The 66,923-nt window shown below is 42.2% G+C and overlaps 1 protein-coding gene and 1 pseudogene across 3 annotated transcripts; both read left to right on the forward strand.

Moving 5' to 3' along the window:
* Positions 1–8,805: 8,805 nt before the first annotated feature.
* ZNF157 (zinc finger protein 157) lies at positions 8,806–44,887 on the forward strand. Of its 3 annotated transcripts, none has more exons than XM_032842980.1 (5): positions 8,806–8,864; positions 10,620–10,826; positions 42,071–42,197; positions 42,487–42,582; positions 43,539–44,887. In XM_032842980.1, exons 2-5 carry the CDS (start codon positions 10,755–10,757, stop codon positions 44,759–44,761), a joined length of 1,518 nt encoding a protein of 505 aa, XP_032698871.1. In that variant the 5' UTR covers positions 8,806–8,864; positions 10,620–10,754; the 3' UTR covers positions 44,762–44,887. The 3 variants fall into 3 exon arrangements, with proteins under 3 accessions (XP_032698871.1, XP_032698870.1, XP_032698872.1); XM_032842979.1 differs by lacking the exon at positions 8,806–8,864 and adding an exon at positions 8,901–9,050; XM_032842981.1 differs by lacking the exon at positions 8,806–8,864 and adding an exon at positions 8,901–9,050 and having other exon boundaries at positions 42,116–42,197.
* An 11,971-nt stretch (positions 44,888–56,858) lies between these two features.
* On the forward strand, positions 56,859–56,991 carry LOC116858329 (annotated as a pseudogene).
* Positions 56,992–66,923: the final 9,932 nt, after the last annotated feature.

Raw genomic sequence — 66,923 nt, forward strand, 5'->3', positions numbered from 1 at the left:
TCCTTTGGAAACTTCCTTTATCTCTACCCCCTAAGATGTATCTTAGCAGTCATCCTCCAAGCATAGGCTCGCCGATATCCAGCTCGCCGATATCCATCTGAAGGGTCTCATGACTAAGGTTGAACTAGACAGTAGTAAATGACCTTATCTTCAACGGCGGCCCCTCAAGGTCTGGCAAACCTTGCTTCCAAATTCCTTAGAGATTTACACTATCCCTAACTCCCTCCCAACTTGAAAGTGTATAATCAGCCACTCCTCACAACCCCAGTGCAGCTCTTTCTGCCCATGGGGCCTGTCGCCATGCTTTAATAAAACCACCTTTTTGCCCAGAAGACATCTCAAGAATTCTTGCTTGACCTTTCACTCCTGAATCCCCGAATTTTCACATCAGATATGATACCCTTAGCTATATTCATCGCGCTGTGCGTTAGATACCCAGAACTTATTTATTTAAGAGTTGCAGGTTTGTCCCCTTAAACAACATCTCCCCAACTCTCTCACCCAATCTGCTGTCATTTAAATGGGTGTTCCCCTAGAGCTAATGCTTTGTTTCTCTCTGGTTGCTTTCAACGTATTTTCATTGTCTTTAGTTTTCAAAAGCTTAGTTATGATATATCTTGATGTGAATTTGGGGTGGGTTTATCCCATTGAGATTGCCTCAGCTCCTTGGATCTGTAGGTTTGTGTCTTTTGACAGATTTGGAACATTTTGGCAGTTATTCAAGTGTTCTTTTGGCCTTGCTTTTTGTCACCCTTCTGGAACATCTACGATATGAATGCTAGGTGCTTTTTTTTTTTTTTTAAAGATTTTATTTATTTATTTGCTAGAGAGAGAGAGTGCGCAAACACAGGCAGACAGAGTGGCAGGCAGAGGAAGAGGGAGAAGCAGGCTCCCTGCCGAGCAAGGAGCCCAATGTGGGACTCGATCCCAGGACACTGGGATCATGACCTGAGCTGAAGGCAGCTGCTTAACCTGCTGAGCCACCCAGGCATCCCGAATGCTAGGTGTTTTGTTACTGTTTCTCACTTCAGTATTTCCTTCCTTCCTTCCTTCCTTCCTTTCTCTCTCTCTCTTTCTTCCTTTCTTCTTTTAATTGACAGAGAGGGAGAGAATGAGAGAGAACACAAGTAGGGGGAGTGGGAGAGGGAGAAGCAGTCTGCTCACTTAGCAGGGAGCACAGTGCGGGATCATGACCTGAGCTGAAGACAGATGCTTAAGGACTGAGTCACCCTGGTCCCCCATCAGTTCAATATTTTCAATCAGTTTTCTCTCTGTTGTTCAGATTGGGTTAATTCTATTGATTAGTTTTCAAATTTATTGATTCTGTATTCTGTCATCTCCACTCTACTATTGAGGCCATGGTGGTGGGGGGCGAGGGAGGGGAGGACAACAAGCCCCAGAATGGAGTCATCTGTGCTAAACTCATATCACCAAATAGAGACTTAGTTCCTAACTTAACTGCAGTTTCAGTCTCTCCCAGGAATGTAATATAAAACAGTCTAGAATTTCCTGGTCAGCACTAATGAGGTAATTACTTGTAGACCTCTGTCACCCCTCAAAGGAAGGTGACCTTGCCTGAAACAATTCACTCCTTGCTAGTAACTTCCTTGTTCTGCCTTCTTCTACCTATAAAAATCTAATGTTTTGTACAGCTCCTCGGAGCTGTTTTTTATTGCATAGATGGGATACTGCTAGATTCATTAATGATTGAATAAAGCCAATTAGAGGTTTAAAGGTACTCAGTTTAATTTTGTTCTTTAAAAAGCCCATCCAGTGAGATTTTTATTTCTTTTATTGCATTTTTCAGTTCTATAATTGCCATTGGATTTAAAACAACAACTTCTATTTCTTTGCTAAGATTTTTCTTGTTTTTTCATTTGTTCCATGAGAACTTGCAGATTTTATAACTGTTGAAACATTTTGATGATGGCGGCTTTAAAATCCTCAGCAGATAATTGGAACATCTGGGTCATCTCCGTATTAGCACCAGGTTTTCTTTTCTCATTCAAGTTGTGATTTTCTTTGTTCTTGGAATGATGGAGAATTTTCTATTGTATCCCAGGCATTTGTCTATGATGTTAGGAGACTCTGGGTCCTATTAAAATCTTTTATTACCCTGTTTAGGTTTAGGATGTGGGCTTTGACCTAGTTTTTGTGCTGTAGTTCTAATAGAAGGTTTTTTAAAAAATATTTTATTTATTTATTTGCCAGAGGGAGAAAGCACAAGCAGGGGGAGCAGCAGGCAGAAGGAGAAGCAGGCTCCTCACTGAGCAGGGAGCCTGATGCAGGACTTGATCCCACAACCTTGGGATCATGACCTGAGCCGAAGGCAGACACTTAACCAACTGAGCCACCCAGACATCCCCCAATGGAATCTTAATTTTCAGAAAGTTTGTGGTGTAATTTTCATCGGCTTGGTCTATCTGGTGTCTCTGGGGCTTCCATTTGTCTCTGCTGGTTCTGCCTGAGGGGGTGGGAAAGATTTCTACAGGCCAGACTTCTGGGGTCTCTCAGTGGTAGAAGGATGTGATGAGCTCCTCTGATCATTGCTTCATGGCTGCCCAGGTGTCTCTGTGCAGGGAAGGGGAATCTTTGGCCAGCACGTTCAAAGTGGCACCTTGGGGCATGATGCTTGTTGTGTCTGAGCCCCTTTTGCTGCTTCTGCCTGCTTGCCCCAGTACCCTGGTAACATGAAGGATTTTCCAAGTCTGGTTGCCTGGTTGGGTTCTTCTTGCTGATTTCATGCACTCGCCTTGTGCCTTCTATTGGGGGAAGGGCATCTCAGGTCTTGGGGGCTTTCAAGGGAAGGGGAGTTTTCCAGGACTGGTGTCTTGCCGTGGCTGCCTCCCTCTTACAGTTTCCCCCTGCTTGCTGCAGTGTTGGTGGGGGAGGGCAGTCTGGGGCCCAATGGAGAAAGAAAGAACTTCTCAGGGCCACTTATTGTAAGAAGGCTCCTAGTCCATCCCCTTGTGGTTACTGGGTTTGCCTCATGTTGCCAGAGGGCCTTCCATTTGAACCTCCTTAAGCTGCCTCATGTTCCTAGGTTGGGTGTTAGAAAATGCTTGGCCTGAGTCGCCTTCTCCTGGGATGGAGGATGGAATGTAAGATACCTTGAAGTTGTATTGTTCCTCCAGTCCTGGGATCCTAAATGAATTCACCTTCTTGGGAGCCTGGTGGTTCAGTGGGTTAAGCATCTGCCTTCGGCTCAGGTCATGATCCCAGGGTCCCAGGATCGAGTCCTGCATCTGGCTCCCTGTTCAGTGGGGAGCCTGCTTTTCCTTCTATGCTATCTCTCTCTGACGAATAAATAAATAAGATCTTTTAAAAAACAAACTCACTTTAATTTTTTTTTAACCACCCTTCATAGTTTTCTCTTGATGCTCTCCTGTTTCATTTCTAGGGTTGATAGTTGTGCTTAGCAGGAGGGAACAGTGAGAAACGGGTCTCTGCTATCTTGTTGTGACTGGAAAACTCTATTTTTTAACCATTAACACCTCTCAGGGCTGACCTCAGACCCAAGCTTCTGTTAATTCTTCCACCATCCTTGCTACATTGGTCTGTCCTTGAAGGTGGGCTTCTGTCAACAATCCTTCACCGTTTCCCATCTTTTATATATCTTCAACCCTGGCTTCTGTGAACTCTTCTACCATCCACACCTACCTGGTCCACAACTCAAAACCATGCGTCTCTAACTCGACCACCATCAGTGGCATATTGTCTAGAATTATGTCATTTGACATGGTAGACATGAGCCACATGTGGTTATGGAATACTTAAAATGAAACTAGTGAGATTGAGAATTGAATTTTAAATGTTATTTATTTGAATTAACTAAACATTTATTTTATTTTTTAAAAAGATTTTATTTATTTATTTGACAGAGAGAGAGAGATCACAAGTAGAACAGCAGGCAATGAGAGAGAGAGAAGCAGGCTTCCTGCTGAGCAGAGAGCCCGATGCGGGACTCCATCCCAAGACCCTGAGCTCATGACCTGAGCTGAAGGCAGAGGCTTAACCCACTAAACCACAGGCACCCTTAACTAAACATTTAGTTTAGTGGCTCAGTGGGTGATCTCTCTCTCTCTCTGTTAAATGGATAAATAAAATCTTTTAAAAATACAATAAAATAGATACTCAATTCAGTTATTGGAAAACTTTTCAAGTATGTTTGGACGAATTTGTGAATATTAATCTATGTTTTCAAATTTAAATGTTATGAAATCTAAATACAAATCAAGTATTTCTGGTGGAAATTTAGTATTCAAACCGAGGCATATTGTTAAGTGTAAGATACACATCTGATTTCGCAGACTTATTTACAACAAAAAGGATGTCAAATATCTCATCGGCAATTTAAAAAACTGATTACAAGTCGAAATGGTGTTTTGGATATGTAGTTTAAATAAAACACATCATGACATTTCATTTGTTTCTTTTTCTTCCTAATGTGTCACCTGTCTGCAGCCCCTCATGCTGTTTCCTCCTCCCCTTCCACTTGATGTCCAATGTTATGGACATGGAGGCTTGTTGTTTTTCATCAAAGCAATTTAGATTCTCCAGGCAACAGGGAAAGGCTTCATTCTTATGGATATAATTTGGTACAGCAAAGTTATTTCTGCATAGTGACAGGGATGTTCACATTTCATTGGCCATGGAAACTAAAGCCTGCCTCCCCCATGGAGTCATTGGCCAGCTGCATCCTCTGTCCAGAACAGCCCCAGGCTTTGCCCCCACCCCTCACACGGCATCAGGTATCTACACCCCCTCAGACGGGCCCTGCCCCCTCCCTGCATTGGACAATAGGGACTTATGGTTTACACACCTAGCAGCCTTATTTGAGTGGGGAGGCCAGAGCCTCCTATGCTCAGCCATTCCCTAACTGCGCCTTCTGTCTACAGCTTCTCAGGTGTCCCTTTGGCTGGCTCATTTCTCCTGGCATTGGTACTCAGCACATAGCAACAGGAGCTTCTCCTTAGTAACAGGCTGCTGCTTCAGCTCATTGGCCACCAGGAACTAGACCCCACCTCTCTTACACAGCCATTGGCCAGCTGTACCATTTATCTACAACCCAAAGACTTGGTCTAGATTCAAATTGCTGGCTTCTGTTAACTCTTCCACCACCACGCTCATCCAGCTGGCCCTTGAACTTGGTCATTTGTTATCTAATCCACCACCAACGACCTTCTTGTCAAAATCTAAACTCTGGGCCCTTTTTAACATTTCTACCTCCTCTGGACCAATTTCTAACCCCATCTAATATTGTTCTAGTCTGACTTAGAGCTCTGATAACTTTCAACCATTAGTGCTTTTCTGACATGGTTTAGCACTCAGCCTTCAATTAATTATTCCTCCACCAATGCCCCTTTGATCCGAAGCTTCAATTCAGGTCTGTTAAATATTCCACCATCAGTGTATACCAGGACTGATCTCAAACGTGACCTCTGAACCCTTCCAACATTAATGACCTTGATAAAGCCTACCTCATAAAGACCACCAGGGTCCCACCCATAGTCTGACATTAATGGGCCTATTAACTTGCTGCAGCAAGGGAGACCACACACCATAAGGACTGCGAGGGAATCTCACCTAGGGCAGACAACTTGTTCAAGTTTGTCTGGGACTTTCCTGGTTTCAGCATTGATTGTCCCTTGGCCCAGTAAATCCCTCAGTTTTAGGCAAGCAAGGATGGTCGATCACCTTAGACTTTGCAAACAAAGGAGGAAATGGGATTACTATAGGGTTTTGGGAAAGAGTTGAGTTAAGTTAAACCTTAAATGAGGAACACCTGGGTGGCCAGCTCAGGTCATGATTTGGGGTCCTGGGCTCGAGCCCCACTTCAGGCTCTCTGTTCAGCAGGGAAGCCTGCTTCGCCCTCTGCCTGCCACTAAACCTGCTTGTGCCTGTACACTCTCCCTCTGACAAGTAAGTAAATAAAACCTTAAAAAAATTTTTCAGTGAAGCAGGGTTTTGATTAGCCCAAAGCAAAGCAAGTTGGTATATAAAAGAGTCAATGTTAAGTCTGGACTGTGAAATGGATTCAGGGGCCTTTTTATTTGGAAACACTCAAGTAAAAATATATATGACATGTTCACTCCAGATGCCCCTTATTTGAGCCTCTGAAGCTGGGCTGGAAATTGAGGTTGCTCCTCTATGTCAAAGTGACTTGGATCCTCCAGGCAGAGTAGGATGTTTTATTCTTATTGATATAATTTCAAATAGCAAAGTTTCTGATAGTCTATGATTTTAGAGAAGTTTTCTTAGCAGGACCAGGACTAGGGTGAGTCACCTCCAAATGCAAAATTTAAGGGAGCATGAAAAAAACTCAGTAATCAAGATAAATATCATTCAGTGTAATGTTTTCTTTTTAAAAATTTAATTAATTAATTAGAGAGAGCACAAGCAGGGGGAGTGGCAGGCAGAGGGAGAAGGAGAAGCAGTTTCCCTGCTGAGCAAAGAGCCCAGTATAGGGTTTGATCCCAGACCCTGGGATCATGACCTGCTTAACTGACTGAGCCAGCCAGGTGCCCCAGTGCAATGTTTTCAAAAGTCAAAATTAATGCAAAAATCCATGATGAACAAAATACCAAAACTTTAAATGTTTATATTGTTATCTATTGCTGCACAACCAATTACTCTTAAACGTAAAGGTTTAAACAACAAACATTTATTATCTCACAGTGTCTGTGGGGTTAAGAACTTGGGAGAGACTTGGGTTCAAGATTCTGTTTCAGGGTCTCTAACTGAGGTTATAGTTAAAGTTGTTGCCTGGGGCTGTAGTCCTTGAGGCTGGAGTCTGGCTCATTCATATGGCTATAGGCTAGAGGCCTCAGTTCCTCACTGGTAATTGGTAGGTGTGCTTGGCCTACGGGCCTCTCCAAAGGCTGCCTGCCTTAGTGTCATTATGACACAGCAGCTGGTTTCTCCCAGAATGAGTGATATGAGGGATGAAGAGAGACAGAGAGAGAGAGAGAGAACACATGGAAGCCTCAGTCTTTTATAGTCTGTTCTCTGAGGTGACAAACCATCTCTTCTGAATTGGAACCCTGGGCCTCCAGTAACAATTCCCTGTCTCTACCTTAGGAAAATACGAACTTTCAACATCATCAATCTCCCTGGTTTGATCTAAAAACATCTGTTAATGATTTTGCCAGAAATCACCCTCTTGTTTTACTGACCATAAGCCCAGCCTCGGGAGCAATCTTCTACCATGAATGAACTTGTACATTTGATGGTCCTCAGGTCCAGTTCTTGAACTTGGGCCTCTGTTATCCTTCAGACATAATTTCCTCTCAGGTTTGAGCTGGAACCCAGTCATCTGCGACCTATGTCTGTTTTGGAGGTCTAATCCAAAGGACATTGATGGTAGAAAAGTCAACCTTGGTCCAATAGTTGAGATACAGACCAGAGAGGTATTGATAGTGGAAAATTAACAAATGCCTACTCTCAGTCTACAAAAAAAGGGCACATATGGTAAATGAGTTAACAGCATCTTGGATTCATGGTCAAAATACAGAGATACTAATGATGAAATGATTAATAGAGCACATGAATTTAGATCAAGAGTGCAACAAGGTGTTGGTAGAGTTGAAAAAGATCCAGGTTTGAGATCAGCCCAGGAGGCACTGATGGTAGAAGTTAGCACAGTCCAGGATCTGAGATGTTGCCCAAAAGTCATGACAAGAATATTTTGGAAATTTCCGTAGAAGTGTGTGTGCTACAATAATATTCTCACACTTGCTACTCTTTCTTCCACTCAGTTCACAAATAGTGAGAGGGTGACACTCTAACTCTCCTGATTGTTGTGCTGAGACCCAGGCAGAGGGTCTGAATGTTCCTAGGGGACCCAGCAATCCATGCCCAAGCTTAGCTAGGGCCTACCTGTTGTGTCTGAAATGCCTTCAACAGGGTAAAGAGCCTTCTACCTCTTGTCAGAGAAGGCCTGCAGGAAGGGTATATGTAGGAGTAGATTTTGAAGAATGTTTAGATTAGGAGTTCGGAGGTGAAGAACACGTAGAATTCTCTCTTCTCTCCCAAGAGTACATAGTAGCTCTTAAAGTCCCATGTAAGAGAGGCTACGAGGCTGCAAACTGGTTGACAGGAGGAGTTAGGGGCGTGTTTCCGAGATGTATTTTCGGGGACAGTATGCTTACTATGTTTTTAAAATATTTTTCTATTGGCTATTTGCTTAAAAATATTAGTTGTCTATATCAAGGTTATTATTATTATTATTTCTAGCCACTATCATTTTAGTGGGCGTAATGGCAGTAATGGAGACTGAGGTGGTTTCAATTCCCTTCTACACCAATTCCAGCACATCAAAATAATGTATCACTATGACTCCTCCCCACTCTTCTCCAGTGGTATCACCCAGGAGGGGATCAACAATAACCTGACTTTCCCCACCTCTTCCCAGGAGTGAACTCCAAGGAGAGAACTGTACCACACCGACTCCTTCCCTCTCCTGCCCAGTGGTATCTGCCGGGGAGGGGGGGGGGGACTGTACCATTCTAATTTCTCCTTTCCTCCGAGTGACATCTTCCCGGAGGAAACTAATCCTGTTCTTTCCCCTCTCTCCAGTGCTGTCTCCCTTAGAGATAAGGTCACATCTCCCCCGCCCCCGGAGCCTCCGCTTCTGTAAACTTTGCACAGACCTATAGAACCCAGTTCCAAAGACCAACTCCTCCCGGACGCTTGCCCTGAACAACGCCCCCCGCCCCCGCCTTCGGTGGAACAGCCCACTGTACGGAATTGGCGCTAAGATGGCGGCCTCCATGGAGGAAAGCCTCGGCACAGCCATGTTCCTCGCCCAACAACGCCACTCGTGGACAAAGTCCCTGCAGATCCATAACTGCACCTTGCTCAGAGTGAGTAGACCACACAGCATCACAGCCATTCCGATGTGTGAGAGACCAACACCACAGAAGGGGCACTGTCAGGGGTGAGGACAGGAAACGGAAGTGGCCCTCAGAGGACGTTTAAGTCTTGTTGGCGCGCGGCGCTAAAGCGAGTGCACGAGGTTTTAAGGCGTGACAGTCATCAGTGATTTTGAGGTGATGGCTTTGTTGGCTTTTGGGAATGACGAATTGTCAGTTTGTAAGGTCCATTGGTGGGGATTTGCAGAATCTGGTGAATGGGAATCTGTGCAGGTCAGGGTGGGGGTTTCTGGGATAGTCAGTTTTTCGATTCCTTGCTGCATCTTGTTGTCAAATCTTAATAGAGTATGTTTAGGTTTTTTCCTTATCAGTCTCCCCAGAGGCGTGCTAATCTTACTAGTCTTTCCAAAGAACCAACTTTTGGCCTTGTCGATCCTCTCTGATGTACCTTTGTTTTCTATTTCTGTAATTTCTGCTCTTATCTGTACCACTTTCTCTTTAACTTTTAAAATTGGATATTAATTCATTAATGTTCAGCCTTTCTTCTTTGTTAAAAACCATTTAGAACACGAATTTCTCTTTAAGAATCTCTTTACCTGCATTCCACAAAATTTTACATAGACCATCGTATTATTACTGAGATTTGTGTTTCTTTTTTATTATTTATGTTACCTTAATAAAATGCATTTTGGAAGGGTTGACTTTTTATTACATCTTATCCAAGGATATGGTATATCTGTGTGACTATTTTATATTTGTCAATTTTTTTTAATTGTAGAAGTCCAATTCCTTAAATATATTTTGTGTATTTCTTGCTGTCATTAGTAATGGGTTTTTTCCCATTTTTATATGATCACTGCTGTTGTAGAGGGAAAACTATCTGCTCTTATAATTTTATCTGGTATCCAGCCCCTTTTCAAATTGCCCTATGAATGCTAGTAGTGTCTGTTTTTTCTTTGTATAAAATCATATCATTGGCAAAAGAAAGCCACATTTCCACTTCCTTGCAATATCCATTCTTACTGTTTCATCTTCCTTGGTGTGAGCTAGAGCCAGCAAAACAATTGTGAGTTCTATTAGACATCCCTATCTTGTTGATAATTTTAATGGCAATAGCGTCTTCATTTTACTTTTTAGCATAATAGTCCAGGGCTGTGTTTTGTAAATGATTTTTGTGATATTTAAATGGGTTACATCTTCCCTAATTTTAGCTGGAGTTCTATTGGTAATGTCTCCTGAATAGTGTCAAATGCTTTTCTGGTGTAAGTTAATAGCAACATGCCCCCCCCATTTGTTGATTAATAAATATTATTAATGTGGAACCATCTCTGGAAAGAAGAGGCTAAGAGCTTCCTGTAGAAGAATTTAAGAGGGATTTTTCACCCTAAAATGGAAAAATAATTGAAGAGGGCAGAAGAGATAGCTCTCATTCAGATTACCAGGTTTCCAAGTTTCCTGTCAGTCACCCCTCAGGTCCCCATCGACTTTAGCACCATTTGCTGCCCCAATCCTGCCCTTCCCGCAAACTCAGGTCTACCTTGAACCTAGAATTGAGGAATAGGCTGTCTAGGTAAGGCGTGAAGCTCCCTGTGGAGCCACCCCAGAATAAAGGCCTCTGAGGTCATTCATTTGACTTCAGATATCTTGATCATTTTCATAATCCACCCTAACGCTCAGAGTGGGGGTTGCTGAACTTTGTGGTGTAAATGCGGAATGACACTGATCACACGGATGCTGTCCTTTTAGGATTTCTTGGTGTCTCTGTGGAGCTGTTGAGGTTTCTCCTTACTGGAGGCTGCGGGATCTTCCATTCATTCTGACCGCAGCCCATATACCGACTCCCCTCCAGCTTTGGAAGGTGGGCTGAGACCCAGGGTGAACATGTCAGCTAATAGGAAATCACCCCAGAGGTTCCCTGCTCTGGTTCCAGGACTGCCTGGCAGATCATTTGAGGTAAGGAGGAGGAGCCTACTTTAAAATTTTTTCTTTTTTTTAAGATAAATTTTTAAATTTTGAGATAATTGTAGATTCCAATGCAATGTACCATTTACCCAGTTTCCTCTAACGGGAACATCATGCAAAAGCCTTGGTATAGTATCACAACTAGGATATTGACATAGGGAACATTTCCATCATGACAAGGACCCCTCATCTTGCCTTTTAATAGACACAACCACTTCCCTCCTCCCCCACTCCCTCCTTAAATCCTGGCCATCACTGAGCTATAAGTTTGTCATTTCAAGCATGACATATAAATGGAATAATACAGTATTTAACTTTTTGGGACTGGCTTTTTTTACACAGCATAATTCTCTGGAAATTCATGCAGATTATTGGGTATATGAATAGCTTGTTCCTTTTTATTGCTGAATAGTATTCCCTGGTATCAGTGTACCACAGTTGGCTTAACCATCCTCTTGTTGAAGGACATCTTGGCTGTTTCCAGTTTGGGGCTATTATGAATAAAGATGCTATGATTTTTTGTGTAAGGATTTTGTATGAGACGAATGCACGTGAATGCAATGGCTAGATTGTATGCTAAGTGCATTTCAAACAATTGACTTAATTTTTTTTTTACTACAACTTTAGATTTATAGAATAATTGAGAAAATAGGACATGTAGTTCCATGTACCACTCTGTCTCCTCCATAGTTTCCCCATGATTAATATCTTGCATTCGTGTAGTACATTGGTTACAATGAACTAATATGGATACCCTGTTATTAATTATAGTCTATAGTAAGGTTCATTCTTTGTGTTGTGCATTCTTTAGGTTTTGACAAATGTGTAATAACATATATTCGCCATTATAGTTTCATACGGAACAGTTTCGTCTGTGCCTCAGTTGTTCATCCTTTCTCTCCCTAGGCTTGAACCTCTGTTTTTTTTGTTTTATCGTCTCTATATAGTCTTACCTCTTTTAAGGTGTCATATAGTGGGACTCATACAGTCTACAGCCTTTTCAGATTAGCCTCTGTCACTCAGCAGTTTTTATTTTATTTATTTTATTTTTAAATTTTTTTAAAGATCTTTATTTATTTTTTTGACAGAGAGAGAGGCAGAGAGAGGGAACACAAGCAGATGAGTGGGAAAGGGAGAGCAGGCTTCCCGCTGAGCAAGGAGCCCGATGTGGGACTCGATCCCAGGACCCCAGGATCATGACCTGAGCCGAAGGCAGATGCTTAACGACTGAGCCACCCAGGCGCCCAGCAATTTGCATTTTAGCTTCCTCCATGTCTTTTTGTGGCTTTATATCTTGTTTATTTTTATCACTGAATAATATTCCAGCATATGGATGTACCACAATTTGCTTATCCATTCACCTATCGAAGGACATATTAGTTGTTCCCAGTTTGGGGCAATTATGAATAAAGCTGCTATAAACATTTATATACAGTTTTTTGTGTGGACATATGTCTTCAGTTCACATGGATAAATAAGTAGGAGTGCAATTTTGGGTCATACAGTGAGACCGGCTTTGCAAGAAACTGTCAAACTGTCTTCCTAAGTTCTTCACCATTTTACATTCAAACCAGCAATGAACGAGAACATTCCTGTTGTTCCATATCCTTGTCAGCATTTGGTATTGTTGGGTTTTTGGATTGTAACCGTTCTAATAGGGGTATAATGGTATCTCATCATTGTTTTGATTTATAATTCCCTAATGAAAAATGATGTTGAACATAGTTGTACATGTTCATTTGCCATCTGTGTATTTTCTTTGGTCAAATGTCTATTCAGAACTTTTTTCCTTTTTTTTTTAAGATTTACTTATTTATCTGAGAGGGGGCATCTGGGTGGCTCAGTCCTTTGGGTGTCTGCCTTTGGCTCAGGTCATGATCTCAGGGTTCTGGGATCGAGCCCTGTGTTGGGCTCCCTGCTCAGTGGGGAGTCTGCTTCTCCCTCTCCCTCTACTCCTCCCCACTGCTTGTGTGCTCTCTTTCAAATAAATAAATAAATAAATAAACAAACAGTATTTTTGAAAGTAAGATTTATTTATTTATTTGAGAGAGAAAGTGTACACACATGCACACAGCATGCACGTTGGGGAGTGGGAGGGAGGGAGGGAGAGGAACAAGTAGATTCACACTGAACATGAAGCCTGACTTGGGGCTCGATCTCATGACCCTGAGATCATGACCTGAGCTGAAATCAAGAGTCAGATGCTTAACTGACTGAGCCACCCAGGAGCCCTGGATCTATTTCCTTTCTGTTTGTTCCATTGATATATTTGTCAATTCTTCACCCATACCATGCTCTTCATCTATCTATCTATTTATTTATTTTGTTTTAGATTATATATTTATTTGACACAGAGAGAGAGAGATCACAAGTAGGCAGAGAGGCAGGCAGTGGGGGGAGGGTAGCAGGCTCCCCGCTGAGCAGAGCCCGATGGGGGGCTCAATGCCAGGACCCTGAGACCATGACCTTAGCCAAAGGCGGAGGCTCAACCCACTGAGCCACCCAGGCACCCCTAAGTTTGTATTTTTTGACTCCCTTCACCCATTTGGCTCTTTTTTTAAAATTTTATTTTATTTTTTCAGTGTTCCACAATTCATTGTTTATGCACTACACCCATTGCTCCATGCAGCACGTGCCCTCCATAATACCCACCACCAGGATCACCCAATCCCCTACCCCCCTCCCTTCTAAAACCCTCAGTTTGTTTCTCAGAGTCCATAGTCTCTCGTGATTCGTCTCCCCCTCCGATTTCCCCCAACTCCCTTCCCCTCTCCATCTCCCCATGTCCTCCATGTTATTCCTTATGCTCCACAAGTAACTGAAACCATATGATAATTGACTCTCTCTGCTTGATTTATTTCAGTCAGCATAATCTCCTCCAGTCCCGTCCACGTTGATACAAAAGGTATTGGGTATTCATCCTTTCTGATGGAGGCATAATGCCTAACCCTTATCGCCACATCTGGCAACCGCCAATCTTTCTCTGTACTGTGAGCTTGGTTGTTGTTGTTGTTGTTGTTGTTTTTCGATCCCTCATATATGTGAGATCATACAGGATTTTTCTTTCTCTGACTTAATTTCCCTTAGCATAATGCCTTCAGGATCCATCCATATTCTTGCAAATGGCAATGTATCCCCATTCTTTTACGGCTGAATAATATTCTATTGTGTGTACACACACACACCATATTTTCTTTATTCATTCATCTGTTGATGGAAGCTTGGGTAGTTTCCGTATCTTGGCTATTGTAAATAATGTGCCAGTGAACATGGGGTGTATATATTTCTTTGTTAGTGTGTTTTTCCTTTGGATAAATACTCAGAAGTGGAATTGCTGGATGATATGATAGTTCTATATTTAATTTTTTGAGGAACCTACATACTCTTTTCCATAGTGGCTGTACCAGTTGCTATTCCTATCAGCAGTGCACAAGGGTTCCCTTTTCTTTACATCCTCACCAACTTGTGTGTTTGATACTAGCCGTTCTGGCAGGCGTGGGGTGATATGTCATTGTGGTTTTGGTTTGCCTTTCTCCAATGATTAGATTAGTGATTTTTTTCAAGTAGGCTTCATGCTCAGCGTGGGGCTTGAACTCACAACCCTGAGATCAAGTGTCACATGCCCTACCTACTGAGCCAGCCAGGTGCCCCTAAATTAGTGATGTTGAGCATCTTTTATGTACTCGTTGGCCGTCTGCATATCTTCTTTGGAAAACTGTCCGTTTAGATCCTCTGGCCATTTTTTTTAAAGATTTTATTTGTTTATTCGAGAGAGTGAGAGAGCGAGAGCGAGAAAGAGAGAGAGAGCGAGAGCATGAATGGTGGGGAGGGACAGAGGCAGAGGGAGAAGCAGGGAGAAGGCAGAGGCAGAGGGAGAAGCAGGCTCCCTGGGCTTGATCCCAGGACCCTGGGATCATGACCTAAGCCAAAGGCAGACACTTAACCAACTGAGTCACCCAGGCGCCCCCCCCCCGCCTATTTTTATTTTTTAAAATATTTTATTTATTTGACAAACAGAGATCACAAGTAGGCAGAGAGACAGGCAGAGAGAGAGGGGGAAGCAGGCTCCCCACTGAACAGAGAGCCCGATGCAGGGCTCGATCCCAGGACCCTGAGGTCATGACCTGAGCTGAAGGCAGAGGCTTAACCCACTGAGCCACCCAGGGGCCCCTGCCTATTTTTAAATCAGATTGTTTTTTTGCTATTGAGTCATATGGATTTTTTATAAATTTTTGGATATTAGCCTCTTACCAGATACATGATTTACAAATATTTTCTACCCTTTGGTAGGTTGTCTTTTCATTTAGCTGAGGTTTCCTTTGCTGTGCAGAAGCTTTTTAGTTTGATGTAGTTCTACTTGTTTATTTTTGCTTTTGTTGCCTTTGCTTTTGGTATCAAATCCAAAAAATCATCACCAAGACTGATGTCAGGGAGCTTACTGCCTATATTTTCTTAGAGTTTGATGGTTTGAGGTCTTAGGTCTTTAATCCATTTTGAGTTAATTTTTGTGCATGGTGTAAGATCGTGGTCCCCAGTTTCATTTTTCTGCATGTGGCTGTCCAATTTATTGAAGACTCCTTTCTTCATTGATTATTCTTGGGTCTTTGGTCATAAATCAATTGGCCATGTGTGTGTGGGTTTATTTCTGAACTCTGTTTTGTTCCATTGAGATATGTGTCTATTTTTTTAAGATTTTATTTTTATTTACTTATTTGACAGAGAGAGTGAGAGAGCACAAGCCGGGGGTGCGGGGTGGCGGGGAGGAGCAGAGGGGGAGTGAGAAGCAGACTTTCTGCTGAGCAGGGAGCCCGATTCGGGACTTAATCCCAGGACCCTGGGATCATGACCTGAGCCGAAGGTGGGTGCTTGACCAACTGGGCCACCCAGGTGCCCGAGATATGTGTCTATTTTTATGCCAATACCACACTGCTTTGATTACTATAGCTTTGTATGATAGTTTAAAATCAGAGAGCATGATGCCTCCAGCATTGTTCTTTCTTCTCAAGATTGCCTATGTGGGGCACCTGGGTGGCTCATTCGGTTAAGTGTCTGCCTTTGGCTCAGGCCATGATCCCAGAGTTCTGGGATCAAGTCCCTACTGAGCAGGCAGCTTGCTTCTCCCTCTGCCTCTTCCCCTGCTCATGCTCTCTCTCTGGTGTTCTCCCCTTCTTTCTCTCAAATAAATAAATAAAATCTTTTTTAAAAAATGTTGCTAGTGTGTTGTAGTTATTAATTTACAAGTTTTGTACATGTTTTGTCAGCTTTATACTAAAGTCTTTCATATTTCTTAGTGATTATGAATGATTTTATATATGTATTTTTAATTTTAGAGTCCATATTTTCATGGCTAATGTAGAAATACAAGGGGTTTTTGTATTGGATCTTGTTTCCCATGACTGCTGAATTCACTTCTAGGAGGTTTTTCTTTTTTTGGAGATTTTTGTTTGTGTGTGTGATTTTACCCCTAGACAATCATGTCATCTAGAAGTAGGGACATTTTTATTTTTTCTTCTTTATTCTGTATACCTTTCATTTCCATTTATTTTTTTTTAAAGATTTTATTTATTTATTTGACAGCAAGAGAGACAGCGAGAGCAGGAACACAAGCAGGGGGAGTGGGAGAGGGAGAAACAGGCTTCCCCACTGAGCAGGGAGCCCAATGCGGGGCTCGATCCCAGGACCCCGGGATCATGACCTGAGCCAAAGGCAAGTGGCTAGCCAACCGAGCCTTCACTGATTTCTGCTCTTTTCTGTTTTCCTTCCTTCTGCTTGCTCTGGGTTTACTTTGGTTCTTTTGAAAAGCAAAATATAATTGATAATATAACATTGTGGAAGTTTAAGGTGTACAACGTGTTGGTTTGATACATTTATATATTGCAATATGATTACCACTATAGTGTTTGTTAACATCTCTATCATATCACATAATTATCATTTGTTTTTTGTGGTTGGAACAGTTTAGGTCTAGTTTCTTTTTTTTTTTTAAAAATTATTTATTTATTTATTTGACACAGAGAGAGAGACTGAGAGAGCACGAGAGAGGGAACACAAGCACAGGGAGTAGGAGAGGGAGAAGCAGGCTTCCGGCTGAGCAGGGAGCCCGATGCTGGGGCTTGATCCCAAGATCCTGGGATCATGAACTGAGCCGAAGGCAGACGCTTAATGACTGAGCCACCCAGGCATCCCTAAGTCTAATTTCTTTTTTTTTTTTTTTAAAGATTTTATTTATTTATTTGACAGAGAGAGATCACAAGTAGGCAGAGAGGCAGGCAGAGAGAGAGGAAGAAGCAGGCTCCCCACTGAGCAGAGAGCCCGACGCGGGGCTCGATCCCAGGACCCTGCGATCATGACCTGAGCCGAAGGCAGCGGCTTAACCCGCTGAGCCACCCAGGCGCCCCCCTAAGTCTAATTTCTTAAGAACTTTGAAGTTTATAGTATTGTATCTGATAATCAACTTGCTATGCATTAGCTCTCCAATACTTACTTATCTACTAGTTCGAAGTTTGTACCCTTAAACAGCATATATCCCCAATACGGTCTTTTTTCCCCCTAGTGTTTGAGGTAGGACCTTAGATGCTTTATTTGAGACTTTCCTCTTCCAACCGTATGCATTTAGTGCTCTATACTTTTCTCTCAGCCCTGCTTTAGACGTGTTCCCCGAATTGAAAATGTTGTATTTTCATTTTTATTCAGTTCATTGTATTTTTTTAAATTTCCTTTGAGACTTCCTCTTCGAACCATAGATTATTAGAAATGTGTTACTTAGTTTCCAAGTGTTTGGAGATTCTCTTGTTATCTTTCTGTTACTGATGTCTTTTTGTAAAAAGATTTTATTTATTTATTTGACACAGAGAGAGAGAGAGAGAGAGAGCGCACAAGCAGGGGGAGCAACAGGCAGAGGGAGAAGCAGGCTTTCTGCTGCTGAGCAGGGAGTCCAATGCGACATTCGATCCCAGGACCCTGGGATGAGGACCTGAGCTGAAGGCAGACACTTAAAGGACTGAGCCACCCCGGTGCCCCTCTGTTACTGATTTCTAGTTTCATTCCAGTGGGGTCATGGAAAATTGCTCATTTTCTATTTAGTTGCTCTGAATTGCAAGAAGTTGCATTGAGGTTTCCAACTATAATTTGTCTTTTTAAAAAAGATATATTTTTTTAATTTTTAGCCAGATTAATAGTGTACATGCACAAGTGGGGTGAGGGGCAGAGGGAGAGAAGCAGACTCCCTGTTGAGCATGGCGCCCACGGATACCGCAAGGCTCGATCTGCGGGGCTCGATCTCATGACCCTGGAATCATGACCTGAGCCAAAATCAAGAGTCAGTCCCTCAGCCACCCAGGACCCCCTAATTTGTCTCCCCCACCCCAGTTTTATTAGCTTTTTCTTTTGTCTTTGCCTCATAAACATTTAGGATTGATTTGTCTCTTTTGATTGACTTTTTTTATTGTTAGATGTCTTCTCTCTCTGTGGTAATTTTTTGCTCTGAAGTCTACTTTCTCTGACATCAATATAGCTACTTTTGCTTTCTTTTTCTCCAGCTTTATTGAGGTATAATTAACAACATTTCTGTGTTTTTTTTTAAAGATTTTTATTTATTTATTTGAGAGAGAGACAGTGAGAGAGAGCATGAGAGGGGAGAAGGTCAGAGGGAGCAGACTCCCCATGGAGCAGGGAGCCCGATGCGGGACTCGATCCCAGGACTCTGGGATCACGACCTGAGCCGAAGGCAGTCACTTAACCAACTGAGCCACCCAGGCGCCCCATTTCTATGTTCTTTTGATGGATGTTTGCATGATGTATCTTTTCCCATACTTTTACCTTCAACCTGCCTGTATTGCTCTTTTATTTATTATTATTATTATTATTTTTAAAGATTTGATTTATTTATTTGACAGACAGAGATCACAAGTAGGCAGAGAGGCAGGCAGAGAGAGAGGGGGGAAGCAGGCTCCCCGCTGAGCAGGGAGCCCAATGTGGGGCTCGATCCCAGGACCCTGGGATCATGACCAGAGCCGAAGGCAGAGGCTTTAACCCACTGAGCCACCCAGGCCCCCCTGTATTGCTCTTTTAGATACCCTACATTTGGGTGATGTTTTTAATTTTTTCTACCAATTTCTGTCTTTTAATTGGTGCAGTTAGACCATTTATATTTATTTTACTTTTTATTTTATTATTTTTTAAAAGATTCATCTATCTGAGAGAGAGAGGGAGAGAGAGAGCGTGCGATGTGCATGTGTGCGCAAGCAGGAGAGAGGTGGAGAGAGTGGGAGAGAATCTCAAGCAGACTCCTCACTGAGCACGGAGCCTGATGCGGGGCTCGATCCCACCACCCCAATATCACGACCTGAGCTGAAACCAAGAGTCGGAGGCTCAACTGACTGAGCCACCGAGGCACACCCTAGACCATTTACATTTAATGTAATTAAGGGTATGTTAGGCCTTATGTCTACATTTTATTTTTTCTTCTTTCGTTCTCTCTTTCACTTTCTGTTTTATTTTCCCCTATCTTCCTGTCAGTCACTTGAACATTTCTTTTTTAGAATTCCATTTTGATTTACCTATAGTGTTTATGAGCGTGTCTCTTTGTATAGCTATGTATTTATTTATGTTTAAATGAAGTAAGTGTATCCCCAATGTGGGGCTCAAACTCATGACCCTGAGATCAAGAGTTGTTTGCTCCACTGACTGAGCCAGCCAGGCACTTTGTGTAGTTTTTCATTTATTATTTTTTTATTTTTAAATTTTTAAAAAGTTTTTATTATTTATGTAATCGCTGCACCCAACATGGGGCTCAGACTTGCAACCCCGTGATTAAGGATCACGTGCTCCACTGACTGAGCCAGCCAGGCTTCCCCTTTATAGCTTTTTAAATGGTTGCTCTAAGTATTACATCATATATACATAACTTGTGTTTGTCTGTTAACTATCATCACTTTGCCGATTTGAGTGAAATGTAGAAACCTTGCCACTCTTTAATCCTCTTCGCTGTCCCCTGTTTATAATTGCCTTAAATATTTCTTTTGTTAATCTTTTAAAAAGATTTTATTTATTTATTTGACAGAGATCGATCACAGGTAGGCAGAGAGGCAGGCAGAGAGAGGGAAGCAGGCTCCCCGCTTGGCAGAGAGCCCAATGAAGGGCTCGATCCCAGGACCCTGGGATCATGACCTGAGCTGAAAGCAGACACGTAACCCAGTGAACCACCCAGGCATCTCTTGTCTTAAATATTTCATCTACATATATTTAGAACCTCATCAAATAGTGTTATAATTTTTTGCTTCAACTGGCAAACATTGTGTGGAAACCTCAAGACGGGAAGAGAGGTCTGTTGTATTTATCCACATTTTTGTTTCCTTTGTTCTTTCTTCCTTTGTGGTGTGATAAGATTCCTTCCTTTATCTTTCATTTTCTGTTTAGGGAACTTCCTTTAGCCATTCTTATAGGATAGTTTTGCTGGACACAAATTCTGTTATTTTTTTTTTTTTTTTTCAATCTGGGAATGTCTTGATTTCTCCTTCATTCCTAAATGATATTTTCATTGTTGACAGTTCTTTTCTTTTATTTGAAAAATGTTGTGCTACCCACTATGACCTCTATGGTTTCTGATGTGAAATCAGCTTCACTCAAATTGTTTCTGTAGGTAAGGTGTCATTTCTCTCTTGTGGTTTCCCATGTACATATTTTTATTTTATTTATTTATTTAAAAATATTTTATTTATTTATTTGACAGAGAGAGAGTGGAAGGGAGAGTACAAGCAGGGGGAGGGATGGAGGGAGAGGGAGAAGCAGGCTCCCTGCTGAGCAGAGAGCCCGATGCGGGGCTCAATTCCAGGACCCTGGGATCATGACCTAAGCTGAAGGCAGAGGCTTAACCCACTGAGCCACCCAGGCATCCCCCATGTACATATTTTTAATCTTTAGTTTTCAAAAGCTTAACAATATGAATTGGTGTGGATTTCTTTGGTTTTATCCTGTTTGTGGTTTCTTCTGGTTCTTCAGTCTGTAAATTTATTTTTATTTATTTATTATTATTTTTTAAGATTTTACGTAATTTCTGTATCCAACATGGGGTTTGAATTCACAACCCGGATATCAAGAGTTGCATGCTTTTCTGAGTGCACCAGCCAGGTGCCCCTGTAAATTTATGTTTTGCTAAATTGGGACATTTTTAGCCATTATTTCTTCATGTACTTTTTCCCCCCCTTTTAAAAAAAATTTAAAGTCAGTTAACATGTAGGGTATTGTTAGGTTCAGGATAGAATTAAGTGATTAACCAGTTGTGTATAACACCCAGTGCTCATTTTGTCAATTGCCCTTCTTAATGCCTACTACCTAATTACCCCATACCCCTACTCACCTCCTCTCCAGCAACCCTTACCCTCTAGTTAAGAGTCTCTTAAGGTTTGTCTCTCCATTTTTATCTTATTTTATTTTTCTTTTCCTTCCCCTACATTCATTTGTTTTGTTTCTTAAGTTACACATATGAGTGAAATCGTATGGTACTCCTCTTTTGCTGACTTATTTTGCTTAACATAATACACTCTAGTTCCATCCACGTCATTGCAAATAGCAAGATTTCATTCTTTTTGATGGCTGAGTACTATTCCATTGTGTATATATCTACCACATTTTCTTTATCCATTCACCCATCAGTGGACATCTGGGCTCTTTCCATAGTTTGGCTATTGTGGACATTGATGCTATAAACATTGGGGTGCACATGTCCCTTCAAATCACTATGTTTGTATCTTTTGGATAAATACCTAGTAGTGCAATTGCTGAGTCATAGGATAGTTTTATTTTTAACTTCTTGAGGAACCTCTGTGCTGTTTTCCAGAGTTGCTACACCAGCTTGCATCCCTACAGACAATAAAAACGAACAAGTGGGGATGAGGGTCAGAGGGAGAGGGAGAAGCAGACCCTCTGCTGAGCAAGGAGCATGAGGCAGGGCTTGATCCCAGGACCCTGAGATCATGACCTGATCCAAAGGCAGATGCTTAACCAGCTGAACTACTCTCCTTCCCCAGTGGGGAGTCTGCTTCTCTGTCTGCCTGCTGCTCCCCCTGCTTATGCATGTGCTCTCTCTGTCAAACAAATAAATAAAAAATATTTTTAAAAAAATACCTCAATTTCATTTCAGATTAAAATCACAGAACTTTTACTTCTTCGATATTTATTTATGTATCTGTTCTGGTGGAGAGGTCATAATGACATGAACATAATTTACTTGATTGGTTTATCCTATAATAGGGAAAATAGTGGGAGGATAAAGTAAAACTAGTAAGAATGGTCACCTTTTCTAAAAAAAGAGAAAAGAAAAGAAAAGAAACTTTGGGAGTGGAACATCAATATTTTTCCATGTCCAGAGATAATTTGCTCCATAATCTTAATGGCCACATAGCATTTCATCCTTTGAGCAATGGCAGTGACAGTAGGTTTTCATTAACATTGACACTTCGGTGGTGAAATTCCTCAATTTATGTCTTTAGGCACATCCATGATTATTTGTTAAAGACATTTTTCTAGAAATGGAATTTTTGTGTCGCAAGAGAAGGATCACTAGGTTGTAAGGAATTCAGTGGATGTCAGTGAAACATCTTCCTCGTCATACTCTACATGGTCATACTGTTTGGAGACTGACGGTTGCGGGTCATACATGGCAACATTTTCCTCATTAGCCCTCCTGACCCCACCCCAACTCTTCCTTCCCAGATCATCTAAAGAAGAGTTAGAAATGACCACCTCCTCAGTTTTTATTTGTTCATTTATTTACTTGTTGCTTTGGTTTTCCTGTGGTTTTTAAGATGCTTCTAAGTATAAGTAGAGAAGTATTAGGATAGAAAAAGGGAGTAAAAAGAAGAAAAGATCAACATACGTTTTAGAATGTAGGCATGTTGGTAGACAGTCCTGCACAGCTAGAGGCTCTGAAGTCCAGACTGATCTCTGATATCTTGGGAAGGCGTAACAGTAAGAAGTGCAATCAGATACACGAATTACAATATCTCCATAAAGAAATCAATAACTCTTCTATAGTAAAGATTTCCTGATACTTGAGGGTCAGGAAATTTTTTTTTAAGATTTTATTTATTTATTTGACAGAGAGGGAGAGACAGTGAGAGAGGGAACACAAGCAGGGGGAGTGGGAGAGGGAGAAGGGGGCTTCCCGATGCAGGGCTTGATCCCAGGATCCTGGGATCCCAGGATCCCAGGATCACAACCTGAACTGAAGGCAGACACCTAATGACTGTGCCACCCAGGCGCCCTGGCTTAAGGGTTTTAGAAGAAAATACACCTAAGCAGAACATGCCACCTAACAGCATACTGATACTGGGTATATGAAATACTACATATGAAAGCTGATGGGGGGCGCTTGAGTGGCTCAGTTGTTGGTTAAACAAAAAAGAGTAAGGGGCTCCTGGGTGTCTCAGTCTGTTGCGCGGCTGCTTTCAGTCTGGGTCATGATCTCAGGGTGCTGGGATCGAGCCCCCCATTGGGCTCTCTGCTCAGCGGGGAGCCTGCTTCTTCTTCTCCCATTCCCCCTGCTTGTGCTCTCTCTCTCTCACACACACTCTTTCTCTCAAATAAATAAAATAAAGATTAAAAAACAAAGAAAGCTGATGGAAGGGGCGGTGCCTGGGTGGCTCAGTCGGTTAAGTGGCTGCCTTTCGCTCAGGTCGTGGGGATGGGCCCGGGTCAGGCTCCCTGCTCAGCATGGGAGTCTGCCTCTCCCTCTGCTGCTCTCTCTCTGTCAAATAAATATTTAAAATCTTTAAAAATAAAATAAAATACAGTAAGTCATCCACAAGTCTGAGTGAGGTGTCCCCAAATAACTAACGCTGAGTTTCTCTCCAGCCTGATGGGGATTGGGAACTCAAAATGGAATTAACTCTGGTTTACAAAGAAATGAGCCCCGCGTCAGGCTCCCTTTCCCTCTGCCTCTCCCCCGGCTTGTGCTCGCTCGCTCTCTCTCTCTCTCTCTCATTCACTCTCTCTTTCTCAAATAAATATATAATAAAATCTTTTTTCAGTTTCATTATAACATTACCTATAATGTTATATTGTACATATACAAGTTATATGTAGTTAATATATATAATATATTATATAATTAGCATACAGTGTTATATTATTTCTAGGTTATAGATTTTTTTAATAAAGCATAATTAGCATACAATGTTATATTAGTTTCTATGTTATTATATATTATATTATTTTTAAAAATTATTTTATTTATTTACATGACAGAGAGAGACAGCAAGAGAGGAAACACAAGCAGGGGGAGTGGGAGAGGGAGAAGCAGGCTTCCCACAGAGCCTGGAGCCCAATGTGGGGCTCGATCCCAGGACCCCGGGATCATGACCTGAGCCAAAGGCAGACACCTAATGACTGAGCCACCCAGACACACCCCCCCATGCTGTACTTTTCATCTCTGTGACTTATTTATTTTATAATTGGAAGTTTCTACCTCTTTTTTTTTTTTAAAGATTTTATTTATTTATTTGACACAGAGAGAGAGAGAGATCACAAGTAGGCAGAGAGGCAGGCAGAGAGAGAGAGAGGGAGAAGCAGGTTCCCTGCTGAGCAGAGAGCCCGATCCGGGGCTCCATCCCAGGACCCTGGGATCATGACCTGAGTCGAAGGCAGACGCTTAACCCACTGAGCCACCCAGGCGCCCCTGGAAGTTTCTACCTCTTAATCCCCTTTATCTATTTTGCTCATTCCCCCATCCACCTACACTCTGGCAACCACCAGTTTGTTCCCTGTGTTTATGAGTCTGTTTGTTTTGTTTTTTAGATTCCGGGTATAAGTGAAATCATAGGTACTTGTCTCTCCCTGTCTGACTTACTTCACTTAGCATAATACCTTCTAGGTCCATCTGTGTTGTCATAGACGGAAAGATCTTATTCTTTCTTATGGCTCAACAATATTCCATTGTGTATATGTATCTTCTTTATCCATTCATCTCATAATGGACACTTGGGCTGCTTCTATATCGTGGCTAGTGAATAAAATGCTGCAGGAAACGTAAGCGTGCTTATATCTTTTTAAATTAGTGTTTTCATTTTCTTTGGGTAAATACCTAGTAGTGGAATTGCTAGATCGTATGGTATTTCTAATTTTTAAAAGTATCTCCATGCTGTTTTCCACAGTATGTGCTTGTACCAATGTACATGGCCGTTAATGGTGCACTAGGGTTTCTTCTTTTCTCTATCCTTGCCAACACTTACTTCTTTTCTTTTTGATTCTAGCCGTTCTGACTGGTGTGAGTTGGTATCTCACTGTGGTTTTGATTTGCATTTCCCCGATGATGAGTGATGCTGAGTATCTTTTCATGTGTCTGTTGGCTATTTGTCTTCTTTGAAAAAATGTCTGTTTAGGTTCTCTGCCCATTTTTAATTTTTTAATATTTATTATTTAAAGATTTTTATTTATTTGAAAGAGAGATAGCGAGAGAGAGAGAAAGAGCGCACAAGCGGCGGTGGGGGTTGTAGGGAGAGGGAAAAGCAGTCTTCCCGTAGAGCAGGGAGCCCCATGTGGGACTTGATCCCAGGACCTGGGATCATGACCTGAACCAAAGGCAGACCCTTAACAATTGAGCCACCCAGGTGCCCCATCTCTGCCCGTTTTTTTTTTTTAATTTTTTAAAAGATTTTATTTATTTATTTAACAGAGAGAGATCACAAGTAGGCAGAGAGGCAGGCAGAGAGAGAGGAGGAAGCAGGCTCCCTGCCAAGCAGAGAGCCCGATGCAGGACTCGATTCCAGGACCCTGAGATCATGACCTGAGCCTAAGGCAGAGGTTTAACCCACTGAGCCACCCAGGCGCCCTCTCTGCCCGTTTTTTTAATCAGATTTTTTTAGTGTTGAGTTGTATAAGTTCTTATGTATTTTGTGTATTAACCCCTTATCAGATACATCATTTGTGGATATCTTCTCCCATTCAATAGGTTGCCTTTTCATTTTGTTGTTGGTTTCCTTTGCTGTGCAGAAGCCTGTGTGTGTGTGTGTGTGTGTGCGTGTAGAAGCTTTTTATTTTGGTGTAGTCCCAATGGTTTTGTTTTGTTTCCCTTCCTGAGGAGACATATCAGTAAATATGTTGCTAAGGGCGATGTCCAAGAAATTATTGCCTATGCTTCATTTTAGGAGTTTTGAGTTTATTTTTTTTGTATGGTGTAAAAAATGGTCCACTTTCATTCTTTTGCATATAGCTGTCCAGTTTTCCTAGCACCATTCATTGAAAAGACTGCCTTTTTCTCATTGTAAATTCTTCCTCCTTTGTTGTATAGTAATTGACATATATGTGTGGGTTTATTTCTGGACTCTCTATCTTATTCTATTGGTCTATGTGTTTTAACTCACATGCACTAAACAGGATTAAAGAAACACTTTAAAATATAGATTAGTTGGAAAACATAAAGCAGTCCTACTGCCCCGATAGAATTTTTTGTATGTGCATATTTTAAAATATTTTCTTCTGTTGTGTTACGTGAGTCACTATAAAATTCATCATTAGTTTTTAATGCAGTGTTCCAAGATTCATTGTTTACATACAACACCCAGTCCTCCATGCAATCATGCCCTCCTTAATACCCATCACCAGGCTCATCCATCCCCCCAAGCCCCTAGAAAATTTTTTTAAGATTTTATTTATTTATTTGACAGAGAGAGACACAGCAAGAGACGGAACATAGGTAGGGAGAGTGGGAGAGGGAGAAGCAGGCCCTCTGCTGAGCAGGGAGCCGGATGTGGGGCTCGATCTCAGGACCCTGGGATCATGACCTAAGCTGAAGGCAGATGCTTAAGGACTGAGCCACCCAGATTCTCCCCAGTAGAATTTTTTAAGTTTTTCTTTAAATTCCAGTTAGTTAACATACACAAAATATTTGTTTCAGGTGTACAATGTAGTAATTCAACACTTACGTATAATATCCACTGCTCATCACAACCAGTGCCCTCCTTCATTCCCCCAGTAGAATTTTAGTTGACTTAAATTAAAAAAGAAACAGTGATTGGTTGTACATATTGTACCAGTCTCACTACATCTGTTGAGTAGAATTTGCATTCCAAGTGTTTCCATCTTTACCATCATCTTCAGTCCTTAATCTATTACCGCCCCCCTTTTAAGTCTTTCCCATGCCTTTTCTGACCCCATCCAGGCTGGTTCTTTCTAAGTTTTCTTGGGAGTTGCTGTGCGATGCCGACTTATTTTGCTGATGTTGTCAGACACATCTACACAGGTAATGAGTACAATGCCAATTGCTGGTCAATTCCTGGATGACAAGTCATGGATAGTGTACCGTGCCCAGTGGGGTCCCAAGTGTCTCCTTTGGAAGAGTGTAGTGTAGATGTAGTTGGTCTTCTCACCTGTTCAGCAAATTGCCATCATGCTCTTTCCCCCATTAGAGTCCAGAGGAAACCGACTTATAAAGGAAGAAGCATCAGAAAGACAGAATTGAGATATTGCAATAGTGTTTCTTTCTCTTGCATAAGATTCTTGAGCTTCTGGACCTATGGCAATGCTTCTTCTAGCCTCTGCGATGCCTGCAGCGCGTCCATTGGCCTCTACCTCTGGGCCCATGCTTCTGCTGGATGCACCTGCGGCCCTACCTTTGAAGTCATTCTTCCTTTTTTTTTCTGGCGGAGTAGCACACACTTACAGCTGGGTAGTTCCGTCAGCTGGTTTCCTACCTATAAAGTTTTGGAAGTCTGGCAGCCTTGTGTTGTTTTTAAAGTGTTTCTTGTTTGTTAAAGCGTCTGATAAAGTAAACCAACAGCCAGATGAAGAGATGCACAAGGCGAGGTATGGGGAAAGGGCACAGCACTTCCCCACCCTCTCGAGACATACCAGTCTCCCCACTTCCACATGTTCACCAACCTAGAAGCTCTCAGCATGTTCTCATTTTGTCCCCCATCTGTCGCTTTCAGTTCAAGCTGGCAAAGTTTCTATGCCTATAGCGTTCTCAGAAGCCTTGTGACTCTCTTGTGGATGTTCTCTTTAGACAGGAGGGACCCCAAAGATCTGTACTGGATAATCCCATCGCCATTCCTGGATTTTGTGGAGATGGTTCAGTGGATCGATGAGCCACATACCTAATCTTTTCAGGGAAAGATGAGCCACACCCTTGGCTTTCCACAGCACTAGTTCCCAACAATGAGTTTTCTAATTTTAGCATTCATGACAATATGTGTAGGCTGAGAATATACCAAATCATCAAGTGTTGGGTTTTTTCTGTGTAATTGTTCCTTACTCAAGATACTCCTTTTGTCTTACCTTTTACTATAAGCAGCAAGACAAAACCAGGCTATACCTTCAGTACTTCGCTTGAAAATCTCTCAGCTAAATATCCAAGTTCGTTCCTTATAAGGTTTCATTCCCATGGAACTATAGAACACAATTCTACCAAGTTTTTAAAATTGAATTTAGTTTAATTTAATTTTTAAATATTTTATTTATTTATGAAAGAGAGAGAACAGCTGGGGAGAGGGATAGGGGGAGAGGGAACCTGACGTGGGTCTCGATCCCAGGACCCTGGGATCATGACCTGAGCTGAAGACAGATGCTTAACCGACTGAGTCACCCAGGTGCACCTCAATTCTACCAAATTTTCTGCCACTATATGACAAGGAAAGTCTTTCTTTCAGTTTCCAATAAGATGTTCCTCATTTTCACCTGAAGCTTCACCAGAAGCACCTTTAATGTTCATATGGCTGTTAACATTGTGTTCATGATATATGTATTGTCTAAAATGATAGAAACTTCTTCTACCGTTTTTTCTGCCTTCTTCTGAGCCCTCTCCAGCAGTGCCTTTAACGTCCATATTTCTCGTTGGTTTTTTTTTTAAGAGATTTTATTTATTTATTTGACAGAGAGCAGAAGAGCACAGGCAGGGGGAGAGGCAGGCAGAGGGAGAGGGAGAAGCAGGCCCCCCACCGCTGAGCAGGGAGCCCAATGTGAGGCTCAATCCCAGGACCTGGGATCATGACCTGAGCTGAAAGCAGATGCTTAAGTGACTGAGCCACCCAGGTACCCTGTAATGTCCATATGTCTTCCAACATTCTCTTCAGGGCAGTCTGGGTTTTTCCTGTCACTTGCTTCAAAATTCTAGCTTTATTACCTAAAGGGAGAGCCCTTCCTTACTTCTTCCACCTTCTCATGGGTATAGGCATTCACTGGTTTGTGGCTGTATCACTATAATCTCTGCTTCTGTCTTTGCGTGACCCTCTCCTTTGTGTCTGCCTTCTCCTCCTCCATGTCTTATAGGGATTAAAGGCCCAACGGGGTACTCTGTTATCAGTCAGAGTTCTATTGGAGAAATAGAGCCAGTAGCGGGTATATATTTATAGGTACTTTAAGAGATTTATCGCAAAGAATTGAATTAAGTGATTGTGTGAGTTGGCTAGGCAAGTCCCAAATCCACAGAGCAGGAAACTGGCTGGAGGAGCTGACATTGCCATCCACAGGTAGAACTTCTTCCTCGGGGAACCTTCAGTTTTGCTCTTAAGGCCTTTCTGCTGATTGGATAAAACCCACTCCAGATTATCGAGGATAATCTTCTTTCCTAAAGTCAACTAATGGGAGATGTTCGAACGCATCCACAAAATAACTTCACGGCAACATCTGGATCAGTGTTTGACTGAGTAGCTGGGGGCGATAGCTAACCAACTTGACTCATGAAACTGACCATCACAGTCCACCCCTTGTCAGCTTGGCTTCCACATGCATCACCTGACATCACGCTCAGTCACCAAATAAAGAGAATAACAGGGTCGTCCTTCTGTCCAGCATGATACAGTTAACATGTGTACAACGGAAAACAGGCCAATTATTTCCTCAGAGGAGGATGCAAAGTCATTGAGTGGTGTTTACTCTTCTCCTTGATATACCATAACCTAAATACTGTGATGTAAAGCTAATCATCATGCAGAGACTTTATGTTGGATGATAAGAGGCTAAGGGAGGGCACAAAGCAAAAATAATTGTCTTATACAGATGTTCATAACAAAACAAGGAAGAAATACTCATAAAAATTATAGTCCTCATTTCTGTAACTGGTCATGTAGTCATAACTGGTATTTATAAATACATCTACTACCCATTCCATATTCCCTCTGCCCTCTGCGAGCATCTCTGTGGGTCATGGTTCTTTGCTTAGTGCGGTGACCCAAACCTTCATTCCTCCAGGGTCCGGCTATTAATAGTCTTGCCTGAATTGGGTTGTATAGGTTTCCATTAACTTTAATCACAGAGCACGATAGAATGCCTTAAGGGGCCTTTTTTTTTTTTTGCTCGGAGCCCAGCATGGAGCCCAGCATGGGGCTTGAACTCACAACTCTGAGATCAAGACCTGAGCTGAAATCAGGAGTCAGACACTTAACCAACTGAGCCACCACGCAGGTGTCCAAGGGACCTTCTGTGTTTCAGGCGTATACCTCCTTACTTCACCCTAATTTCTGTTTGGTAGTCAGACTCAATCAGCCTGATTCAGACGCATGAGGTGCCCAAAGCTGCTGGGTGGCAGTCCCAGGTTCCAGTGAAATGGAATCACTACTGTGTCCCCTGGTGGAAGCATTCATCCCTTTGTAACTGAGATCTCTGTACCAACAGAACATAAGGTCACAGGGTGGACGAGAAGGGACATTTTTGCTAGTTGGTCCATATGGGTAATAGTGGCTGGTGCCATTTCCCATTTCCACCCCTTGAGTTCTGGAGCCACGACTCCTGTCTGTGGGAGAGCCAGTGCCATGTATTAGATGCTGATTCAGAGCCTGTGCAGCCCCCTGGAGGACATCGCCCCAGCTCTGCAAGGCATTATCCTCTAGTTGTCATTGCTGCTGCGTCTTCAGAAGGCCGTTCCGCCATTCTGTCAAGCCGGCTGCTTTAGGACAGTGGGGAACCCTGTAAGACAAGTGGATTCCACGAGCACAGACCCGTTGCTGAACATCGTCTGCCGGGAAGTTTCGTCGTCAGAAACAATGCGGTGTTGCATACCTCAATAGTGGGTAGGGCAGCCTGTAAGTCTACAGATGGTAGTTTTGGCAGAAGCGTGGTGTACAGGAAAGGCAACTCCATATTCAGAGTGACTGTCTATTCCTGTAACAAGAACGTGCTCCCCTTTCCATGATGGGAGCAGTCCGGTGTCGTCATGCTGCCACCAGGTCGGTGGGTGATAACCCCAGAGAATGATGCCATATCAGAGACTCAGTGTTGGTCTCTGCGACTAGCACCTTGGGCACGTGGCTGTGGTTGGAGCCAGATCAGCCTTGGTGAGTGGAAGCCCATGTTGCTGGGTCTGTACATAACCTCCACCCCCATTACCACAGCAATTTTGCTCGTGAGCCTCCTGGGCTCCTGTCTTCATTAGCCTAAGTTGCAGATGGTTCCAGAATCATATGAGTGTGGATCCTGATGGCCAAAGGCATCAAGAGAGCCACGGTTCCCTTTCACGAAGATGGCACCAAAGGCTAGTAAGGAAACCCCTGCCCTTCTCAAAGCTGCAGCCGAAGCGGTGGCCTTGAAGGCCAAGAAAGTAGTGCTGAAAGGCATCCAGTCACACACAAAAAAGATCTGCCTGTCACGTACCTTCTGACGGCCCAAGACTCTGCGTCTCTGAAGGCAGCCTAAGTAGCCTCAAAAGAGCGCCCCCAGGAGATACAAGCTTGACCACTGTGCCGTCATCATATTCCCCCTGACTACCAAGCCAGCCATGAAGAGGACAGAAAGACCACAACACATTCATTGTGGACGTCAAGGCCAACAAGCAGCAGATCGCACAGGCTGGGAGGAAGCTCTATGACATTGACGGGGCCAAGATCAACATCCTGATCAGGCCCAATGGGGTGAAGAAGGCGTATGTTCAATGGGCTCCTGACTATGGTGCTTTGGATGTTGCCAGCAAAAAATGGGAGCATCGAAACTGGGTCCAGCTGGCTAATTCTAAATATGTTTTTTTCACCACACACACCCACACCCACACCCCCACACACGTACAACGAGCTACTGTTTTTTGCAGTTGAAATGGCTTACTTTTTTTAAGGATCTTATTCAAATATGACCTTCTTTGGGTAATTGTATAGATAGGAGCTAACAGTATGCACAGATGTGAAACAAATATCCTGCAAAATCCAGATAACCTGATCAGGTGCTGTGCTTTTTGCTTAGTACTAGCGGTAGGCAACAGTAGGTTTCTGGGTTTTTTTGATTGTTTGTTTGTTTTTTTATGTGTTCATTTACTCTAGTTAAGACTACATTTACCACATTGTGACAGTGAAATGTAAATTTAGGTTAGACGAGAGAATTTCACAAGTTCAGTAACACCTTCTGGAGTATACCGAAGTCTGTGTATAGTGTCTGACCAAACCAGCTGGCTCATGAGTCATTAATCATTTCCATTATAGGTAATTCATTAACATTTGTTATTCTTATGGGAAAAATAAACATACTTCATATATTTAAAAAGTGTTCTTCATTTACCTTTGCATTAGCACATATTAGCACGTATTTCTTTTTCTTTTTCAGATTTTATTTATTTATTCATGAGAGACGAAGAGAGAGAGAGGCAGAGGCAGAGGGAGAAGCAGGCTCCCCACTGAGCAGGGAGCCTGATGTGGGGCTCGATCCCAGGACCCTGGGATCATGACCTGAGCCGAAGGCAGACGCTTAACTCACTGAGCCACCCTGGCACCCCAAAATATGTATTTCTATTTCAAGATGACATTTACAAATTATTCTTTTTTTCCCTTTTTTTAAAAAAGATTTTATTTATTTATTTGACAGAGAGAGAGGTCACAGTAGGCAGAGAGGCAGGCAGAGAGAGAGGAGGAAGCAGGCTCCCCGCCGAGCAGCGAGCCCGATGCAGGGCTCGATCCCAGGGCCCTGAGACCATGACCCGAGCCAAAGGCAGAGGCCCAACCCGCTGAGCCACCCAGGTGCCCTTTACAAATTATTCTAATATAGCCAGCAGCATAAACATAATTCTGCAGTTATGGAAGGGCTACACTGGGATCCATAAGTGAGTTATTCTCATGTTTGCAAGTGTGATCCTGAAATAAATATTTCTACTTCTGAACAGTTCTTCTGTCAGCTTTTTGGGTTTGGTTGAAACACATCCACATATTTTCACTTATGGGGAGGCCTAGAATGTTACAGTCCATGCAATGTTCTGAGAGGATTCAATAGCTAACCAGCCTTAAAAGCAAAGTACTCCATCAGTCCACAAAGCACACAGAAGAAAGTTAAATTAACTGGAATAAATCGGATTCCTATGTAACATCCAATGCACATGATACTCTGCAGCGACTGGAAGTACATCAGGACTGGAATGTTGTCCTCTTTAGAACTGATTTCACCAGAAGAGTTTAAGAAGGTAAATATACCAGTAACAGGTACTTTTAAAAGTGACATTTTGGGGGCGCCTGGGTGGCTCAGTGGGTTAAAGCCTCTGCCTTGGGCTCAGGTCATGATCCCAGGGTCCTGGGATCGAGCCCCGCATCGGGCTCTCTGCTCAGCAGGGAGCCTGCTTCCTCCTCTCTCTCTGCCTGCCTCTCTGCCTACTTGTGGTCTCTGTCTGTCAAATAAATAAATAAAATCTTTAAAAAAAACTATTAATAAAAAAGTGACATTTTGGGGTGCTGATTTGACTCCCCTGAACGACCTGGTTAGTGAACTCATCACCTATAATTTGGTCATCAGACAAAGGAAGCCTGGCAAGAAAGGAAGCCCATATTCAAATCACTGTATTATTGTCTGACCCACTTACCTTCAACATGAACATTCAACGTCAAGATGAGATATCTAGGTAAAGCAACTACCCCTCCAAGACCAAGACAGGCTCCCTCTTTCTAAGATTTAGGCTTTGCCCAGAATTCCTTAGCCCAAAGCAAGAGTCATTGCTCCCACAGCAAAGCCTTGGGCTGCCGGGCACATGTGGGTCCGGTGAACAGACGACATTTTAGTATTTGGCCTGCTCTTTGATTTATATACTCCACACACAATGATTGCTGAAAATCCTGCCATCCCAGTGGGGACACATGGTGCCTCTCTAGCTTTGCAGGTAAGTTTAGATCGCTGATCTTCATCATATGAAAGAAATGCCTGTGCCGGTTGACTTGGTGACCACAGAATCCTCCTTTCAGGAAGAAGTGTAGATCCCATCACTCATGCCTTATGCAGGGCCTGAGGCCTCCTGATGTTCTGAAAATGACAGAAGTTTCTGGCTCCTTTCAAGCTCCCGTCAGTTTTTGGCTCTCGCGCATGCTCGCGGTCCAGCAAGAGTTCATTTTTGGTTACCTGTGGAATGTCATGGATCGCTCTTGCTATCAGCATATTCTGATGAATTTCACCATCTGAGGAGGCCTTTGGATTTTCGTTGGATTTATCTACTCCCCACTGCGCCATGCGTTGCTATTGCGAGTCAGTCAGTCCTGGCTTGATTTTCAGTTTCTGACTTTACCATGATGTCATCAGTATAGTGTATTATTGTCCTTGGGATCTGGATCAAGCCCAAATCCCTTCTAGAATTCAGAGAACACCGTGGTAGTACCATACATGGAAATTGGGATCTTCCCCATGTGAAAGCAAAGTACCACTGACTCTTTTCCTACATTGAGATAGAAGAAAAAGCCTCTGCAGGATCAGTCACTGAGAACCAATCTCCTTACCTTTATTTTTCCGCTGTTGAAACCATATCAGAAGCTACTGATGCTAGAAGGCGTTACTAAGTTATGTAAGCCTTGATGATCTGCTGTTAGTCTTCCTGTGCCATCCACCTTTGTCACAGGTCACACAAGGCTGTTCTAGGAGAATCTGTTGGACCAGCACTCCAGCTTCCAACATGCCATTAATTAAAAGCAGTAATCTCTTTTTGTCCACCATGTATTTTGCCCTGCTTCAGAATAACAACTTGTGTAGGCTTGGGCAATTCTGAAGATTCTCAGTTACCATGTACGATTAATACTGCCCAAAGGATGAACTTCTGTTCCTTCTGTGTTACCATACTAGAGAGGAGAAGTATTCCCTCGTTAGACATAATATCCATCTCAGAAATACTTTTAGATGGAGATGTAACTACTTCCCGTAAAGTCCATTTGGACATTCCCATTTTCATCCAACCTTCCACCTTAATTCCATCAACTGTTGTATCCCTATATCCTTCTCCTCTAACTATGGCCCCTGTTAGGACTCTGCCAGCAGATTTTGGAATCAAGTTCATTATTTTTTCATGACAGAGTCGCAGAGAAGTTTCTTCTCTGCCCTCCTGGCCATTTTACCCACACGTGTGCATACGGCCTTGGGTGCAGCTAGGTGTTGAATCTGGTTGGAGACCAAGCTAAACCGTGAGTTCATATTGATAATAAATGAAGGAACAGGAGACAGGGAAAGTTCTTTCCTTAATGTCCAATGCCAATTAATAATGTGGAAAGAATGAGAGTAAGAAAAATAAGCATTTTGAAATCATTAAAGTAATAATCGAGCCAAGCAAGCATCACTGATGAGTGCCAAAGCTGCTGGATGAAAGTTTAATGAGGAACAAAATATTTAGAGTTTCAAGTTACATCCCCACAGATTACTCATTAATGACTTGGGGAAAATTGGTACCTTTATAATGGAGAAACCTGATAGACACCACGTTAACTAAATGACCAGAAATACAAAAATCTTACTTTGAAATTTCCTCATAATCTTCTTACCTTCTGGAGATAATCAGTCTTTACAGTTGAGTAAGATCTTTCAGGAACTCTGAAGTTGTTTTTTTTTTAAAGATTTTATTTATTTATTTGACAGAGAGAGACACAGTGAGACAGGGAACACAAGCAGGGGGAGTAGAAGAAGGAGAAGCAGGCTCCCCACGGAGCAGGGAGCCCGATGCAGGACTTGATCCCAGGACCCTGGGATCATGACCTGAGCCAAAGGCAGATGCTTAACCACGGAGCCACCAAGGCACTCAGGAGCCCTGAAGTTTTTTGGGCATGACTATCCAAGCTCTGAAGTTTTTCCGGGACCATTTGTTAAAAGTATTCTTGCTCCACTGAATATCCTTGACACCTTCGTTAGAAATCAACTGACCATTTATGTGCGGGTCTATTTCTAAATTTTATTTTGTGTCATGTGTATCTTGAAAAAATACCATACTGTCTTGAGAACTGTAGCTTTATAAGTCTTAAAATGAGATAATATAAGCCCTTCAACTTCTTTCTCCTTTTTCAAGATTGCTTTGGCTATCTAGGTCCTTTCATTTTTTTAAATATGAATTTTAGAATCAGCTTGTCAATTTCTAACTGTTAAATTTCTTTACTGATTGTGATTGGCATTTGTGATATTTCTATTTTAAGGAGCCTACTGAGATTATCTTCTTTGTGCCCTACTATATGGTCAATTTTTGTGAATATCCTGTGTGTGCTTGAGAAAGACTATATTTTGTATGATCTGCAATGTTCAATATGTATAGGTCCAAAAGTTTCACCTTCTTAATTATGTTGCTTGGGTCCTTTGTATCATTGCTTATTCTTTTGTCCACTTAACCGGTCTCATTTTGTGAGTGGTATATTAAAGGTCTCCCATTAAAGAATGCTTCTGTTTCTTGCATTCCTATAGTTTTGGTTTATAGAGGCTTTTGCTGTGTAACTTTGTGCATAGGTATTTTCACGTATCTTTGTTGTCAAATCTTCGTTTTGGAGGGGGCGTTTAACATTACAGAGTATCTTCCTTTGGCTCATATAATTGCTTTTGGAATTCTACTTTGGCATCAGGATTTCTATCCCTGCTTTTATATTGTTTTCATTTGGTAAATCTTTGTCCCTCTCTTTAATTTTAGCCTTTTGGAATGACTGTGTTTTAAACATGTCTCTTATGCACGGCGTTGGTGGGCTCTGCTTTATGAGGCGCTGTGAAAATCTTTTTTGGTTAACAGGTGAGGTAAGCCTATTAACAGTTATTTCTGTTATAGTTTGATGATAGAAACAATACAAATATGTTTGGTCTCAATACTTTCATTTTCTCTTCTGATGTAATAACTGTGTGTATATGTTATATTCACTGTGCTTCTTTATTGAATGTTTCCTCTAAATTTTTTTGGTAATTAAGAAGGTTGTATTTTTATGCTGGTAATTCCCTTGTTAATACTTGTCTTTTTTTCTTTCAGAGAGAGAGGGAGAGGGTGTGAGCGGGGCGGTGGGGGGCGAGGGAGAGGGAGAGAGAAAATCTTTAAAAAAAACATTTATTTATTTGAGAGAGAGAGAGTGTGTGGGTGGGGGTAGGAGCAGAGGGGAAGGGAGAGGGAAGGGGAAAAAATCTCAAGAAGACTCAGAGCTCAAGGTGGGACTCAGTCTCATGACCCTGAGATCACAACCTGATCAAAACCAAGAGTAGGATGCTTACCCAGGCACCCCACAGGAGAGAAAGAATCTTAAGCCGGCTCCATGCTCACTGTGGAGCCCATCGCAGGGCTGGATCTCACGACCCTGAGATCATGACCTGAGCCGAAATCAAGAGCAAAACTGAACCGATTGAACCACTCAGGCACCCCTTCGTGTTAATACTTCGTAGTCAACCCTCCTTTCTTTCCATTTGCTTATTTATTCACAAAAGTTGTATATGTTTAAGGTATACGACATGATAATTTGATATACATATTGAAATGATTACTACAGTTAAGCTAATAAATATATTATCTCCTCACATATTTACCATTTTTTAAAAAAAAGTTGCATTTATTTATGTAATCTCTACACCCCTCCATGGGGCTTGAACTCCCGACCCCGAGATCCAGAGTCACACACTCCTCTAACTGAGCCAGCCAGGCGCCCCCATAGTTACCATTTTTTTGTGTGTGATGAGTACACCCGTAATTTACTTTCTCGGCATATTTCCGTTGTTCAATGTAGTATTATTAAGTATGGTCTTCATGCCTATATGTTAGATCTCTAAAGATTTTATTTTTAAGTAATCTCTACCCCCAGCGTGGGTGTAGATCTCACAACCTGAGATCAAGAGTCGCACACTCCAGGGCGCCTGGGTGGCTCAGTAGGTTAAAGCTCAGGTCATGATCCCAGGGTCCTGGAATCTAGCCCCGCATCGGGCTCTCTGCTCGGCAGGGAGCCTGCTTCCCCCCACCCCCACCTGCCTCTCTGCCTACTTGTGATCTCTGTCGAATAAATAAATAAAATCTTAAAAAAAACAGTCGCACGCTCCACTGACTGAGCCAGCCAGGTGCCCATAGAGCTCTAGACTTTATTCATCTACATAACTGACTTTGTATTGTTTGACCAACATGTCCTCATTTCCCCCATCCCCTGGTAACATTCCTCTCTGCTTCTATGAGTCTGACCTTTTTAAAAAAGATTTCACATACAAGTGAGGTCATACAGTATTTGACTTTCTCTGATTCATTTCCTTAAAAAAAAAAAGATTTTATTTATTTGTCAGAGAGAGAGTGAGAGAGGGTGAGAGAGCGAGCATAAGCAGGGGGAGCAACAGGCAGAGGGAGAGGCAGAAGCAGACTCCCTGATGAGCAGGAGCCCAATGCGGGGCTCAATCCCAGGACCTTAAGATCCTGACCTGCGCCGAAGGCGGACCCTTAACAACTGAGCCACCCAGGCACCCCTGTCTGATTCATTTCACTTAGCATCCTGTCCTCCAAGTTTCATCTAATTTGTTGCAAATGGTGGGATTTCCTTCTTTGTCGTGACTCAATCAATCTGGTTGTATATATAAACCACGTGTTTATCCCTTCATCCACGGATGGACCATATCTTGGTTATTGTGAATAATGCTGCAGTGATCATGGGAACACAGATATCTCTTTGGGATAGTGATTTCACTTCCTTTAGATACATATCCAGAAGGGGGACTGCCGGATCATATAGTTCTATTTTTAATTTTTTGAACAACCTCCATTCTGTTTTCCATAACGGCTGTACCTGTTTACCTTTTAAGATTTTATTTTTAAGTAATCTCTACACCCACTATGGGCCTCAAACTTACAACCCCTAGATCAAGAGTCACACGCTCCACTAACTGAGCCAACCAGATGGCCCTACCTTTTTTTCCTTATTAATCTTTGATAACATCTAATTTGTATCTCAGCTTTGCCTATATAGAAGTCAATGATCTTACTCATCTTTTCTCTTTTTCTTTCTATTCTTCCATTTTTCTTTGTTCTTCTACTTTGTCAGGACAACTTCAAGTTTATACGTTGTCTTTTGACCCATGAACCCAGCTTTGTTTTAGTCTTAGCTTTACAGTTAGTATATGGAATGCTCACTGTTAGGCTTTTGCCAGAATTTTCCCATTCATTGGTTTTGGTTGGATGGTACAGGGCTGGCCAATAGCATTTCCTGCAGCGATGAGCGTGTTCTGGGTCTCTGCTGTCCAGGACTGTAACTAGCCACATGCGATTACTGAACACTGGAAATATGCCTGATGTGACCGAGAGACTGAATTTCCTATGTTACTCCATTTTAATTCATCAAAACTTAAATTTTGATAACCACGTGTCTAGTGGCTACCGAATTGGATGGTGCAGCTCTATGAAATTCCTTAGGAAGGGCACCAGTGTTTTGGCCCACTCAGCTGTTCTTCTGATAGCCTCGATACTTGAAGAGTATCAAGTATAAAGCATCGAATTGCCTTTGTTGGTACTTTTCCCCCTTCACTTTCTTGAAAGTGCTACATTACTACTGCTTTGTGTCTTGCGAAATTGATGCCAGTTTAATTCTCTTGTCTTGGGAGTTGTTTCATCTTTTTGCCAGGAGGCCCTGAGGGAATAGTTTCCTTGTCTCTAAATTCTAATTGTTTTATTAAAATATATCTCGGAGTTGGTTGTTCCAGGTCAACTTTCCTTGGGACCCAACGGGCCTTGGAGTGTGTTGAGGTTTGTTTTATGATGCCGGGTGTGTTCTAGCTTGGTGAATATTCCATGTGTACTTGAAGAAACATAATTAATTTCTATATTTTTGAGTGGAATGCTCTGCAAAGTCGGTTGGTTGGTGTTCAGTTTTTCTATATCCCTGCTGATTTTCTGTCTTCTAGTTACTTCTATCAGTAAAAGAAGGGTCAAAGGTCAACCAGCCGTAAGTGTGGATTTGCCCATTTTTTCCTTCCAGTTCTTTTAGTTTTGTTTCATGTACTCTAGGCTATTTTATTAGAGCAATTCCCCCCTTCCACGATCCCGCTCCCCCACGGTCCCCTCCATGATCTTTTGGCTGGAGAGTTAGGGCTTTAATCTCTCTACTTTGGCTCTCACTTTCTATAACTGTGTTTACCCTCAGGGCCAAGTGGTAGGGGGTTAGAGAAAAGGCAATGCGGATCCTTTCCATACTCTTTTTTTTTTTTTAAGATTTTATTTATTTATTTGAGGGAGAGAGAGAGTGAGAGAGAGCATGAGAGGGGAGAAGGTCAGAGGGAGAAGCAGACTCCCCATGGAGCTGGGAGCCTGATGCGGGTCTCGATCCCGGGATGCTGGGATCATGACCTGGGCCGAAGGCAGTCGCTTTTATTTTATTTTATTTTATTTATTTATTTGACAGAGAGAGACACAGCAAGAGAGGGAGCAGAAGCAGCGGGAGTGGGAGAGGGAGAAGCAGGCTTCCCACTGGGCACAGAGCCCCATGTGGAGCTCGATCCCAGGACCCTGAGATCAGGACCCAAACTGAAGGCAGACGCTTAACCGACTGAGCCACCCAGGCGCCCTCCTGGGCACTTGCTAAACTATTCTCCTTGCGAAAGAAAAAGATTTCTCTTCTTCAGAGTGCAAGGTGTCTGCTTCTAACAAAGCTTGTGGCTTTGACTCTGGGGCTGACTTTGGGGCAGGAGTGCATTAAAAAAAAAAACCAAAACAGGACTTCTCCCATTCTCTCTGTCCCACAGTACCCTCCTTCAAGCTTCCTGCCATTTTGGTGTCCCTGCTGACTCAGTACTTGTTTTCTCAAGCTCTTTGTTTTTTTCTTAGCTATCCAATTTATTCTGGTGGTTTCAGCTGGTACTGAAATGTGATTGCCTCCCAAGCCTTGGCCTGTCCTGGCCTTCTCTTCTGAGCTTCAGAATCATATACCCACCTGCCAGCTGGATGTCTATCAGTATGTGTCATAAACACTCCAGCTGAGGTCCAAGATCTATTTTAATTTCCCCTTCTGCCAACCTAGTATCTCTCTTGTTTTGCTAATCTCAGTATGTGCCACCAGCCCCAACCCATCTGCTCACGCCATTTTTCTGGGAGTTAATATTCTGTGCTTTCCCTCCACTTGACAGTACTTCTGTATAATTTATAAGTATGAATATATTGTGCAAAGGTCAGAAAATATTCTGATGGTGTATGCAGTCAAATATCTTAGAGACTGATAATGTGTAGGAAAAAAGAGCCCCAAAGCCCTCCACTCTCTGGCCCCTGAGTGTCTCCACAGCCTTTATTTCATCGTAGCCTGAAGTGCTGTTTTCCGTCACACTGTTCTATGTGAGGTTCCCTAACTCACCATGTGTGTTTCATGTTTTCCTGCCTTTTCTTATGTGATTGCCCCATGTTTGTGGAGGGAAATTATATTCTTGTTTAGGGATTCAAAGCTCTGTCTCCCCAGATGAAGCTGAATCGAGTTGAATCTGATAACACAAAGTAGAATCCCATTCCATCCCTTGTGAAAGCCCACTGCACCCTGCACACGTGTCTAGCGCAGCTCCCGTGTGCTAAAAAATAAAGATTTTATTTATTTATTTGACACAGAGGGAGAGACGGTAAGAAAGGGAACACAAGCAGAGAGAGTGGGAGAGGGAGAAGCAAGCTTCCTGCTGAGCAGGGAGCCCAATGCGGGGCTTGATCCAGGACCCTGGGATCATGACCCGAGCTGAAGGTAGACGCTTAACCTACTGAGCCACCGAGGCACCTGGCAAGAATGTGTTTATATACAAGTCTCTTTATTGGGGTATGAGCTCTTTGAGAACAGGCACTCCATCTTATTCCCCCCCTTTTTTTAATTTTTAAAAAGATTTTATTAATCTGTCAGAGAAAACATGAGCAGGGGGACAGGCAGAAGGAGAAGCAGGCTCCCCACTGAGCAGGGAGCCTGATGCGGGGCCCGACCCCAGGACCCAGAGATCATAACCTGAGCCGAAGGCAGAGGCTTAACCCACTGGGCCACCCATGCTCCCCAACTCCTAGTTAACTCTTATTATATTAGTGCTCCGTGGAATTAGTTCCCACACATCTTCTCTGTGTGTCCCATTCTGATCCTTGCAGATTGTTGTTACAGGGATCTGTGTCATTTGAGGACGTGGCTGTGGATTTTACCCGACAGGAATGGCACAGCCTGGACCCCGCTCAGAGGACCATGCACAAGGATGTCATGTTGGAGAACTACAGCAACCTGGCATCTGTGGGTGAGGATTATCTCCCATGTCACTCCCGGTCACATGTGTGTCCTGTCTTGGTTACTGGGATGTGTGCAGCCTTTGTAGACTTTGATGATGCTCGAGTTCTAGATGCAGGGGTCACAGGTGACTGATCAGTTTGGGGCACCAGGAAGTGTGTGTGTCGTCACTTTCCCCAGTGAAAGGTTTAAATGGGCCCCCTTCCTTGTGCAGCTCACGAAGATGCACCTTCCTCCTCCATCAGAGGCCCTAAGCTCAGACAACTTGGCCCATGTCCTGTGCCATTTCCCATTAACAGGCCTCTGCGTGGCCAAACCAGAGATGATCTTCAAGTTGGAGCGAGGAGAAGAGCTGTGGATATTAGAGGAGGAATCCCCAGGCCCTGGTTACCCAGGTGAGTGTGCAGTAGCCAGACATATGGAAACGGGAAATAAGAGCCCAGAAATGCAGGTCAAAACACTCTGGGAGGTGTTCTCTGGTCATCTCTTTTTAGAGGCCCTTGTGCTTTGGAAACAACTGGAGGCCACGTAAGGTTTGCACACTTCAGATATGTAAATCACACATGCCAGTTATCCTGCTCACGCTCACGTGCTCCGTGCTCTTTTATTTTGATTTCTGTAGTTATCTGCCATTCTTATCTATCCCTGCCTGCCTCATCTCAGACATTCTTCACTGTTCTGCCTCTCTTTAGTATTCGAAATTGCCTTCCTTCCCTCTGTTGCCTGGGATGCCTTCTGTGGTCAGGCCTTCACTCATTCATTCATTTAGTGTTCCACCAAATCTTAAATGAGTGTCCCACCATATCTAAAATGAGTATCCGCTCTAATCTGGTCACGTTCACGGTGTGGAGGTCCAGCAGCGAATGAACTAAGAGCTCTGTTCTGAAGCTTGCAGTCTGATGAGGGAAAGGGACCAGAGACAAATACATCATGTTTGGTGGTAAAAAGAAAATCAGCGCAAGATAAGAAAGCTGGCTAACGATGGTTGCGTGCTTGTAGAGAATGTGCTCAGGGAAGACTCTTTGGTGAGGTTAACATGAGTCCGCCAACATCAGGGATGGGAGAGAGACAGAACCATGGAGATCTTTAATATTTTGGGTAGAGAGGAGAGTACATGTCAGGTCTGGTCTGAGTGGTAAATCCTAAAGATAGCAAAGAGGCCAGTGCAACTTAACAGTGGGTGGTGAGAGGGAAAATCAAGAGAGTTAGCTAGGGGCCAAGTCATGTAGAGATTTTTAGACTCTGTTAAGCACTTTTTTATAGGCTTTATGCAGCACTTTCATTTGATACTCTGACAGGGGAAGTCGTTGTTGAGTTTTAAGTGAAAAGGTGATCTGATTTGTTTTTAAAGGATCTCTCTCACTGCTGTGTGACAACAGTTCTGTTGAGAGTAATGCCCTCGGGCATGATAATGACCTCCGGCATCAGAAGATTCAAACTTTGGACCAAGCTGTTGAATATAATGGATACGGGAAAATCTTCTACAAGAAAACAGGCTTTGTTGGTCCTAAAAAGGCACACACAGGGGTAAAAAACTTTGGATGTCACGAATGTGGGAAAGCTTACTGCCGGAAATCAAACCTTATTGAACATCTGAGAATACACACAGGGGAGAGACCTTATGAGTGCGCAGAATGTGCAAAGACCTTTAGTGCAAGGTCATACCTCATTGCTCATCAGAAAACTCACACAGGGGAGAAACCCTTTGAATGTAATGAATGTAGGAAATCTTTTGGCAGGAAGTCACAACTCATTCTACATCAGAGAACGCACACAGGAGAGAGACCCTATGAATGTACCGAATGTGGGAAAACATTTTCTGAGAAGGCAACCCTCATGATTCACCAGAGAACTCACACAGGAGAGAAGCCCTACGAGTGTAGTGAATGTGGAAAGACATTTCGAGTTAAGATATCCCTTACCCAGCACCAGAGAACTCACACAGGGGAGAAACCATACGAATGTGGGGACTGTGGGAAGAACTTCCGTGCAAAGAAATCCCTAAACCAGCATCAAAGAATTCACACAGGCGAGAAACCCTATAAATGTGGTGAATGTGGGAAATTCTTCAGAATGAAAATGACTCTCAATAATCATCAGAGGACTCACACAGGTGAAAAACCCTATCAGTGCAATGAATGTGGGAAGTCTTTCAGGGTGCACTCATCTCTTGGGATACATCAGCGAATTCACACAGGAGAGAAACCTTATGAGTGTAATAAATGTGGTAACGCCTTCTATGTAAAAGCACGCCTCATTGAACACCAGAGGATGCATTCAGGAGAGAAGCCCTATGAATGTAGCGAATGCGGAAAAATCTTCAGTATGAAGAAATCCCTTTGTCAACACCAGAGAACTCACACCGGAGAGAAACCCTACGAATGTAGCGAATGCGGAAATGCCTTCTACGTGAAAGTACGCCTCATTGAACATCAGCGAATTCACACAGGAGAGAGACCCTTTGAATGTCGGGAATGTGGGAAAGCCTTTTGCCGGAAAGCACACCTCACAGAACATCAGAGAACCCATGTAGGCCGGCCCTTGCCTTGTACAATGGAGAAAGCTTCTTCGTGAAGACTCCTATCACCATTTGATCAAGCCCTTTGGGTCATCTGGTCACCCTGCACCCAGAGTACGCCTGTAACAGTTTGGCTCCTACACTGGTGTGAAAATACATCCCAGTTCCTGTTAGGGGATAGCTCATTGTCATTTTCATTTCATTTGGATTTCCCTAATGAATGGTATGGTGGTATAGCTTCTTGTCTGTTGATTGGCCATTTCGGTTTTTTTCTTCTGTGCACTGACAGTGCTCTATCCTTTGCTCATTGTTTTTAATGGGCCGCTTCTCTTTTACTTCTTGGCTTAAGTGTCTGTTGGCTTTGTTTTTTACTATATGAGAATATAAAAATCTTTTTTCAGTTATGTGTGTTACAGATATGTCCTCACGGACTATGCCTGGTTGTTTAATTTTGTTAAGTCTTCTGCTGAGGTTTTATGTTGGAATATGGATCAGATTCAGGGTGGTAATATTCTCCTATTCTTTCTTCTAAAGTTAAGGTTTTCCTTTCAACATTGAGAATTTGTCATCTACCCTGAGAATTTTTGTGTGTATAGTGTGAACTGTACAATATATAATACCCTATTGCTTTTAAAAACTTCACATGAATGGTATCACACGGTGTTGAAAGTTCTGCAGCTTGCTCCTTTCATGAAACGTTACCTTCCCAAGGTCTGTCCACACGGATAAATATAGGTCTGGTCCATTCATTTCTCTCTCCATTCTCTTGGTGCAAGACATTTGTATCGTGTCTGTGTTTGGTGTCTAAATCTAAAAGTGGAACTGATGGGTCATAGAGTGTAGGCATTGTTTAAGTGATTCAGCTCTTGTGCCCTAGCTCTAACATCCCCATTCTACACTGTGCTTTGTGGTGCTTGGGCTATGATCTACAAAACATGTTTCTGTCTTGCCATCTTCTTCCTGTTGGGTCTTGCCAATAAGAGATACTAAATATAAACTTTGAGGGTGAGGAAGGAAGAAGGGACCTGCTCCTTTTTTCCCCTTCCTGTTAGCTCCCTGTTCATCTGAGTGTCAGCCCAGTGTTACTTCTTCCCTTGGCCAACAGCAGTTCCTCCCGTGGAGGTAGTTTAATCCAGGCTGTAGATTTCCAGCACCCATGGAACCCCCTACGGTACGCCTCCCACCCCCTCAGAGACGCTGGCAGCCGCTGGCCGGTGCCACCTCCCTAGAGGTGTGAGTCCCACCCACATGACACTACTCCTCCAACTTTTCAATTCCAGTTTCTTCCCTTGTTACCTTAGCCCAGCTGCTTCCTGTAGTTGCTATCTCCACGATAATTTTAATGTTCCCTGTCTTTTCAGTTACACGGTTAGTAACTCTGTGACTAGCTAAAAAGTCTTTATAATAAGTTCTTTTCATTAAAAAATAACTGGCATTGTTTCTGTCCCCTAGCTGGGTTCTTCAGATTGATACAGAAGTTTTTCAACTTTGTTAAATAATTGGATTTTTTCCTCCTCTAGGTTGTACTAACTTACATTCTCATGAGCAGTTTGAGATGAAGTTTACATTTTCCCATGTATTCACCAGGACTTATTAGCAGTCTTTCAAATTGTGGCCAGTCTGAAAGGTGTAAAATGGCTTGAAGTTGTTGTATCCATGAATACGGTTTGTCTTTTTATTTTTTAAGTCACCTTTTTGACCTTTGATAGTATTTTATGGTTTTCCCCCAAGAAATTATCTTTTAAAGCTAATTTTTTTTTTAAAGATTTTATTTATTTATTTGTCAGAGACAGAGGGAGAGAGAGAGTGAGCGAGCACAGGCAGACAGAGGCAGAGGGAGAAGCAGGCTCCCTGCCGAGCAAGGAGCCCGATGTGGGACTCGATCCCAGGACGCTGGGATCATGACCTGAGCCGAAGGCAGCCGCTTAACCAACTGAGCCACCCAGGCGTCCCTTTTAAAGCTAATTTTTAATAGAAACTTTGCTCATATATCTGTATGTACGTATATATTTTAAAATGTAATAATGTATTATGGGGTTTATATAAATATTTATATGTAATATATGTGTATATATTATATATATAGATACACACACACATACATATACACACATACACAGATACAGTCATGTATCCCCACAAAACATTTTTGTTTTATATGTTCATTTCATTTTACCCACTTGTTTGCCATCTTGGTTGCTTTTCATTCCTTCCTGTATTCCATCCGGGATCATTTTCTTCTTTGCCTGAAAAATACCCTTTAGTGGAGGTTTGTTAGTGTATACCCAAACCTCTCAACTTGGAAAATGTGTTCTTTTTTTTTGGTAAAGCTTATCTTTTTCTTTTTTAAGTAAGCTCTAGGCCCACCATGGGACTCCAGCTCATGATCCCAAGGTCAAGAGTCATATGCTCTACCAACTGAACCAGCCAGGCACCCTGAGAATGTTTTCTAATGCACCATTTTGAGCCACAAAAGTTAATCCTTTGCCATTAGTATTTTATAGCACTATGCTATAGTAAATTGATGCTAAATTAAGTACCTGTTTTTGTTTTGTTTCCTGGATGTTTCATAATAAATATGAAGACCCAGGATATTTGGATTAATCATCAGATGCCTCCAAATACAGCATACACGTGAATGAGTATATTATACTTTATGCATTTAAAAAAATTTTTTTTTATTTGACAGAGAGATCACAAGTAGGCAGAGAGGCAGGCAGAGAGAGAGGGAAGCAGGCTCCCCACTGAGCAGAGAGCCTGCTGTGGGGCTCGATCCCAGGATGCTGAGATCATAACCTGAGCCGAAGGCAGAGGCTTAACCCACTGAGCCACCCAGGCGCCCCATTTATGCATTTTTTAAACAGCATTCCCTAACCCTCATTTACTGAGTATTAATTAAATTTATCAAGATGTTATCTTATTTATTCTTTTAATCTTCAGCTCAACCATTTAAAAAACTTCAATTTTATGTTTTAAAATTCTTATTCTTATTCTTATTATGGAAAATGTCAAACATAAATAAAAGTAATCTATAGTGACAGAAAGCAGATCAGTGGTTGCCTGTGGGATGGGGATTAAATCCTAAGGGGTAGGGGGGACCTTCCTGGGGGGTGAAAGAACTATTCTGTATCTTGATTGGAATGCATATTAAATTATTAAATGAGTACATTTAAGATTTGTGCACTTGGGGCGCCTGGGTGGCTCAGTGGGTTAAAGCCTCTGCCTTCGGCTCAGGTCATGATCCCAGGGTCCTGGGATCGAGCCCCGCATCGGGCTCTCTGCTCAGCAGGGAGCCTGCTTCCCCTCCTCTCTCTCTGCCTGCCTCTGTCTACTTGTGAGCTCTCTCTCTGTCAAATAAATAAATAAAATCTTAAAAAAAAAAGATTTGTGCACTTTATTGATATAAATTATATCTCAATTAAAATTTAAAAGCAACAATACAAATATTACGGGTTCCCACACCAGGAGCCATATGTGGGCTTCCAGGGAGAAAACCAGGAATCTTGACCACTAGATCAGGTAAAAGAACACTGGCAATGGGAGACTTAGTCCTCCGAGGGCTTTCGAAATGGCCTTGCTTCATGAAGATGGCCTTCACTGAGGCCCCGTGATGGTTTGTGCTTACCCTCGGTTAGCACCGTCCCTGCCAACCCTACTGTGTGTATTTGACTCCTAATGGCTTAAGCACAATCCCTCTTGATCCTCCATTAGCCACCGCCACAGTAGGTTTTACCCCAGGATATGTCAGCCCCATTAACCTACAGCACTTCTTTTCATTTCTCTGGGCCTAGAGCACAGTGTCTGTACAATGACCTCTACCATCAGCTCACGATATCTTGTCTTATCACAACTTTTTGATCCAGCAAAGTCTGCTGACTCCCCGTTAGCTCGGAGCATCATGTCTCACCACCCCTTTTCGCTGCCATTACAATTTTTGCTGACCCGTTTGCTCACAGGAGAGTGTCTTTTCGCCCCTTTACCCTCCAGCTTTGTGACTGATGATCTTCCATTAACTCAGTATCATGGGGTTTCTTTTGCTTTCCTTTAGATTCAGCACAGTGACTGCTGACCTCCCATTAACTCACAGTACTGTGTCTAGTCGCCTTCTGTTATACTGAATGTAATGTCTGTTGACCCATATCGGCAGTGTCTACTGCTCCCCACTTGGCTACCATACGATATAGTCAACCCACTGTGTTCAAACCACATTGGATGCACTCATTATGGTGATGTTTATCAGTCACCTGTAGTCAGTGTCTGACCCCACCATGTACCCACAGCACAGCACAATTGCACCAGTTTCCGTCTGCTATTCCCCAGTTATCCACCAATGTGGTGACCTTGATCCTTCTGAGCCCCAATACAGTATCTGCAGAACTTAGATGACCTTGTCACTCTGTCTTCTGATCCCCTGTTTACCAAGCGTCAAGATTTTTAACCTTGAGACCCAGTGGTATCTGCTTAAAAGAGCCCCCATCACTGTGTCTTCCGACCTTCCACTACAGCCTGTCATTGTATCTGCTGACCAAACACAGATGCCTTTTGATTGACTGATTTTTAAAGATGTATTGATTTATTAGTGAGAGAGAGGGGGAGAGAGTGTAAGCACAGTGCAGAGGGGCAGAGGGGGAGGGACAGAGAATCTTAAGCAGACTCCAGGCTGAGTGTGGAGCCCAACGCTCCGTCTCATGACCCTGAGATCATGACCTGAGCCAAAACCAAGTTGAAGCTTAACCACCTGTGCTACCCAGGTACCCCAAAGTGTCTTTTCATTTATTAGCCACTAGCAGAGTATGAATTCCTTGAGGATGCATCACGTTTTTTTTTCCTCTTCAGTTGAATCATTATGTCAGCTAAATCTCCTCCCTTTAACCACGAGTTCTGTGTCTCTGACCAGTTGAAGCCTCAGTCAAGTCTGCTGACCCCCCATTAGCCCCCCTCATGGTATCTGTTGGTCCTCCATTAGCCAACAGTAGTTTCTTTGACACCCATGAGGCCCCAGCAGTGTATCTGCAGATCCTACTCTGCTACCTTCCCTCTGTCTGCTGATCCCCAATTAACCACAAAAGCTGAGGCTAACTTCTATGAGCTTCCAGGACGGTATCTGCTGATTCCCCATTAGCCCCAACTTGCTGATCACCTTTTAGCCGTCAGTACAGTGTCTTTGACCCTCTTAAGTTACAATCATGGGCCACTAGTACAGTGTCAGAATGCAACGGTGCCCCAGCTGAGTGCGTGTCAACCATACATTTGAGTTCATCACTGCGTATGCTAACATTAGAGTAGCCTCAGCCCTGTGATTGTTCATTAGTTTAATCTTTGCCTCATGCTTCTCAGTCTTGACATCTGCTGCTGACCCTGAACTAGTGTCATCACTATCCACTTATATTGGTCACAAATACAGTGTTTTTGATCATAAAAAAATCAGCTCTTAGCCCTTAGTCACTCTGCTGATTAGCCATGGAGCACCACTAAAGTGATAATGTCTCTATCTCAGCATCAGTTCATCTATTATCCCCATAGATGGATTATCCCCTGTGGATGCTGGTCCCTCATTATTCCCTAGTGCTGTGTATTGGCCTCGTGAGCCTCATCAGAATGCCTGGGACTCATTAGAGCCTACCCTACGTTACAGCCCTTCCTGGTTCAGACGATCCTGTATTAGCCACTAGGACAGGGTCTTTGATGCCCAGTAGTCCTCCGTAGCTATGCCAGCTGTTGCTATATCGGCTCCCACGACTGTTGAATTACCACTAGTCCTAAGTATAGTGTCTTTGATCTTTGTGATTATTCCCCACAGTTTATGATGATCCCGTATTAGGACCAGCCATTGTTCCCTGATCTCTGTATGCTGGTTTGTTGTTTATTGTTTCAATCCTTGAAATTGTTCCTTGGACTCTGGTGGTTCCCCAGTCCCTCAGACTGCTGCTTTATTTTTCTGTTCCTTGTACTTCAGAACTTAACTCCTTGGTCTTTTTCTTTCTTTCTCTCTTTCTTTCTTTCTTTTTTTTTTTCTTGCTGTGGTCTGATCCTTAGGGTCTATCCCCTGTTGCTCTGGCTGTTTTGCAGTCCCTCTGATTATCTTCCAAATATACAAGGACTATTTTTGTGGTCGCTCCAGATGTTTGATGATCCTGCTGTTCCTCAGGTCCAGACACTGTCCCCCTCCAGCTGTTGCCTTATTTCTCTGGCTATTCCTTTAGCCTGAGACGGTTCCCTTATCCCTGGCTGTCCCCTAGGTATTTCTGGCTATTGCATAACATTTAGGAATGACTTCCTGCGGCCGTTCTAGAGTTTCTATGGCTATCCTCTAACTCCAAGGACTGTTCTCTGTCCCTCTGGCAGTTTGATAGTCTCTTTGATTGTTTCACATCACTGCAGTGACTGTTCCCCGTGTCCTGGAATATTTTCTCAGCCACAGACTGTTCTTGCTGCTTCTGGCTGTTCTCCAATGCCTAGAATAATTTACCAAACCCTCCCAGTTGTTACCTCAATCCTAGGCATACTCACACCTGATTATTTTCTGGTTTATCCAACTGTTTCTCAAAACCAAGGACCGTTGTAGCCACTAGATGTGGCTGGGAGTATCAGACAACAAAGAGTGTCAGGCTGCAGAGGAAGCACCTTCCTTCCACGTAGTTCCCTTTAGTTATGGCTGCCATGGAGAACTTACCTTACAGGGAGGCTTCCTAGTTCAGAGTCCTTGTGTGGCTCCTGGCAGGCTATCTGTAGTCCTGGTGTCACCACATTTCCTCCATTACCCTTCCAGAAAATCCACTAAAGTAAGTAAAGGGAGTTACCCTCCACCTCAACATTCCATGCGTCTGGGTGCGAATCTCTGCTTGGGAGAGATGGATGGCGGAGAGGAAGCACGTGAGGGTGTCAGCCCTGTGAGGTGTGCAGCACGGGGTGGGCGGGGGAGTCCAGCTCAATGGGTGGCCCTTCCCTCCACTAAGTCTCAGTACCTCCCCTAAAAAAATGGACCTCACAATCCATACCCAGAATCCTGAAGTCCGTGCTAGGGTGGGAGGATCATGGATGTGTGTACTTTTTCAGGTCAAAACACAAAACACATAATAATAACTTCATGTGTAACGATAGCAGTGATTTAATTTCTAGACACGTAATGTAGTGTAATGAAGAGCACAAATGCTGGTGCCAAATCTGTATTCAAATCTTGTCCCTTAATGGGTTCTTAGATATAACATCAAAAGCAGACACTGCAAAACAAACAGATAAATTGGATTTCATCAGAATTAACTTTTGTTCTGCAAACAGTACTGTAAAGAAAGTAAAAAGTGAACCCACAGAATGGGAGAAAATATTTACAAATCACATATCCTTTATCTTTATCCTTTATCTAGAACATACAGAGAACTTTTATGACTCAATAATAAAAACAGAAATGATGCAACTTGAAAATGGGCAAAGGATCTGAATAGCAATTTCTCCAAATGAGCTAAAGAAGTGGTCTAAGCACAAGAAAAACTGCTCAAGATCATTAGGCATCAGGACGTGGGGATCAAAACCACAATGGAAAAAAAAATACCACAATGAGATAACACTTCACACCTACTAGTATGGCTAGAAGAAAAAGTGTAGACAGCAACACGTATTGGTGAGGATGTGGAAAAATTGAACCCATTTTACATTGCTGGCAGAACATAAAGTGGGGCAGCCATTTTGGAAAACAGTTTGAAAGTGTCTCAGAAGTGTTAAACAGAGTTACCATACGGTTCAGGAATTGCAATGCTGGGTATCCACCCAAGAGAAATGAAAACCTGTCCATATAAAAACCTATACGTGAATGTTCACAGCAGCATTATTCATCACCACCCCAAAGTGGAAACAACACAGATGTCCTTTGACTGATGAATGGCTAATCAAAATACGGTATAGCTATACCGTGGAATGTTCTTCAGTAATCAAAAGGAATGATGTACTGATACTGCTACAACACGGATGAAGTTTGAAAATATTACTTGAAAGACGCTAGTCACAAAAGACCACATGTGGTATGACTCCATTTATATGAAATGTCCAGAAGAGGCAAAACTGTGAAGTTAGAAAGTAACTTAGTGGTTGTCTATGGCTGGGGTGGGAGGAAGGGGGAGCAGTGGAGAGTAGACTGCTAATGGGTACAGGGTCTCCTTTTTGGGATGATGAAACTATTCTAAAATTCTATTGTGATGGTTGCACAACTTTGTGAATATGCTAAAATGAACTTAATTGTCGCGTTGAATGGATAAAATTTATTGTATGTGATTTACACCTCAGTAATGTTTTAAAAAGAAAAAGATTGTAAAAATAAAAGATTTTAACTGGGTCAGTATTTTAAAATTTGAGTCCTTGTGATTTTTTTTTTAAGATTTTATTTATTTATTTGACAGAGATCACAAATAGGCAGAGAGGCAGGCAGAGAGAGAGAGAGGAGGAAGCAGGAAGCAGAGAGCCCCATGTGGGGCTCGATCCCAGGACCTTGGGATCATGACCTGAGCCGAAGGCAGAGGCCTTAACCCACTGAGCCACCCAGGTGCCCCCCTTGTGATTTTTTTTAATGAAAAAAGTTTTCATTAGTGTCTGCTTACGGTTTTGCCTAAGAAATCTTACCTTTTCCTTGTCCTACCTGTGTGGCCTTGGAGAAATCATATTACCTCTCTATGCCTCAGTTTTTACATCTGGAAAATGGGGATTAAAAATAATGCCTAACTCATAGGAACAGTGTGAATATTAAATGAAGTCATATATGCATAAAGTGCTTAAAACAATGCCAGACACCTAGTCAGCTCTCTGTATTGCTTATTTTATGAGTGGTAACAGTAAATATAATTTATAACTTTGTAGTGATGAATCCTAGTAAATTACTTATAATATCACAAATAATATTTTATTTGGAATGATAATTTATAATATTAGAAATAATGTATAATGCTAGGAGTAATAATTTCATGCACGCTGGTACCTTTAATTTAACTCATGATTTTGATGGTCTTTCCCCAAAACATTACAAATATTAAAGTGCTCATTTGTAACGTTTTTTTCTGAGAATGATGCTCCTACACTAATTTCTAGTGTGTAAATACCCTCACTGGCAAATACCAACGTTTTCAAAGACTTCTGAGGACAGCCATCGCCCCAAGTGATAATGTTCCCGTTACGATTTCCAAGTAAGGTCGCATTCTAAGGTACTGGGAGTTGGGGCTTCACTCTACCTTTTTGGAGGACACAATTCAACCCACAACCGTTAGTTCCCCTTTAGGCAATCCCTATTGAAGACAAATCCCCATGTTTATAAATCTCAGCTCTTGGCAGAGATCGCACACGACAAATCCCCAAGCCATTGGTAAATACCTTGAAAAGTCCCCCCTTTGTGGCATAACCCCTCTTTCGTAAATACCCAACTGGCGAATACTTTATTAGGTTCCTGTTGCTATGTAACAAATTACCCCAAACTGAACAGCAAAACAACATCCGTTTATTAACTCACAGTTCTGTAGGTCCAAAGTTCAGGAGCGCTTGTCTGAATTCTCTGTTTAGTGGTCTCACGAAACCGAAGCTGACCACACTGAGCTCCTTCCTGGAGGCTCACAGGAAGAATCCATTTCCAACCTTATTCAGGTTATCGGCAGAATATTCAGTCTTGCCGCTGTGGTGCTGAGGCTCCCATTTCCTTGCTCAGCCGGGGCTCGTTCCCTGCCCTTAGAGGCCAGTTGCATGCCTCACCACGTGGGCCTCTTTGTCTTCGAAGCCAATAGGATGTGCCAAACGTTTCTCACGCTTTCAGTTTCTCTGATGTCTCTTCTGCCACCAGCGGGAGAAAACTTGCATTTTTGAAGGGCACCTGTGCTTATTGAGATTAGGCTTACCTGGGTAATCTCCCTATTTTATGGTCAATTGATTAACCTTAATTTCATTGGCAAGATCCCTTTTGCTACTTAATGTAATACAATCATGGAATTACAGGGCTTCATATTCACAGGTTTCCTCACTCACATTCAAGGGGAGGAGTTTATGTAAGGGTGATAGGGATATTGGGGGTCATTCTCGGAATTCTGCCTACTGTAGCCACTTTTGTGCTATTTATTCATGAACAGCCCACTGGCTTATCTCCATTTATGATTCTTTATGGTATATCTCCCCTTCCATAAATACGTACCCATTGGCAAATCTTTCATCCATTAACCTCTTGGGGAAAAAAAACCTGCTCCATTCAAAAATATCTGTTAAGATATCTCTGTTCACAACCCCTCTTGACAAATCCCCCCACTGAGAAATTAAAAACCATTGACATATCACCCACAGGTGTCTGACATTGAGAAATCTTATTCATGAACACCCATTGGCATATTTCTTTTCTTTTTAAGATTTTATTTATTTATTTGAGAGACAGAGATCACAAGTAGGCAAAGAGGCAGGCAGAGAGAGAGGAGCAAGCAGGTTCCCCACCGAGCAGAGAGCCCAATGTGGGACTAGATCGATCCCAGGACCCTGAGATCATGACCTGAGCCGAAGGCAGAGGCTTTAACCCACTGAGCCACCCAAGCGCCCCTCTTTTTTTTTTTTTTTTTTGAGAGAGAAAAAGAGAGAAGTGGAGGAGGGGCAGAGGGAGAGGGAGAGAGAGAATCTAAAGCAGGCTCCATGCCCAGTGCAGAGCCCAGCGAGGGGGCTCTGTCTCCCAAATCTGAGATTATGACCTGAGCTGAAATCAAGGGTTGGATGCCTAAACAACTGAGCCACCCAGGAGCCCTTTCTTTGTTTTTTCTTTTTTTTTTTAAGTTTTGTTTTTATTTAAGTAATTTCTACACACAACATGGGGCTTGAACTCATGACCCTGAGATCAAGAGTCCCATGCTCTTCCCACTGAGCCAGCCAGCCGTCCCCACTGGAATATTTCTTATTATAATACCTGTTTATTATTTATTTATTTATTTGAAACACATAGGTTGTATTTTTTTATTTGTGAGTACATTTATTAAAATTGAAATTATAAAAAAACTAAAGAATAATATAAACACCAATGATATTTTGCACATAACAAACTAATAAATCTATATATAACCCCTGTTTTAAAAATCTCTATTGGAGCACCTGGTAGCTCAGTTGGTTAAGGATCTGACTCTCAGTTTCAGCTCAGGTCATGTTCTCAGGGTCATAAATTCGAACCCCGTGTTGGGCTCTGCCTGCGCGTGGAGCCTGCTTAAGATTCTCTCTCTCCCTCTGCCTCTGCCCCTCCCCTCCCCTTGCACACACTGTCTCTCTCAAAAAAAATCTCTCTTTATTGATAACCATCACAATACATACTCCATTGTTGCTTGCCTTTGAAAAAATCTGTATTCTTAAATATCCACCTGATTGTATAACTCGTTTATGACTTTAATGACAAATTGCCTTATCTTTTATTTTTTTATTTTTTTTAAGATTTTTTATTTATTTGACAGAGATACAGCAATAGAGGGAATACAAACAGGGGGAGTGGGAGAGGGAGAAGCAGGCTTCCCGCTGAGCAGGGAGCCTGATGTGGGGCTCGATCCCAGGACCCTGGGATCATGACCTGAGCCGAAGGCAGATGCTTAACACCTGAGCCACCCAGGCACCCCTTGTCTTATCTTTCAAACATCTGCCTATTGGCATATGCTCTATTGCTCAGCTGGTTTTACAACTACCCAATCATAATACTCCTGTTGACATATACTACATTAATCTATACAACACCTATCTCATAGGACCCATTGCACAGGGGCGTCTGGGTGGCTCAGCCGGTTAAGTGTCTGCTTTTGGCTCGGGTCATGATCCCAGGGTCCGGGGATCGAGCCCCGCATCGGGATCCCTGTTCATTGGGAAGTCTGCTTCTCCCTCTGCCCCTCCCTCTGCTTGTGCATTCACATGCTCTCTCTCTGTCAAATAAATAAAAATCTTTAAAAACAAACAAAAAGCACAATACCTATTGTATATCTCCCCATTCATGCACACCTATCAATGTATCCCTGATTGGTAGGTCCACATTTATCAGGATCTATATTCATAAATACTGCCCCCAACCCATAAAACTCCATTGATGATCACTGGTGAAAAATCTCTTTGTTCCTAAGTCCTCATTAAGCAGATCTCTCATTGACAACCCAATTTACAGATCTGATTTGTAAATGCCTGCCTATCACTTCTCGGCCTTTTGGCTAAGATCAAGTGTAGTAAATGCCTGCCCACTGGAATTTTTTACATTGAAAATCTCAGTTGAATATATTCATAAATTTTCACATACTGGAGAATATTTCTTAGTGACAGCCTACATTAACATATCTCCTCTTTCTTAAATACTTCCCAATATATCCCACACTGATGAGCACTTAATAGATACAAATTCCACGTTCACTGATACAAGTTCATTGGCATATTGTCTCAAACCCAGGTTATAGTATTCCCTATTCATAACAATCACACTAACTCAAGTATATCTCATACTGGTGACCTCCATTGACAAAACTTCATATTTATAAATTTTCTTCCGTGACTTATTCCAGCCAGGATGGAGTCACAGAGACCAGATTTCCCTTAGGCCTGGAACAAACAAAAAACCAAACACAACAGACAAAATACATTGAAAAAACAACAACAACAATAATCCACAGTTTTCAAGGCACTGGGTATCAGGCAATGAACAACAGTGATCCCTGAGGAAAGGGAAACAAATGAAGTGAGCCATCTGATTGTTCTAGCATACTTCCTTGAGAGACATCCCAGGGCATCGCACAGAGAGGGGGAACTGAGGAAAAGCCTGGTGAATTCTCCCTGACTTGAGAAGAAACTGAGAGTCTATGAAGGAGAAGGCAGCTAGGATTCATAGGACAAACCACCAGAAGGGAGAAAACTGCAGAGAGAAGCTCCAAATGATCCCTCTAGGATCCTCTTTGAGTGTTCGATAAAGTATTGACCAGCACATGTGGGTGAGGAAACTGAGGTCAGTGAGAGAGTCATCTAGAAGGATAAGAGGAAATGGGGTCTGATGCTCATTCATGGCTGGTAATAGTGCCGTAATCACCAACCAGACTGGAAAAATAAGGCACTGCATAAAAAATTCCAGAAGCTCTTGACCCAGTAGTGGGGAAATAATTAGCCCTAGGTTGACCTCTGCTCCAGATACACCTAAAAAATTATATAAGGAAGACCTTATATAAGGATAAAACTTTCCATGGAACTTACTTGTGTCCCAGAACAAAACTCAAAATAGTTTATAAAAATGCACAATATCCAGTATCCAACAAAGTAAAATCCACAATGGCATTCAATCAACTATCAATAGGTACGCAAAGAGGTAGGAAAATGGCACACGTAGTGAGAATAATCAAGCAATCGATCAACTCACCCAGAGCTGACATACATGTTAGAATTTAACAAATAAGGATATTAAACAGTTATTATAAATTTATTGCACAGTGGCTTCTCTCTCCAGCTCTTTGGTCGTGGCCACCTAAACAAGATGACGAAGGGGACTTCATCATTTGGAAAGCATTGTAGTAAGACACACACATTGTTCTGCGCTGTGGCTCGAGGGCCTACCACGTTCGGAAGTTGACCTGTGGCAAATGTGGCTGTCCTGCCAAGAGGAAGGGAAAGTGTAACTGCAGTGCCAAAGCTAAAAGGTGAAATACCACTGGGACCTGTTGGTCGAATGAGGGACCTAAAAATTGTATGCTGCAGACTCGGGCGTGGATTCCATAAAGGAACAATGTGCAGCATCGAGTTCATCTTAAGGATTTCAACCATTAATCACACAGTAAGAGTTTGGACTTACTGAATGAATGAATGAATGAATGAACAAATGTATTGCATATCCTCAGAAAGTTAGTAGAGACATAGAAAAAATAGAGAGAGAGACCCAATATAGGATTTCCACTTCTGGGAAAACGGAGTAGATGACTTTTTCCCTGTCTCTCCCCAGGAGTACAAAAGACCCCTGGAAGTAATATTCATAAAAGCAAACGTAAGATGACTCTGAAAGGTGGGGGGAAAGAATGCAGACTGACTAGGGATCAGAACCCAAAAAAGAGCACACTCGTGAGTTCTACGGATTTTTTTTTCTTCATGCATTTGAGACTGTGCAACCTGGCAACCTAGAAATGCCAATGGACCCAAACAAGGCAAATGACCATAACCGAAGCCTTCTTTCTTTTGCCAAAGAACCAGGAAATGGGCAGCCCCATGAGATAGTAAAGTTTTAGAAAATTGTTACATTATTGAATGAAAATAGTGTAGAAAAAAATGTGACCTAATTCCCACCTCCATCAACAGATACCAAGCGAGGAGCTTATGGCTTCACCCTCTAGAGGCTGTGAATTCATGCCAAACCCCTGCCAAGGTGGTCTCAGAAAAGACTGATTACAGAGCTAGTACTTGTGTCTTGACGGGTTGTAACAAGCCTTCCTCTATGTGGTGTCAGTGGAGACCATGTGGGGAACCTAGACTTGCTCTCTCACTTGGCAGTATCAAGGCACCCCTCTCTTTCCCCCCAGGGTCGTATCATTGGAGGCCATATAGAGAGCAGAAAGGAGGCACGGCTACCCCTTCCACCCAGGGAAATATAAGTGGAGCCCTACTTGTGAGCGGAACTCCAAGCCCTACCCAAGAGTAGCAAGGAGCCTCCCCTCTCTGTTATCAAAAGAGGCCAAGTGGGGAAGCTAGACTTCTTCCCATACCTGGCATTAGCAAACTGGCACCCTCCACTCATTTTCTCTGCTGGAATGGTATCAGAAAAAGCCAGTTTAAAAAGAAGGCTTACAACCTCAGCCGCAGCAACTTCTTTCTAGAAGCTTCGCCAAAGGCAAGGGAAGTAAGGGCAAAAATGAACTATTGGGACTTCATCAAGATCAAAACCTTTTGCACAACAAAGGAGACAGTCCACAAAACCAAAAGACAACTGACAGCATGGGCAAGTTAGTTGCAAATGACAGATAAAGGGCTAGTATCCAAAATCTATAAAGAGCTTATCAAACTCAACACCCAAAGAACAAATAATCCAATCAAGAAATGGGCAGAGGACATGAACAGTCATTTCTCCAAAGAAGACATCCAGATGGCCAACAGACACATGAAAAAGTGCTCCATATCACTTGGCGTCAGGGAGATACAAATCAAAACCACAGTGAGATACCACCTCACACCAGTCAGAATGGCTAAAATTAACAAGTCAGGGAACAACAGATGTTGGTGAGGACGTGGAGAAAGGGGAACCCTCCTACACTGTTGGTGAGAATGCAAGCTGGTGCAGCCACTCTGGAAAACAGCATGGAGGTTCCTTGAAAAGTTGAAACTAGAGCTACCCTATGACCCAGCAATTGCACTACTGGGTATTTACCCCAAAGATACAAATGTAGTGATCCAAAGGGGGCACCTGCACCCCAATGTTTATAGCAGCAATGTCCACAATAGCCAAATTATGGAAAGAACCTAGATGTCCATCAACAGAAGAATGGATAAAGAAGATGTAGTATATAAATATATACAATGGAATGCTATGCAGCCATCAACCCCCCCCCCCAAATCTTGCCATTTGCAATGGCGTAGATGAAACTAGAGGGTGTTATGCTAAGCAAAGCAAGTCAATCAGAGAAAGACAATTATCATATGATCTCACTTACTTGAGGAATTTGAGAAGCAAGACAGAGGACCATAGGGGAAGGGAGGGAAAAATGAAACGAAACCCAAGAGGGAGACAGACCATAAGAGACTCTTAATCTCAGGAAACAAACTGAGGGTTGTTGGAGGGGAGGGGGGTGAGAGGGATGGGGTGGCTGGGTGATGGACCTTGGGGAGGGTATGTGCTATGGTGAGTGCTGTGAATTGTGTAAGACTGGTGATTCACAGACCTGTACCCCTGAAACAAATAATACATTATGTATTAATTTAAAAAATACAAAATAAATATATTCACTAATTCAAAAAAGTTTAAAAATAAAAAGAAGGCTTAATAAGAACCAGAGTTTCATAACATATGTAAAATGTTCAGCTTTCAATTGGAAATCACTTGTCATACCAAGAACCAGGAATATATCAAACTGAATGAAAAAAAATAATACATGTGAACACAAAGATGACAAATTATCTGACATTATCTTTCAAAGATTTTAAAGCAGCTGTAATAAAAATGGTTCCTTTTCCTTGGCGCTCCCTGCAGAGATGGCAGCCGTCTCCTACTTGGTATCATGGCCGCCCTCAGAACCCTCGTGAAGTCTAAGATCATTAGAAAGAGGACCAAGAAGTAAGTTCATCCGGGACCAGTCAGACTGATAGGTCAAAATTAAGCACAACTGGTGAAAACCCAGAGGCATTGACAATAGGATGTGTAGAAGAATCAAAGGCCCGACCTTGATGCCCAACATCGGTTACAGAAGCAACAAGAAAGCAGAGCACACACTGCCCAGTGGCTTCCGGAAGTTCCTAATCTATCTCAGGTGCTGCTGATGTGCAGCAAATCTTACTGCGCCCACGCTACTCACAATGTCTCCTCCAAGAACCTCCAAGCCACTGTAGAAAGAGCAGCCCAGCTGTCCATCAGCATCACCAATCCCAATGCCAGGCTGCGAAGTTAAGAAATGAATAGACAGCTCATGTGCATGTCATATTTGTGTTAATAACACTAAAAAAATGCTTTAGTGAACAAAAAGGACACTTGAAACCGGGGCGCCTGGGTGGTTCAGTCGTTAAGCATCTGCCTTCAGCTCAGGTCATGATCCCGGGGTCCTGGGATTGAGACCCGTGTTGGGCTCCCTGCTCCGTGCAGGAAGCCTGCTTCTCCCTCTCCCACTCCTCCTGCTTGTGGTCCCTCTCTCTGTGTCTCTCTCTGTCAAATAAATAAATAAATAAATCTATCTTAAAAAAAAAAGAAAAGGAACACTTGAAACAAATGACAAAATAGCCTCTTAGCAAAAAAATGGAAAGTCTCATCAAAGATACAAAAATATATATATAAACCACATGGAAATTTAGAACTGAAAAATACAATAACCAGGATGAAAACCTCAAAAGACAAGCTCCCTGGGGGAACCAATGAAGGAATCAGTGAGTTGGAAGATAGGAGAGCAGAAACTACCCCATCTCAGCAACAGAGAGGAAATAGAATTTTTAAAATGAACAGATCCTCAGGGACTCGTGAGACTATCACACAGTATTTAATGATCCTGTCATCCGAGTCCTGGTGGAGAGGAGAACTAGGGCATGACTAAAGAACTACCCAAATAAATAATTGCCAGAAAATTCCTAAATTTGGTATGAGGTAAATTTATAGATTCAAGAATCTGAGTGTTAATCCGAGAATGTCTTTATTCTTCCTTCATTTTTATTTTTTTATTTTTTATTTTTATTTATTTTTTAAAAGATTTTTTTTTATTTTTAAGTAATCTCTACATCCAACATGGGGCTTGAACTCACAACCCCAAGACCAAAGGTCCCATGCTCTACTGACTGAGCCAGCCAGGCACCTCTCTTACTTCATTTTTAAAAAATTTTAATTTGGAAAATAACCCTTAACAGGAGAGATGCAAAATTTTAAATGTACAATACCTTATTGTTGATTATAGTGTTAGTGTGTATGTAGATCACCTCTACTACTATACTATGATGTGTAATGCTGGCATTATGGTTAAGATTATACTATTATATATATTATATATACTGGTGGTCAAATATATTGCGTAATTGAGCTAAAGGCTTTATTTTCCCCCCGATGGAAAATGGCTTGAAGAACTGGACTTCAGTAACCATTAGCTAATTTCTATGATAAATAGTTCATCACAAGTTCAGGTAAATATATTTTGCTGTGAAAGAGCATTGGCCAAAGGTTGGGGGTTGGCCTGTATAGTAAATAATTTAAGCTTATTCAAAGCTTATTCTTGCCTTTGCCTTCAGCTTCTGGAAAATAATCTCTAGGCCCTTGGAATGTCATGCCTGATAGGAATGTCTTTGTTTACCTGGGGGTCTCATGCCTTCCAGATAGTAACTAGGTGATTTAGGGTGAGGGTCAGAGCCATATGAACAACATAATGAAGTGTGGCCTCCTGAGGGTTGGAAACCGAAATCAGCCATGTAAACAGTCAACCATGCCTACATGCTGGAGCCCATTGAAGGCTTGAGTACTGGTTGGCAGTACTCCATGCCGTTTTCACTTATCAAGGCCAGGAGAATAATGTCTCCATGGGGAGAGGACAACTGGAAGCTCTTCCTTCCAACTGGAAGCTTACTGTCCAGGACTGTGTTCCATTCCCTTCTTCCCTTGACTGATTTTAATGTCTATCTTCCAGCTATAATAAAATGTAAGTGTGAGTATTAACAGCTTTTGGTGAGTTCTGAGAATCCAGCTAGTGAATTACTGAAACAGAGAGGGTGGTTTTAGAGACCCTTGAACTTGCTGTTGCTGTCATAAGTGAGGATAGTCCTGTGTGAGGACTCTTTCCTCTAACTTCTGCACAAGATAAACATATAAACATCAACTGAGTTTCTATATACTAGTAATTAACATTAAGAAATTTAAAGGGGTATCTGGCTGGCTCAGTCAGTGGAGCATGCAACTCTTGATCTCAGGGATGTGAGTTCAAGTCCCATGTTGGGTGTAGAGAAGTTACTTAAAAAAAAGAAATTTAAGTAAAAATAAAACAAAAAACCAATATCACATCAAGTAGAAACAAGAAGACCCGAAGTAAAAAAGCATGAAAAATATGAAAAACTTAGGGAATAATTTGTCAGAAGATGTAAAAGACCTGTGTACCTTTGGCTAATGTCATCATCCCAGGGTCCTGGGATCAAGTCCTTGCTCAGGGGGGAGACTGCTTCTGCCTCTGCCTGCTGCTCCCCCTGCTTGTGCTCTCTCTCTCTCTGACAAATAAATGAATAAAGTCTTTAAAAACAAAACAAAACCCAAAACGACAAATGTAATAAAATGTAACAACATTAAAGAATACTTAAGGAAATCAAGAGATAGGGACGCTTGGGTGGCTCAGTGGGTTAAAGTCTCTGCCTTTGGGTCAGGTCACGATCCCAGGGTCCTGGGATCGAGCCCCACATCGGGCTCTCTGTTCAGTGGGGAGCCCTGCTTCCTCCTCTCTCTCTGCCTGCCTCTCTGCCTACTTGTGATCTCTGTCAAGTAAATAAATAAAATCTTTTAAAAAATTGAGAGCTATACCTATTTATGAGTCAGAAAACAGTGTTGTTAAGATTTCAATTATCCCCAAATTGATCTATAGATTCAAATTAATCCAAATCAAAACCACAGCAGCTTTTTTGTTGTTGTTGAAATGGACAAACTTACTCTACAATTCATATGGAAATGTAAAGAAGCTAGAACAGGCAAAACAAACTCTGAAAAAGAAACAACTTTATTGAGGTATAATTTACATTCCATTATTTAAATTGTACAGTTCAAGGACTTTTTTTAAACAAAAGTTTATTCTTAAATGTACAACAGGCTCCAAGACAACAACAGTTCATTCTAGCTGTAGGGGGCTACAGATGGTATGGCAGGGAATCCAGATGTTCAAAAAAGAATGGAATTAAGGATCACCTCAATGACCTTCATTAAATTTACCCAGTCATGAAACCATCACCACAATCAAGTTCTAGGACATCTATATCACCCCAGTAAGATTCCTGTACTAATTTACAGTTAATGACCATTCCCATTTTCACCCCCCAGACAACCACTAGTCTACAGATCTTTATAGATTTTTCCGGAAATTCCATAGAAATACAATATACGAATACGATCCTTGATCTTTTGTGTCTTGCTTCTTTCACTTAGCGTAGTATTTTTGAGGTTCACCCATGTTGTAGTGTTTATTAGTGTTTGTTTCTTTTTATTGTTGAATGCACCATATTTTGTGTATCATTTGCCAGTTGATGAACATTTGGATTGTCTCTACTCTTTGCCTGGTATAAATAATGCTGTTATGAACCGGTGCAAGTGTTTGCGTGAACATGTTATGTATCTTTTGGGCAGATCCTAGGAGTGACATTGCTGGGTCCTATGGTAAATTTATGATGAAATTTTAAGGAAACTGACACTTTTCTTAAGTGGCTATACTACTTCAATGCATTTACACCAGAAATGTATGAAAGTTCCTAACTCTCCATGTATTTGCCAACATTTGTTATGATAGTCTTTTTTTATTATAACCATTTTAGTGCAAGCAAAGGGGTATCTTATTGTGGTTTTCCTGAGAATTTCCCTAATGACCAATGATGTTGGGCATTTCTTTATGTGCTTAAGGTCTCTTTAAGTCTTTGGCCCATTTTTAAAATGGGTTGTTTGTCTTTTTTTTTATCAAGTTGTAGGAGTTTTTTATATATCCTGCATACAAGTCTTTTATCAGACATAGGACTTACAAATGTTTTCTCCCAGTCTGTTTTGTCTTTTCATTTCCTTGGTGGTGTCTTCTGAATCAAAATTTTTAAAAAAGATTTTATTTATTTATTTGACAGACAGAGATCACAAGTAGGCAGAGAGGCAGGCAGAGAGAGAGGGGAAGGGAAGCAGGCTCACTGCCAAGCAGAGAGCCCTGGGACCATGACCCAGGCGGAAGGTAGAGGCTTTAACCCACTGAGCCACTCAGGCGCCCCATCCTTGGTGGTGTCTTTTGAAGGACAAACCTTTTCGGTTTGGGGTTTGCTAAAGTCCAGTTTATTATTTTTTTCCTTATGGATCATGTTCTTGGTGTCCTATCTAAGAATTTCTCGTCTAAAACAAGGTCACAGAGACTTTTCTCCTGTTTTCTGCTAAAACCTTTATAGTTTTAGCTTTTATATTTATGTCTGTGGTCCATTTTGAGTTGTTAGGATGGTGTGAAGCAAGATTTAAATTTATCTTTTTGCATGTGAATATCCAATTATCCCTCCACCAAATGTTGAAAGGGTTTTCTTTCCCCCATTGAATTGCTTTCGCTCTTTTGTGGAAAAAAAATAAAGTAGAAACAAGATGTTTACAGTAAGCATGAGGGTTTATTACTGGACTCTATTCTGTTCTGTTGATCTATCCCCATGCCAGTACCGTACTATCTCAATTACTGTAGCTTTATAATAATTTTGAAATTGGTTGGCAAATGTCCTCCCTCTTTGTTCTTTGGCAGATTCCTTTTTGCTATTCTTTTTTTTTTTACATTTTATTTATTTATTTGACAGAGAGAGATCACAAGTAGGCAGAGAGGCAGGCAGAGAGAGAGAAGCAGGCTCCCCGCTGAGCAGAGGGCCTGATGCAGGGCTCGATGCGGGGCTTGATCCCAGAACCCTGAGATCATGACCCGAGCAGAAGGCAGAGGCTTAACCCACTGAGCCACCCAGGTGCCCCAAACTTTTTGCTATTTTTGATCCTTTCTACATCTCTCTATATTTTGAAGATTAGTTTATCAGTTTTGGAGAGAAGAAAGCCTGCTCAAAGTTTGATAAAATCGTATTGAATCTGCAGATCATGTGACTTTTCTTCCTCAGCTTATTAATATCATTACATTGAATAATTTTTTAATGTTGATGCAGCCTTGCATCATGGAATAAACCTCACTTGGTCATGATGTATAATTCTTTTATATGTTGTTAGGTTCAATTTGCTAATATTTTGTTGAGGATTTTTATGTCTATATTCATGAGGAATACTGATCTGTAGTTTGTTGTTGTTGTTATGTGTCTATGTGTTGGTATAGCTTAAGTATCAGGGTAATACTGGCCTCACAGACATGGGGAGTGTTCCTTCTTCCTCTATTTTTTGAACGATTTTTTGGAGCTTCGATATTATTTCTCCTATAAATGTTTAATGCAATTAAACAGTTAAACCATCTGGCTTTAGGCTTTTTTGTGTGGGAAGATTTAAACTTAGTATTTGCCTTCTGTGAGGCATGTGAGAACCACGCCTGGATCTCAGATCTCAGATATCAGTTAACTGTCTTGGGGAGCTGCTATGGTGGAATTGGAAGAAATAAAAATTATAATCACACAGATATATCACTAGATACTAACATTATGGAGAATATATAAGCTAAAGAAAAAAAGATGGAAAATACCAAGTGTTGGCAAGAACCTGGAGCAACTAGAACTCATCTACTGCACTGGTGAGAGTGTATATTAGTACAGCCCCGTTAGAAAACTAGTTTTATAAACTAAAGCTGAGCATATGGATACTGTACGATTTGGCGGTTCAAAGCCTAGAAATATGCCTAACAGAGATTCATAAATATGGTCATTAATAAA

Source organism: Lontra canadensis, unplaced genomic scaffold, assembly GCF_010015895.1.
Source record: "Lontra canadensis isolate GAN:19392208 unplaced genomic scaffold, GSC_riverotter_1.0 scaffold134, whole genome shotgun sequence".
NCBI lineage: Eukaryota > Metazoa > Chordata > Mammalia > Carnivora > Mustelidae > Lontra > Lontra canadensis.

What these genes read in the sequence shown, in the direction of transcription:
- ZNF157 (XM_032842980.1), top strand. Translation starts at nt 10,755, where the DNA reads ATGTCAGCTAATAGGAAATCACCCCAGAGGTTCCCTGCTCTGGTTCCA. An exon ending in TGCCTGGCAGATCATTTGAG is followed by an intron (nt 10,827 to 42,070) that starts GTAAGGAGGAGG and finishes TTGTTGTTACAG; the next exon opens with GGATCTGTGTCATTTGAGGA. An exon ending in CCCAGGCCCTGGTTACCCAG is followed by an intron (nt 42,583 to 43,538) that starts GTGAGTGTGCAG and finishes TTGTTTTTAAAG; the next exon opens with GATCTCTCTCACTGCTGTGT.